Source organism: Pyrgilauda ruficollis, unplaced genomic scaffold, assembly GCF_017590135.1.
Source record: "Pyrgilauda ruficollis isolate IOZ18807 unplaced genomic scaffold, ASM1759013v1 scaffold23, whole genome shotgun sequence".
NCBI classification, from domain to species: domain Eukaryota; kingdom Metazoa; phylum Chordata; class Aves; order Passeriformes; family Passeridae; genus Pyrgilauda; species Pyrgilauda ruficollis.
In genome coordinates, this window is record NW_024522539.1 from 947,759 (window position 1) to 1,018,564 (window position 70,806).

The 70,806-nt window shown below is 51.2% G+C and overlaps 1 protein-coding gene across 1 annotated transcript; it reads right to left on the reverse strand.

The window, feature by feature from the left end:
* Window positions 1-4,448: 4,448 nt before the first annotated feature.
* SMAD6 (SMAD family member 6) lies at window positions 4,449-42,137 on the reverse strand. Its single transcript, XM_041469289.1, has 4 exons — window positions 41,169-42,137; window positions 38,414-38,470; window positions 36,624-36,701; window positions 4,449-5,107 (listed from the first exon to the last, which is right to left on the reverse strand). Exons 1-4 carry the CDS (start codon window positions 41,923-41,925, stop codon window positions 4,566-4,568), a joined length of 1,434 nt encoding a protein of 477 aa, XP_041325223.1. The 5' UTR covers window positions 41,926-42,137; the 3' UTR covers window positions 4,449-4,565.
* Window positions 42,138-70,806: the final 28,669 nt, after the last annotated feature.

Below are 70,806 nucleotides of genomic sequence, written 5' to 3' on the forward strand. Positions count from 1 at the left end.
AGCATCACACCCCAAACCAAACCTCAGCTCCTTTCTCTGCACCAACAGGGATTTTTGTCTTTTCCCTTGGTAGCCCACACAGAGCCCTGAATTTGAATTCCAGCTCTGAATTAGGCATTGAACAAGCCCCTCCAGTTTCACTGTGGAGATAAAGCCCTGAGGAGCATTATGGCCCAAAGACTGACAGCCCCCATAAAATTGTGGCCAGACCTGTGCCACAAAGGGCCTGAGAGTGGATGAATTTAGCAATAATTTCTTTTCCATTCTGGCTGCTGAAAAGCATTTCTCAGTCATAGCAGCAACGAAGTCAAGGACTGGGAAGATGAATGTCTGCTCACAGGAGGAGCAGCAGCCTCTGGGACCCACCAGCAGCAACTGGCTGCTCCTCCCCAGCCCAGTGCACAGTTTAAAACCCATTATTGCTAAATTAAGAGGATCCTGTCAAGTAAACACAGTCCACACACCAAAGCCTGCAAGGACTCAGGTCCAATATGAGAATTACTAAATCAGGGCTTCCACTGGAGTGGACTTGAGGCACACCTATAACTCCAGGAGAATCCAGCTGATGCCTCCAGCCGAGCCCCGGCACTCACAGAAAAACTCAGCAGTTTTTGAGTGAGTTTCACTGCTCAAGCAGCAGCTCAGAACATCTCCCTGTCCCACCAGCCCCTCAGGTGAGCCACACCACCCACCCCATGGTGCAGCACGGAGAGCCGACCGCTCCCTGCCCAGGCTGTGCCCTGGGGCGGCTCCACCTGAGGAGTCGCTGCCTTGAGGACACTTGGAGGGGCGACAGTCACACGCTGAGGCACCAAACCCACCCAACAGCCCCATCCTGCAATAAAACCATCTCCTCTCACCCACAAACCAGAGCAGCTCGGGGCAGTGCCCAGCTGGGCCCCTCAGCACTGGGACAAAGCCGTGTTTGCTCAGGGATCCTGCCCGGGGCCTGAGGGTGCTGCACACAGCCAGCCTGGGCACCACAACAGCAAAGGCTGAAATCTCCCTGAGCTCAGTGTGACCCTGGGTGTTCCAGCACTACTACAGGGGAAAAAAAACCCCTCATTTCCCCACTGCATTGCCCAAAACAAGCCCCTGGTGATCTGTAACCACAGGGGTGACCCAAGAGCCTCCTCAGACAAAGCTGAGCAGCTCCAGCTCAAAAGGCGCCACACAGGCCCACAGATCACCCCAAGCACAGGCCAGCACCCTCCTGTGAGGGGGCTCTTCAATTTCTATAAAATGCTCCACCACCACACAGACCCAACAATAGGGAATGTTCCACTTACCTTGGGTGCTGGGAGAACACAATTCCCGCAGGAAAAAAGGAAAATCCCACTCAGAGAAGCTAGGAGGCTGCTCAGAAAGGAGCAAAGACTGTGGCCATCCTGCTTTTATAGGGCTGGGGCAAGCAGCAGCAGCTGTGGGAGCTGCACAGCAGAATGCCATCAGCTCCTCTACCAACCCCAACCGTGTCCAGCTGCTCCTGCAAACCTGGCAGGAATTAACCCCTCTTTGCCCACGGGAGTGCCCTCCACCCACATCCACCCCCGGGGTGCTCCAGGGGCCAATTCCCAGCCCCAGGTCCAAGCCCGCTGCAGGGAAGGCTCCAGCTGAGCTCTGAGAGGGTCCAGTGGAGCTCAATGGCTTTGAAGTCCTAAAGCTCCTTTAAAGAGTTCTAAGTTTCAATGATTATAAGGTATTAAAGGGGCAAAATGAGACAGAAAAGGATACTTGATGTCTTATTTTGTTGCCTCACCATAAAATCCTTTTTTATTCCCTTTAAAGCCCCGCTGTCAACTGAAATAAAACTCCAGATTTATTCCTGGGGAAGCGAATGAGTAATGAAAAAAAAGAGAATTAAGCACCACCAGTGGATTGCACAAGGGAAAGCCCAGAGTTAACCCTCAAATCCATCCGTGGTGCTGTTTTGTCCAAAATTATGGATGAAGTGGGTAGAAAGTGGAAAATGGTGGCAGTGCTGCACGAGGAGGAGAGGGAGCAAAGGTGTGAATGTGGTGGTGGGAAATGCTGGGAACAAGAAAAGGAAACAGGGAAAGCAATTTTTCCTGGTGCTTCCCAGGTAAAATGAGGACAGTATTGAGAAAAATCTTTTTTAAAAGCCCCCAAAACATAAAAATGGCCTCTTGATAGACTGTGTGAAAGCGATACAACAAGAGAGGTGGGTGGTTTGGCAGGACCCACCAAACCTGAGCCAAAGGGATAAAAAAACCTCTGCAAAGCTCTTGAAAGCTGCTTTAAATGAGAGTGACATGTTTTGACACCATTCCCTAAGAATGGCTGTAACACAAACAAAAATTAATGATGTCAAGTATTAATACTGATGCTGCAGGAATTCAAGCAATGTGGTCCCAATTAAACATCAAATATGGTTATAATTTGAAAAATGACTGCGGGAATGTCATTGCAACATTCCCTGCTCAGATCTCTCCAGCATCCACCCAGGTTCCTGAGTTTCCCTGTGGGATGCAGCCCCCACCTTCCTCCATCCCTGGAAGTGTCCAGGGCCAGGCTGGACGGGGCTTGGAGCACCCTGGGGTAGTGGAAAGTGTGCAACAAGATGAGATTTCAGCTCTCCTCCAACTCAAACCATTGCAGGATTCCACGATTCTGAGATTCCCCATCCTCACTCGTGGACGTGACAGGAACATCAGGGCCAGGTGCCAAAATGCAGGACCCTGACGTGCACCAGGAGGGCTTTTGAGTGGTAAATTCAGGCCCTATTTTACTCTTTAAGGTCTCATTGCATCTTTTCCTCTGCAAATATGAAGGTGACAGAAACATCCTCTGCAACCTTGAAAGCTTCCCAGTCACTGGGCTCCAGGGGCTGGGATTTTATGGAAATCAAAGGCACAGACTGGAATTGCAGCAGAACTCCAGGACTTGGCAGAGCTGTTCCCTGGCAATAAATAACTTCCCTGACCAAGCAAAGCCCGTGTCCAACCTGCCCCTGCCAGGTCCAGCACAAGTCAGAGCAAAGGAGCTGATTTTATCCAGGATTTCCAGGCAGAGTAAATCAGCCGAGACAGGCACATCTGACCAGGACATTTTTTTGGCTGCAGCTGCTCCTTAGAGTAAATATATTCTTCCCAAACACTCCTGGATCATTTATTGCCTGGATGACAGACTGGGAGATCTACAGGACAAAGCTGCTCATGGCTCCTCCAAGGCACTGGAGACATTCCCAAAATCCAGGCCATGCTCCAATGGAGGATCCACCCAATCATGAGTTGTCCAAAACCTCCATTTGTTTCTCAACCATCAAACACGTCTGGGACGTGCAAGGCTCACAGACAACCCCTGGGAAAGGCCAAAAATCCAAACTGGCCCTGCTGGGCAGCTTTGTGGCCGTGCAATATTCTGCTTTTCTCCAAGACCTACTGATTAGCACTGATGATGATCAATCTGCACAACGTGGATGTGCACCCTCATCCTCACCATGTTCTGTGTTATCACAGAGGTCAGACAGCCCTGAGTGAGAAGAGCTACAGATCTTCCTCTCACCTTCTCCCAGTGCTCCCTGCCTCACTCACCCTCCTCTTGGAGCCAGCTGCAGCCTTCCAACTCATTTATTGCTTTTCCAGGGTCCTGGCTGAGATGGGAGACAGCAGCTGCCCCCTGGAACCCCCCTGACTGCTGCCAACTTCAGCTGGGGGGGGAAGAAAAAAGACAAATCCCCCCCCATAATGCGAATACTTTATTATCAATGAGTGACTGGTATTAGCTTTTTGTCTGGGTATTAATAATATTTCAAAAAACCATACATCAAAATTAGGGCTTTCTCCTATTTTTGCTGTATAATTTTTGTTGTTTTTTTTCTTTTTTTTTTAAAAATCTGTATTGAAAGAATTATATAAGCCAAAGTGCATTTTCTGTTTTTTGTCCATATACACATTGCACCATACATAAATAATTACATTGTAAAAATGACTCCATAATTACAAGTATAATATATATTTTCATATAATATATAAAACTTTATATTAAATCTAGGTAGATGATATTTGGGATAGTCTGTGTCTTTTTTTTTTTTTTTTTTTTTTTTTTTTTTTTTTTTTTTTTTGGGGGTTTTTTTAGCAAATGCAAAGGCTGAACTGATAAGCGTTGGTGTGGATCCCGTCGGCCTCGGCGCGGTGCTGCCTTCCCGGCCCGCTCCGGCTGCAGGCTGGAGTGCTGCTTTGTGTGCCTGCTGTACGTGCTCTGCTTCCCTCCACAGCGTTTCTCCTTCCTGGCTCTGCCTGTGCCCTGCTCTGGGTAAAGGTATCTCAGATTTTTATTGTCAAAATAGATCTTTCCAAATGCATTTACCTGCACTGGGGCAGTTTTATCCGCTTGCTTGGTACACGATGCTCTCGTGGCCTCTCGGTCCATTGTTGGCTTCTGCTGGTTTCTCTTTTTTTTGGTTGTTTATTTTTTTTTTTTGTTTTCTTTTTTTTGGTGTTTTTGTTTTTTTTTTTTTTTTTTTTTTTTTTTTTTTTTTTTCTTTTTGTGTGTGTGTGTTTTGCTGTTGCTGTTGATGTTTTCCTTTCGTGGGAGGCTGACCGTTACCGGTTGTTGCTGAGTAAGATCTCCAGCCAACACGGACACGACGTGATGAACTGTCTGGAATAACAGGGCCCCCAGCCCTTGGCGAAGCTGATCCGGACGCTGTTGGGGTCGTAGGGCCCGTCTGCATAATCCAGCTCGGCCGTGTGCTGCAGCAGGCAGGACTTCTCGTAGTCAAACACCTTGATGGAGTAGCCCGGCATCACCTTGCGCACGATCAGAGTCCTACAGTTGGGGATGTCCAGTGTCGGGGAGTTGACGAAGATGGGATGCTCGCTGCGGTTGTAGGCCCACACCCCGTCCGGTTCCTTGCTCAGTAAAATCCCGTAGCCGATTTTACTTCGAGTCCTTCTCACAGTCTCGCTCCTGTTGTCCAGGTTTAGCTGTCCGAGGCAGAAGCCGTTTCCTTGAGGTAGGTCGTAGAAGATACTGACAGACTGTTCGTACACTGTGTAGAGGCGGCCCACGCGCGTCCGGTGCTCCCAGTAGGCCACGTTGCACCAATGGCTCCTCTTCACGGCATCGGGCGACGTGCTGGCGTCTGTGGGGACAGAGAGGGAGTCAGGAGTGCTGGGATCACCTGGGAAACCACAGGGGTGGAGCCTGGGAAACAGCTCCTCCCACCCATCAGCTCTGCTCAGTGAGAACTTGAACTTGTGCTCAACCCAGCCCTTGCGTCCAACACAAACTTCATGTTCAACCCAAAGATGGTGTTCAACCCAAAACTTGTGTTCAACCCAAATTTTATGGTCTTCCCAAAATTGGTGTTCAACCCAAAGATGGTGCTCAACCCAAAACTTGTGTTCAACACAAATTTCAGACTCAACTCAAAACTTGAGTTCAAGCCAAAGCTGGAATTTAACTCAAAGTTCGTGCTCAGCCTAAAACTTGTGTTCAACACAAACTCCATATTCAACCTAAATTTGTATTTAGCCTGAAGTTCATGCTCAGCCCAAAACCTGTGCTCAACCCAAAACTTGTGTTCAACACAAATGTCATGCTCTTCCCAAATCTGTGTTCAACCCAAAGATGGTGCTCAACCCAAAACTTGTGTTCAACACAAACTTCATGTTCAGCCCCGTATTTGCGTTCAACCCAAACTCGTATTTAACCCAAAATTTGCGTTCACTTCCAACTTTGGGTTAAACTCGTGTTTAACCCAAAGTTTGTGCTCAACCCAAAAATTTGTGCTCAACCCAAAGTCCATCTTCAACCCAAAGATTGTGCTCAACCCAAATCCTCTCTTCAATTACATCAAATGCCAGCAAGACTGGCAGCTCAAGCCCAGGCTGGAGACAGGACACCCACCATCTCCCATGAGCTCAGCACATCTCCCTCTCCAATTTAATGTCCAACCCTGCATGCACAGCTGGGCCCACGTGTCCTCAGGATATTTGCATTCCTCCCACTGGATCTGGCACGGACACTGTCCCGGTATCCTGAGCCTGGTGGCTCCCCAGCACCCCTGTGCTCCTGCAGCCCCACCTTCCAAGCCCAACTTGTGCCCAGCTGACCCCCAGGGATGTCCAGGATGTGCCTGGATGAGTGACCCGCCGGGTGTCTTCTCCATGTAATATTCTCTGACAGCGACGCAGATGTTCCCACGGGGAACATGAAATCTGAGGAAGTATTTCATGCCAAGGGGGAGTAGCTGCTATGAACTATACATGTCCTTCTAAAAACCCACTGGAACTCTCTCCAGACAATGAGAGATGTCTCTTCTTTCTAGGAATTACACTCAGGGAAGACGGGAGGGACGCAGGCTGCCAGAAATCTGTTTAATCTATGATGCCTCCAGAATTTATGATCTCTCCAGAAGGAAGACAGGAAAAGAAGGAGCCCCAAAGAGGGCGAATTAACCACTTGCTGAACATCATTCCTGCTCCTACCACACCGGTTAACGGAAAACCGCCGTGGAATTTCCAGCAAGGAGCTCTGCTCCGGGCCAGCCGCGCTCCGTGGCCGGCATTAAGCTCCCTGACAATCCCTCACGTGCCCGCGGCCTGCTGACCCCGGTGCCTCCGTGCCATCATGTCCCATTAACTCGCCCGCGGGGTGATGCCATTATTTTGCTCCAGAGCCCCCATTGACACACCGGATTTCAGGCACAGCCCTCCAGCCCCGCTTCTTTTCAGGCTCAAATTACCCCGGAGGAGACCGGGCTCCCCTCCCCATTAACCAGCTTTGAATTAAGCGGCTTTGTTGGAGTTTAACTGGAGTTGTAACTATACAAATTTAAGGGGAGGGCTGTGGGGGAGGAGGTGGCGGGCAGGCGGGGAGGCAGCAGGATGCCCTTTGCTGTGGGCAGGGCTCATCAGCCTGAAGCAGCCCCTCCACCCACCACAGGTCACATTTTGGGGGGAACCTTGTCAGTTTTTCCCCCTTCACCCACCACAGGTCACATTTTTGGGGACACCATCTCAGTCCATCCCCTTGCCATCAACTGGGACAACTTCCACTAAACCAGGGTGCTAAGAGACCCATCCATCTTCCACAGCATCCAGCTTCCACAGTCATTTTTCCCCAGGGACATCCTACAGATGCTCCCAATGCCTTCCCCAAAGCTCTCCCCAAACACTGAACTTTGCTGTTGTCCCACTCAAGTGATCTGGGGGCTGCACACCAGCTCAGGGCCTTTCATGTGCCGGGGCTGGAGGCTGGTAGCAATTACTGAGCTCTGCATCTGTTTAACCTCCCAACCTCCTCAAAGCCCTCCATGCCCATTAGCTATGTTGGTTTTGTTATTACATTTTCGAGAAACTACTGCTCAGCCCCTGCATTTCCCTTACAGATTAAGGATGGGACAACTTCAAACCTCCAGTGTCCCCAGCAGCTCCATTAATCAGGGGAACAGTCAGCAATAAACATTTAAATAGGAGTTTCTCATGGTTTAGTGCAAATTAATATCCAAGGGGGGGAAAGTAAAGCTGGAGGAAAACAGTATCTATCCTACAAAAAATATTTTGCTGGAGGTGCCAACAGTCCTGGTGCCATCTCTCCTTTCCAGGAACTGGGAAACATCTAAGCAAAATCATCCATGAAAACAGGGGAAGGAATGTGTTTCACATGCATGTGAAATAGCTTTATTAAAAGCATTTCCATGCAATTTATGGCAGGAACTTCCCTCCATCCATCCATGAATGCAGCCCCCTGCCTCACCTCTGTCACCCCACAGCCCCTGCCTGGCAGTGCCAGCTCACAGCCCTCCTGGAGAAGTCCTGTGCTCCTTCAAACAGGTGACCACGAGTTTCAGGTAACTGCACCTCAAGAAGTGAGAAGTTTCCTTTCAACCCACTTCTTCTGGCCAAGGGAGAGGAAAGTTTAAAATCCAAAAAAAAAAGCAACCCACAGGGAAGTAAGCCCCTGGAAGGGGACAGCTCAAGGCTCATCTGAGCAGCCCCTGCCTGCAGGAAGCTGTCGCAGGGTCCCTCTCCCAGCGCTCCCCGTGCTGCGGTGGGTTCCTCTCCCTCCTTTTATCTCCCAGTGCACTCAACCAATTCCTGCAAAGATGAACTCATCCCGCAGGCCTGACATAAAACAAGCACTTCAGCAAGCCCCCAAATCAGGGGGGCCTGTGCTGTGTCTCATCCCCTGCCAAGTATTAGTTTCGCCTCCAGCTATTAGCCACTACCACTCTGCAGAGAGCAGGGGCGGCCGGCACACCACCACCTCCTCCTCTGCCTTTTAAATAAATATTCCACTTTTCCCTCCTCTTTTTTTCCACACTGCCCTTTATGCACAGACAAGAAAATCCACTTTTTGTTCTGTTTTTTCCCCCCCTCCCACTTCTGCTGGAACAGAGGCGGGCTTGTTAGCGTTCTTTTTGAAGAAAGGAAAATATTTGAGTCCTGCAGTGGTACAGGAGGGGTTTTTAACAACTATCATTGTAGGCAGCTACAACTTGTAGCAGCTCCAGAGGGGCTGGCGTCAGGGCTATCTCCTCCATCAAAGCCACCTTCATCCATCAGATGGAGGGGCTGCAACTCTGCCTCTTGTTTACTCCCTCCTCCGCTGCTGCTTCCTCCACGTAGCGATGGCAGCAGACCCCAAAGTGAATTCAAACAATTAGAGATAAAGGAACAAGATAGGAGAATCCAACCCAGAATTTAAAGGGAAAAGGCTCCTGCGTGGCTCAGGCAAGAGGAATCCGGGTCTGGGAATAAATGCAGAGAGCAAACACTGTAAATCCTGCCAGCGTTAGCAGCACTGCTGCTGTCGCTCCCTGCAGAGTGTGGAGGTAAAGAAAATAACTTGAGGTTTGAGACTATTTGTGATTTGACAGCGTTTTATGCCAGTAAAGTTCAAAGGAGTGCTTTAAAAGAGAAAAGAAAGATGCTTTTTTCCAAAACAAAACGCTGCACAGTCCCACTGCTTGATGTTGCACTTGAAAGCAGGATGGAAAACATGGGCAGATCACGAAGCGCATGAAACAAACGGCTCTGATTCACTCTTTGGCTTTTCCAAAGCCACCAAACCTCCTCCCAGCAGGTCAAATGGCCCCTCAATACATGGCTGCAAGGAAGAGCTTCTCAAAACACATTGAAGAGGTGCCCATAGGGAAGGACCATGCACATGAAAAATAAATCACTGCACTCTCCAGATGTGATGGGGACTTGAATGCACATCTGGGCAACCTGGAAATGAAGCAGGATATTCAAAAGTGCTCCCACCACAGAGCCCACTCCCCATTTCCATGTCCCTCCCTCCTGTACTCCTATGTCACAGGGCAGCCTCACACTCCACTGGTCATGCAGCTCAGTTACCCTTCCTCAACACCTTTCCATTCACTTTTACTCCACTTTTGGACTATCAGACCCATGCTCAGTCTTTTTCCTCCCCTTTGCCACAGCACAGATCAGTATTTACACTGCCCAAAACACAGGAGCAGGGAAGCAGGAAGGTGACAGCCATACACAGGTCACTGTGAACATGGTCCAGATAAAAAGCCCAGCACAAAGAACACACACATTTCCCCAAAATCTATTAACAGTTCATTGGGGAGCCATCAGTTAAAATAATCCCCCATTAATACCCCTGGAAACAAGCACAGGGTAAGGAAGGGGTTAAAAGTTTCCACAGCAGAAATGGAATTTTTATGGCCTTGCAAAAAAAAAAGAAAAAAAAAAAGGAAAAAAAAGGAAAAAAAAAGAAATTAATTGTCAATCTGTGAGCAAAGCTCACAACCATTTTCTTTAAGCCAATATACTTAAAATACCTCTGCCATACAAGTTTCAGCTGGAATGCATCACTGTGCCCCTCAGAGCCCCCCTGCCACCAGCACCAACCCCAGCATGGCCCCTTGGGCTGGGGAGAGGCTGAGAGCTGTCCCCAGCTCGGGGGCCCCTCAGGGGACACAAACCAGCCCCTTCTGGCTGCCCATCCTCAGGGGAGCCGTGGGTGGCACCCTGGGGACACCTCCAGGGCTTGGTGACCCTGTCTTGGTCCCAGCAGGGAACAGACACAGGAGGCTGGGCAGGGGCTTCTGCAGGTGAAAATCCTGGTGAGAACAGGATCGTTCAGTCCCCTTCCCTAACTGCTCCTTGGGTTCTCCAGGGAAGCTGCTGGGGCTGCTGAGGGGAAAAGGCAGGTGGGTGCAAGCAGCAGGATGGGCAGCCCTGGTTCTCCTCCTGGACATTTTTCTTAAAGCATCAACAGAGGATCCTTCTCTGTCCCAGCTTTCACCAAGAGAAGTTTCTCCCTGGTTCACAGAGGCCCTGAGAAGCAGTCAGCAGCTGCCCAGCCGATGGCCAAGGGCAGCCACAGGGACAGCCAGCTGCACCTTCCCGTGCTCCTCAGCACCAAAAGCCCTCCCAGGTTTCTGGTTTACTCCACTGAATGTAGGGATTCAGCCCAGCTCCGGTCTCAACTATAAAACAAGAATGTGATTTTTTATTGCCATTAATCTGGTGTCACTGCAGGGTCCCAACCTCTCCACCCTCACAAGGCACGTTCCTCGTGCTGGATGTGGCTGTTGGGCAGCCATGGACACCAGTCCAGCTCCTTTATCCCACAAAAACCATGGGAAGACAGCTGAGAAGAGCCCTCCCCACCACCATGCCCCTCATCCTCATCCTCATCCTCATCCTCATCCTCATCCTCATCCTCATCCTCCTCTTCCAGCCCTCCCCTTGGAGCAGAGCTCTGCTGCTCCCCAGCCTCCTCCTCCAGCAGATTTAATTTGTTAACCCAGGAGATGATTAACTCTGAGGAACACTTGCGCTGGGTTAATTAATTAAATTAGTTCAAAAAAAAGGGTCTGACGAGCACCAGAGCCGGTGCAAGAGGTGTGTGGAGAGGCCTGGGGGGAAAGGGGGACATTTCCATGGCAGCCCAAGAAACAAAAGCAACACAGGACAAGGAGCCAATGCCAAGAATGAGGATGAAAACAATTTTCTCTGCATAAAAGAAACCACTCTGCAAAATCATCAGCTCATGCTAATTTTTTTTTATATCCTTCAAAGCAAAACACATGCCATGTTTAGTTCTGCCCGGAAATTTGGAAGTCATCATCAGTTAGCTTATTTTTAAGCTAAACTCAAGGAGTTTGCTTCTAATGGACCTTCCCTGGCCATTAAATCCACAGTCCAGAACATGATTTTAAGGTATTTTAGCACTGTTTTTCTTCCCAGCTCCCCTGTTTTAGAAAAGACTTTTCAGCCAAGTGTGAAAACTGGAAAAAACCAACTCAGGTATTTTTCTCTGACATTTTTATGTGTTCCTTCTAAACGCCAAAGTTTTCAGAGATTTAGGTGGCGTTTTCAAAATGTTTTTGAGTCCAACAGTCTCCGTTAGCCTCAGCCTGTCTTGCTCAGAGCTTTCAGGCACATCCATGGCTTTTCCAGCTCCCGGGCCGTGCAGGTACCTGCGTTACACCTGGCACGTCCGAGGGAACACAACAATGTAAATACAGCTTCAAAAGGAGCCCCGAACGTCACCGCCCACGCTGGCTGCCACTTCTGAGAGCATCAGACCTGTCATCAACCACAGCCTGCCTGGGACTTCTTCCCTCTTGGAAACCAGCCCTGGATAAACCCAAACCCAGCAAAATCCTGGGGTCGTGCTTGGCATCGCTGTGAGCATCCACCCCTGTGCCCCAACCAGCTGGAAAATGGGGATTAAAACGAGCTGGTGAAAACCTCAGGAGAAAGGTTTGGCGAGGGAAGGTCCCCACTGTTTGATTTTCTGTAAAATCTGGAGGTTTGGTGAAAATCTTCCCAGCGTCGTCTGGTTGGGATTGGCTTTTTCTTCTGCCTGCTCCTGGCAAGGCACCAGCTCCACTCACAGGGGAGAAGGTCCATTCCCAAATGTGCCCTCTGCAGCAGGGTGAGGGAAACCAGGACAAAAATGGGAGGGAAACCCCCCTTTTTTCCACTTTTACTTTGAGAACTCACACATTTTCAGGTCCTCCACCCAACCACGTGTGCAGTGCCTTTTTTGTTCCCCTAGAGCCTGAAAAACGCTGAGAATCTGGGAGAAATCACCCCATAAATCACGGGATGGCAGAACTCCCTTCCAGCCACGGCTGTGACGTCCAAGGCTCCTTTCCCCGCGCCCGCTGCTCATCAATCCGGGGGCTGCAATCCCAGCGGGATGGGCAGGGATTGGGATGGCCAAATGGGATCTCCTGGGCTCTCCCCAGCCTTTGAGAGCCGTTCTGGCTTGGCAGAGCAGCTGTGGGTGCTGTCAGCATCCCCCGGGGGAGCGGGATAATCCGCCCAGCGGCCGGAGCCGCGGCGCATCCCGCGGCGGGGCCGAGGCGCTGGGAAAGGGGATAAATATAAATAATCATAGTTTTCCCTCCCAGAGAAGTTTCGGCTGAGCGCTTCAAAGCCTTTTAAAAGCAGAAACTAATTAGTAGGTCCCTCAGAAGAGAAACAGGAATAACACCCCTTCCCGCCTCCATCGCGCCGCTCGCGGAGAGCACGTTGGGCGCTGGAGCCGAGCCTGGGAATCTCCTCAGCAGAGGGGGACGGGCCAGAGGCTTTGGCTGCACCAAACCAAACCCTGCTGGTTCACACCAGCACTAATCCTCAATCCTTAACGATGGAGAAGACCTCCAAGGAAGGGCTTTCTCCCAGGGTGGAGGGAGCACTGAGTGCTGGAGATGGTTTTGAAGCCAGAGGCCGAGTTGGTGAGGATGTCATGAGGAGGCTGCAGAGATGCTGCTTGAGCCTCCTCATTTCCCACACTTCCCAAGAGCATCAGGGTCCCCAGCAGCAGCAGGACCACTGACCCAGCACTGGTTGCTTTTTCTATCCAGCTGTTGGATAATCCATGGGACTGAGCTCCTCCAAACCAGGAAGGTTGTCCTTCAAAGGCCAGGCAGCCCATCACCACCTTCTTGCACAGCCCAACCCCAAATTACGGCTCAGCTCCCTCCAGGAACAACCCAAATTTGCCATTTCCAGAGGGGAATGCTCAGCTTCCCCTTCATGAGGCCTCCTTCAGATGTCCCAGCTGATCACAGAAAATCCACTTCCCAAAACACCAGGGAAATGGGAACTTTGGGCTTTGGAGCTCAGACAGGACACAGGACCCTGAGCAGGCTGCGGCTGCAGCAGATTTTTAGTTTCCTAATCAGAAATGAGTGGAGCTGCCTCCCTGGGAGGAAAACCAAGGCAATATCAAACAAGACACTGCCACCAGATGTATTTTGAGAGCCTGCACTCTGCTCCAGCCCCAGCCATTCCCTTTGGAGCAAGAGCCTCTCCCTGCTCTCATACCTCCGTGGGATTGACTCCTGAGAAGGAGCTGATGGCTACCAGAGGTGACGTGAGGAGCAGCAAATGGGCTGGAAAACCCAAGGCCACCCTGATTACTCAGCAGCCACAGAGGGCAGACCAAGCGTCTGTCAGCTCCACACCAACACCACTGCGAGTATCAAGGACTGAGAAAGCTTTAGGAAACCATCCCCGACCTGGAAAACAACCTGTGACAGAGGAGGCTCCCTGAGGGGGCCACAAGCAGCAGCCCAACAATTATTTTTCTCCATACAAACTGGGAATGAGCTGCTTTGCTCCTCCTTGGCCGGCTGGGTGTGGAGTCTGGTGCTGGGCAGACATGAGACCTCAGCTTGGGAACTCTGCCTTTCAACCCAACCCTGTGCCAGAGGGTTCATCCCAGACCCCAGAGAGGCTGTGGGTCCTCTATTCCAACCCAACCTTCTCTCCAAAAGGGCTCCAGCTGAAGCCTCCCCTCATCTGATAATTCTTCCCCAGCAACCCCAAAAAAAGGCTCTTTTCCCCAGCATGGTACCAGTGCCCTCACATATATGGGAAGCAGACAGGGGCTGTGAGAGGAATGGGAATTCAGGCTTTGTTCTCCCTGGCCAGAACCCAAGATCCTGCTCCTGATAAAGCTCTCCCGAGCCTCTCTGTCTGCGCAGGCACCTCCAGCCGGGAGCCAGGGCTGCGGGGCTGCCACCGCGTGTCACAACGCCCACGGCTCCTGCAAGTCCCCGCTCGTGGCGGATTTGCTGGAGTTTTACAGGGAATTAAAGGATTTTGGGTGCCAGCCTGGCCTTTGCAAGGAAACAAATCCCGCTGGTGTGCTGGCCAACCTGGTCATGCTGAAAGGCTAAACCTGTACGGGGAGGTCTCGGGTTCCTGCCTGATGGAGGGATTGAAAGTGCCGGGATGGGATTGGGGTGAGCAGCCCTGGAAGGGCCTGGTGCAGCAATCCCACCAGGAAGGGAGCACAGGGATGGCTCCTGCCCTCCTACAACGTGCCCAGGGCTGCGTGGGCACCCACACACGCCAGATTTTCCGATAGCTGCTCCGTGTATTGTGTGTAAACATCTGCTGGGGCCACCCCAGCCCTCGCTCCAAGCAGGCAGCTGGTCCACTCACAACTGCTCGTGGCCAGCATCCACGGGCTCTGACTCCCACTTCAAGCAAAGACTAAACAATGACTTCAGCAACTCGGGATTTAAGCCCCAGGGTCGGTCCCTCACATCCACAGGGGAGCAGGGGGGGTGCCATGCTGGCATCTCCAGGAGGATCTGCAGCACCGTGAGTGCCATGGAAAACAGCCCTTGTGCCATCTGTGTGCATGGAGGGGCCCTTCTTCTGCCAAATCCACAAACCAGCAGCTCAGAAGTGCATGCACAGAGCACCCACTTCTGCTAACCTGGGACAAGACCATCCCTGAAGATCAAACAAATCTTTTCTTAGAATTGCAGAATTGTTACAGCTGTAACTAAAATCATTGAGTCCAACTGTCACATTTTTATACTCCCTAGAACAGTGCTGTAAAACCTGTTAGAGCACAGAAAAACAGCAAGAAAACTGGTGTGAAGGAGGGGTGGGGGATGAAAATCAATGTGTTTGTATGAAACCCACAACACTGAAGAGCATCACTGCAGCCCAGACCTCTCTGCAAGTTCCCATCTCCCAGCATCATCTCCCAAATTCCTCACCCTGTACTTGCCCATGGAGACTGGAGGTGACTCACACCAATTACCCTCCCTGGCCAAGAAGGACTTGTTTTCATTTCTACAAACCACAGTTTCTTTAAAAAAAAAAAAAAAGGGGGGGGGGGAAATAGGAAAATGCCAAAATACACAGAGAACTCCATGGAATACATCCTGCCCTGCTGCACTAATATGAATCCCAGACAACTCCAGCTTTGCTTGGGATATTCTAGGAGAAAAGGATTAATGAGTTATCACAGAATCCCAGACTTGTTTGGGTTGGAAGGGACCTTTAAGCTCATCCCATTCCGCCCCCTGCCATGGCAGGGACACCTTCCACCCATCTCAGGCTGCTCCAAGCCCAGTCCTGCCTGGCCTTGGACACTTCCAGGGATCCAGGGGCAGCCCCAGTTGCTCTGGGAAATCTGTGCCAGGGCCTGCCCACCCTGACAGGGAAGAATTTCTCCCCAAGATCTCATCTATCCCTTCCTTCTGGCAGTGGGAGCCACTCCCTGTGTCCTGTCCCTCCATGCTGTGAGTTATAGCAAGGACAAAGCCAGTGGAACTGCTTGGATTAAAAAACTCTCCCACCCTTCTAGGACAAGCTCTCATCCTTCTTGGGAGCTGAATTTTCAAGCTAAAAAAATAACCTTTTCAGGGTTGGTCTATGCAGGGTTTGTGGCTGCAACTCCTCCACGAGCTGTTTTGGGGCTGAAAGCAAAGGCTGAACTCAGAAACTGCAGAAGAAGCACCAAATAAATGACCTTGCCATGGGGAGGAAAAGGGAAGGAGAGGAAGGGGAGCAGGTCGGGCTCTTTGTACATCAAGGCCAGGGAGATTAAGGGAGCACGTGAAGGCATCCTCAGGGATAATCAGTTCAACAGTGCACTCCCTCAGCTCAGCACTGCAGGAGAAACATCAGATTCCTCCCCTCCCTCCGGGGAAATCCGCTCTAAAAAATAAAGTGAGGAATACTGGGGGAAACACCAGGCATTACACATTAAAAAGGCAGCTTGTCACCAGCCTAAACCAGACCCATTTTTTTTCCTCATTCCATATATATCACACATATAAAGAATCCACATGGATTTAGAGACTCCCCCTGCAAGAACCCTGAAGAATAACTGGGTGTAAAACCAGGGTTGGATACTTTTCCAGGAATACATTCACAAAGCTCACACAAATTCCCACTTTGGGTAATTTTTGCCCGTTATTGCAGCATTTCACACTGTTTCTGATGGGGCTGTGGATGATGTGGAAGCCTCATCGTCCAACCCCACTCCTACATGGTACAAACAGATATTGGTGTTATAAACTCTGTTAAGTCCTGCACTAGAATCTTTAAATTGTTAAAAATAGGAAAGAAACTGCACAGTTCACATATTTTATAAAGCTGGGTTAAATCAACATCTGCAAAAAATATCCCCGTTAAACGAAATAGCAGGATTTCATTAAGTAAATTGCAAGTTGGCAAAAATTCTGAAAGAAAGGGAAAAAGCCACAGCCAGCCCTGTAATTTAAACCTTATTTTAACTGTGACAGCATGGCTGTGAGAGGCTGCATTTCCAAAGGAAAAAATAAAATGAAGTTTAAAAAAAGTACCTGTTCCCCCTGTTCGTCACCTCAGCGTCTGCAGTCGTTACTCAAACGAGTTTTTCCACAGGGAAATGAAGAGGGAGCAGGACAAGCTGCCACCTCTGCATCCTCTGTGTCACATCTACCAACCCTGAAAAACTCAGCGTTTTCCACCACAGGAGCACCTGGATGCTGCTGGGTGATGGTGGCTGTAAATCCCTCGGAGCCAGGAGGGCTCAGGGACACCCCAGGGAGGCTGCAGCCCCCCTTCCACCCCTTTCCCTGGAAGCTGAGCAGCTGAAACCCGGGATGAGATGGCTGCAGAGCTGTGAAACAGCTCAGTCTGGGTGACACTTCGTCACTTGGTGTGTTTTAAACACGTCCTGCTCCCCTGCACGAGCTGAGGGTGCCCCAGGAGCGGCAGGATCGGGCTCCTGGCTGTGTACCCCAAAGACACCCCTGGGGGCACGGTGCTCACCCTGGGGAGCTCTCCTGGGCTCTCCTCTGGGATGGCTGCTGCAGGGTGGTCGTGGCCCCGTTTTCCCACCTGGAGGGTGCAGCTTTGGGGCAAAGCTGAGCCCTGGGGCAGGCAGGGAGTTTCCAGCCGGTTTTCCCAACCTGCTGAGCCTTTCCCTGCCCGGGGTGACTCAGGCAGGCTGGGCTGGGCTGCGTGGGGAAGCCGAGCTCTTCCCACAGCCCCGGCCAAGGGCCCTGCAGGAGCCATCCCTGCAGGAGCAGGGACAGGGACAGGACACCCTGAGGGCACCCTTCAGGGCCACCTCCTCCAGGCCAACACCCAGCACCCGGGGTCCAGATTTCAGCTCCAGGACTCCAGTAACTCCAGCTTCCCACCCAAGAGCTCTGCGTGTCCCAGGGGAATCACCTGGAAGCAGCACTCTGGGATCAGTAAAACCCATCTGGCACATACTGGATCTGTTTGCTTTGAGAAGAATTGCAAAACCTCAAAACAAAACGTGAAAAGAGCAGCTCTGATCTGCAAACTTGGAGCTGAAGAGGAGCCCTCTCACAAAAAGGCCAATTATTTGCTTACAAGGTTTTGGCTTCGCTGTTTTTCCTGGCACTTACGCCACTGGAGTTATTTTGAAGGGCTGTTTGCTCCAGGAGGAGCCGAGCAAACAGCAATCCCATTTCCTTTCGGATCTAAACATCCGTTTGCCGTGCGAGCAGGAGGAAAAAAACCCAACCCCGAGTGCCTCAGGAAGCACAAGGGAAGGGGAGGTGGGTGCTGCTGGGGAGGGGAGCACTGCACCCACCCAGCCAAGGGGGTCCCCACTCCCTGCTGGCCTGAAACCAGAGGGAAAGGTCACCCAAGGGCTCTGGGATGCTCTCCTTGAAGCAGACCAAGCAAAGCTCCAGGGGCTGGACCATCCCACCTTCCTCAACACATCCATGGGGGTTGGACTTGAGCATCTTCGCAGGTCCCTTCCCAGCCAAACCAGTGCAGGATTCCACCCTTACAGTGGGATGGAGCAGCTCCTGAGGAGAGAATTCCAGGCAATTTCACAGCCTGGATGAAGCAAGGAATAAAAGGGGGCTGCAGGGGCCCCTCGGAGCTCCCTGGAAATGCAGCATCGCTGGAGCCTTGCAAAAGGAAATCTGGGAGCAGAAGCAAGGTGGTCATGCTGGGGGAAGTGCAAGGCAAAGAAGGACATGGAGCTGCTGGAACAATTCCAGAAGAGGCCATGGAGATGCTCCAAGGGCTGGAGCCCCTCTGGAGCCAGGCTGGGAGAGCTGGGAATGTTCACCTGGAGAAGAAAAGGCTCCAGGAGACCTCTGAGCCCTTCCAGAGCCTAAAGGGGCTCCAGGGGAGCTGGAGAGTGACTGGGGACAAGGCACGGAGGGACAGGACACAGGGAATGGATCCCACTGCCAGAGGGCAGGGCTAGGTGGGACACTGGGGAGGAATCCTCCCAGCTATGCCTTCCACCCTTCAGTGAGCAAAGGGCCAGCTCGCCGGCATGTTCCTAAATTTCCTGGCTTTTGAGGACACAAGCCAGGTCATTAACATTATTTATAGGTTCCTGTGTATGAGTTTCCATTTGTTTGCCTGCTTAAAACCAGTTAGGTGGAAAAAAAAAGCAATTCCTGGAGGTCAGACAGTTAAAAAACCCTCATGTCCATGGTCTGATGGACCCAAAGGATCAGGAGCTCCTTTAGAGGCATAACTGTTTCCTTAAATGCTTATTGTGTAAATATTTAAGCTACTTTATAAAACTTTTACAATGTACTTAGGAAGCATAAATCTCCCCAGCGGAGCACGGCAGGCCCTGGCCGTGCACGCTCAGGAACACAAACAGGGACATTTCCAATGCTAATGCTGCACCCAAGGGGCCCTGAGGTCACAATCCCAGGAAAATCATTACTAAGCTGATCCCCTGGGCTCACCCCAAAAGGGAGCGTGGTTACGTGCACTGAGTCATTGCTACGGGGTGACTTCAGCGTGGCTGCCTTTGAAAACAATCAGGGATTGATGGCTAGTGGGTGGTGGTGTGCATGGAGCCCTGAGGTTTTTCCTCTTCAAAGCACAGCTCTTACACTCGAGAATTATGTAATTCAAAAACAATCCGGTGGTGCTCATCCGTTTTAAGAATGAAATGATTTTTTTTTTTTTTTGCTGCCTGTGGAAGGTTTGAAGTCAAACCCAAGTGATCAGAGCCCACTGCTGCATCCCTCACCAGTCCAAACCAGTGCCACCCTCCCATGCCAGCCTCTCTCGTGGTGCTTTTTTGGGGAGATAAACTTCCCAGAGGTGAATATTCCCTTGCACTGGGAAAAAACCCCCACGTGCTGACGGACACATCTGTATCCAGGCTGGTTTCCACAGGGAAACCGTGCAGCTCTGTGGGATTTGCTTGGACACAGCACTCACCAGCTCCAATTCTTCAAAGAAATGAGACCTTATTTAACATAGGAAATAACATGTTTAGGATTTTTTCCCCAAAACAGCTTCTCTACTGTAATTTAGGTGCGTTTGAGGCAACAACAACAAACGGAATCAGGGAACTGGAAGTTTATTCTCTTTGCAGAGCACAGCTTGCTGTTGTATATGATGAAGTACATAGAAAGCCTAGAAAAAACTTGGATGGGAGTTCAAACACTGATGTTTTAAAGATGAAAGGGTGTTCTGCGATTAAATGTTTAAATAAAGTTTTCTGGTACTAAATCATTTAAACATTTTCACATTCCTCACATTTCTAGAAGCGCTGTTGGCTTTTATTTATTGTCATAACCCAGTGCCCTCAGCAAGCCACCAGGGCCACTTGAGGCAACCTGCTTTCCAAAGGGAAAGTTCTTTCCGGATGGTAAAAAGTCAGGAAGAACAAGGGAGCCTGAGCCTTATTCTCCACCCCCCATTTAGTCTCCAACCCCCGTCACATTTTCCTCTTTTTTTTACAAATAAATCCTCCCATGCTGCACATGGGCACAGCCAGGTTCTGCTCCAAATATTGACCAGAAATTCAAAGTAATTCCACTGACTTCACCGTGGTTGTATTTAGACAGCTGAAAATCAACAGAAATTGGCCTGGGTGTTGAAATTGTCTTTTTTAGCAGCTCTCGGGCTGTTGCAGGGTGCTGTCAGTGACGAAGTCACAATTGCCCATGGGGACACGGAGCAAGGCTCCACCACCAGGGCCTCAAACAGCCCCAGGAAGAGGAAAACCTGAAGTCCTAGAGCTTTTGGAGAAGGTACAACTCATGAAACCACCAAGCCCAACGCTCCAGCCCAGCAGTGCAAGGAAGCTCCGACCTGGCCTCTCCCAGCTCTGCCACAAAGCTTCGAGGAACTGCAGAAAGATCCAGGAAAAATGGGGATAAACCTGCCACGAGCCAATTAAGAGTGGAAATGCTGGCGAGGTTTTTCCTGCAGGACAACGCAGCAGTAGCAGAGGAACGAAAATCTGAATTTCTCCTACGACACAGCTCGATAAACAAAACGTGGTGTGGTTTCCAAAGCCAGAAGATAACTGGGCTCAGTCACCCAGCACGCTGCTGCTGACCCTGATGTCCTTCTTTCCTTGTAAATCCATCATTAAGGAATAAAAACAACAGCCCAGGCTCAAGGGGACATTCATGAGTGGCGAGTCCTGCTCGGGATCCCTGGTGGTTCCATCCCTGCTGCTCTCCACTGAACCTCTCCCCAGGAGCTCCCAGGGCTGTTTGGCTAACACGGCCCAGGATAAAACTCCCTATTTATTTTGGCACCCTGCACTCCCAAGGCCCTAAAACCCAAATAAAGCCCGTTCCCCTCTGTGTGTATCTCCAGCTATTGACACTGCTCGGGACCAATTTGTAAATCCAAACAAACGCTCTGTTGTGTAATGGGGCTGGAAAAACAATCAGGAAGGGGCTGGGGGTGTGCTCACAGGTTCCTGCTGAGGCAGGGCTGGAAGGGGCGGCAGCCCAGGCAGAGATTACAAGAAATTCAGCTTTTACTCTGATAACAACAGGGGCTATTTTCTGCCCATGACATCACGCTCCCAACCCGGCGCGGAGCAGCGGAGATGGTGCTGGTGGAAGTCACGGAGGACTTTGCTGGTTGTTCCAGTGGCCAACATCCTACAGTTCCCTCCTTTAAAAACAGCGATTTTTCTTTTCTTTTCCAGTGCCTCGCAACCACCCAAATCCTCTCTGCTGGCTCAGCTGATCCGAGGATAAATCACAGCACTCCAAATCCATGTGAACAAGCTCAGACCCTCCAGCCTGCAGGGAATGATGGGGGCACAACTTATCTGCCCTGTTTTAGCCCTGTTCTGTAGAGAGAAGATGAATTGTGCCCTTCAGCTGGCTCTTCCTTGCTGTTGGCTGTAGTTAAGTATCCAAAAAAAACCCTCTCAGACATGGACATCTGTATTATTCTGAGATTAAGTGCAAGAATTGCTACCCAAACACCATCAAAATGGTCTAAAACATTATTAGCTCTTCAATCACATGCAAAAGCAACATCCCACTAAGGGAATTCAAATCTTAAGGGCAATGTGTCATTGCCTGGATGACTCTGGACAGGAAATGGAGCTGGAAATGGATTGTGAGAATAAATACATTGGTGTGTTCTACCTGCAGACACAGAATTGATGTATAAGAGTGGCAATAAACTACACCTACATAACTGAAGGATGTCAGGGACTGGAAGAGCACAATGCTGTGCTGTGCAGGGCAGGCTGAAGTTAAAACTCTTATTCATGAGCCCATTATTTCAGAACCAATGGTTAAAACTAAGAGCTGCCACAAACTTCTCCTGCAGCTTGAAGGACCAACCCAGAGCCCCATCCCAGCCACCACAGGGGCTCTGCTCAGCAGAAAAAGGGTCTCCTTTCAATGCAATGGAGAGGGCAGAGCAACAACTCTATTTTAGCCCTGTTGCTATGAAATGTCTACAAAAATAAGTCCTTCTTGTGCCCTCCCTGAGGCACATCCCTGTCCCGCTCCTCCTCGCAGCCCTGTCCCAGCCAGAGCCTGGCCTTGGCCAAACTCACCTGGTTTCAGGTTTCCTGACAAACCCCGAAACATAAATACATCCCTAATTCTGCTGGGGAAGCTGAGCCAAGTTTCTGGCAGGGCTGTGCTTGGGATTGAAACAAGGTTGGGGAAAAAACCACAGCGGTTTTGACCCAAAACCAAGACTCCCCCCCCACCCCACCAAACTTGGCAGTTCCCACTGATTTTTATTTTGACTCAAAACTGAGGGCTCCAACACCCTGCTTGGGGAAGGGGGATTTTCAGAGCCCTGCAGGACATCCAGCTCCCTGCCTGACACTGGATATCTTGATGGAAGTGTGCTGCAGCTCTCCAGTGCCATGATGAGGAAATCCCAGCTTTACTGCAGCAGAAAGCCCAGAACACTGTTCCTAAACCCTCCCTGCAAATCCCATCCATGCCCAGAGCCCAGCACTTGGAGGCTGCACACAAACAGAGCTGCAGGCATCTTTCCGAGGGCTGCAGAGGCGAGTTTAAAAGCAGGATGTTTGGCTGAGCTGCTCTTCCCTCAAATAAACACCCACGGCCTCACTGGAACAGAGAGGCACCGCTCTGGGAGCGCTGCAGTCGCTGCATTTCCACACAGCCAGCTCGAGTTCCCCCCCTGGCTCTGGGAGTGCCACCAGCCTGGGTGGCACCTGGGGAAGGCAGCGATGGCCACAGCTCTCCAAGGGCCACGCTGGAGTTCTGGCATGTGGAGGGAAGGGTTTTCTCATCCCCCCCTTTCTCACGGACCTGCTGGGTTGAGTTAGTCAGAAAAACTCTGTTTTGGAAGCTGTGAAATGCTGAATTGGTGAGAATTTCTTTCTGCATCACAGTCTGCTGCATCACAGCTCAGGGAATGAATCCAAGCTGATGCTCCCATTCTGGGAGTGGATCTGCATTCAACACTCACTGTTGCCTTTGTAGTTTGGAGACCACCAAGCCTCCAGTGTGTGCAACTGCAGCACTCACAGCAGGAGCCAGAGTCTCACCCCTGTGCCACCACTAACCCAGGATAAAGACACAGCATTTTGGAGAAACATTTCTGCTGCTCTTCATGCACCCTACACACTGCTTCAGTTCCTTCACGTGACACAAGCATTAAGCACAACTTCAGAGGAGAAATAAGGAATAGAAGCTCCAAGATCAGCCTGTGCTGTTTCCCTCAGGTGGCTGCACTCACCCAGGCACTGCAGAAATGCTCCTTCCCTCTGTTAAACCAACCTGTGCCCACCCTCACCACTCTCCTGGGCTACTGATGGCTGGGTGTGAGCAGTTTGGTACCTACTGCAGCTGGCACATGTGAGTTATTAATGCCTGAACCAATTTCAGTCACCTGAATGCCTTGGAAGCACCCCCTGAATCCCTAAAACCTTCCTGGGTGTTTGAACAGGGTGGAGAACGTGACTCCAAATCGCAGGGGATGCTTCCTTGCTCAACACACACCAAACACTCAGCCCCAGGGAGGTGCACCGAGGCAGCCTGACCCACAGAAGAACTCGAGAAACAAATAAAGCCAAAATTTAACAACCTCTAATCCAAGCAGGGCTGTGCTGTGACGGCTGGAGGTGGCAGGGCCACGGCACATCCCAAACCCGGGTGCTCCCTGTGGTCCACCCCACGATGCTCCAAGGTGGGATGGCTCCAAAGGCAGCCCCAAATCCCAGGAGTACGATCACCATTCAGGGAGGACAGAGGCAGGAGGAAAAGCTCTGGGGGCTGGGGGAGAGCCAGGCAGCCACGACCCAGCCGGTGCCAGCTTCGCCCCGGCCCGGCCCCGCTGCGGGGGAACGGCTCTGGGAGGCAGCTGGTTCTCATTGAGAGCCTCTGCAGCCTGCATGGGGGGAGAGAGCCTGCAGGGAAGGGCACGGGGAGGAGGAGGAGGGGCCAGAGGATGGGGATTAAAATAATATTGTGTCGAAATCTCAATGAGAGGGAGGAAAGGGGGAAGAGGGAAGCAGCGCTTTCTGCGAGGCAGCGCCAGCGATCCGGCCCGAGGCTGAGCTGGGATTATCTGCTGGCTCCCAGCAATGCTCTGGTGCTGCTGGCTTTGTCCTCATTTAAACCTGGATTGATCCTATTGCGTGTACCCAGCCAGGGCAGCTCCTTCCCTCCAGCACACCCGGCAGCCCAAGGCTCCCACAGTGGACAATGCACTCACAAAACCCTTCCACAGCTTGGTCTGGGCACAGACAGCCTCTCTCTGGGACAGCCCTTCCATTAGCACCTTCTGTTTTATGGGGTTTTTTCTGCTGTTTCTGTGCTTTAAAGTGATCAGTTCCACAGTGCAACCCGCTGGGATGTGCATGGATACACCAGGCTGGAGGGGAAAGGGCTCCAGCCCCACTCCAACAAAACCTGTTTGGTGACAGACCTGATCTAAACATGCACAAGTCCAGGATGTGAGACAGGTTCTCCCCTTTTCCCTTCTGAGATTCAATTTCTTTGGAAAAAAACCCCAGTTTTCAAGCCAAGAATCAGGAAACTTCACAATATTATTTTTACTGTTCACCTTTGTTTGAATACTAGCTGTAGTCCAACTCAATCTCTTGTGCTTGGTTCTCACTGCCAAGATCTCAGCTGAGTTTTCTGGGACCAACCATTCCCAATTCTCCAAGCACACACAGGTTTCCTCTCACCCACAGGGAAGGGCCATGGAGAGAACCATTCTTGGGGCTGCACCAATGACACACAGCAGCACATGCAGCTCCAGCACCCGTTTCCTACAGGAATAAGCCCTGGGCATCCAGTTTCCTTGAAAGCTTTGAAAAGCCACGCTCAGCTTTTCCTTCCTGCAGGTTTAACATGAGCTGACACTTCCCAGCGAGGCAGCAGAGCTCGGGGGACTGCAGGGCTCAGCACATAAAACACCCAGAGCTGCAGCCTTTGAAGCAGAGCCCTTCAAAGACAGGCACATACCAAATCTACTGAGGTTTTCTACACAAACAAATTCAGCATGGCAAGAGCAAAACTAATTTGCAAAGATCTTTTAATGTTGGAAGTCTCAAATGACCGACCCTTTCAAGCACAGCTGAATTCAATCCTGCTCTGAAGGTCTGCACTGGCGATTCAACATGGAAAAGACACGGAGATTTCAAAATATGTGGCTGTAATTACTGGGGAATAAAGAATGACTCCAATTTTCTTGTTCCAGTGATAAAGAAGCTGCCCAGTGTGCTCCTAGTCTGTAACCTGTGAAGTGTGACTTTTTTTTTTTAAAAACATAATTCTGCTGACATTTCCCTTCCATTCAAATAACTCAGCAATGGGGAAGAGCAGCTCCCTGTACCCACAGGATCTCTACCTTAGCTTGTACTCTCCCAGGAATTTCCTTTCTGCTGGGGGTGGAAGTCCCCTCAGTCACACACATCCCTTTGTGCAAGCACTGAACAGGCCCAGTGCAAATGGAAGAGTCAGATGAATTCCCATGCTGGAAAGCCCTGTGGCATTTAAAGATGAGCCAAAGCAGACACAGACCCGTTCTGGGGTCTGGTCCTCCACACAAGCCAGCTCCTGACTCCTGGGACCCCACCCGGGGGTTTGGGGGGCTGGGATGCCCCCCCCAGACACAGGAACAATCCCACAATGGGTAAGGCTGGAAAAGCCCTCTAAGATCAGCAGCTCCAACCATTCCACTCATCCCCAGGTGCCACAGCCACATGGCTTTTACATCCCTCCAGGCATGGTGACTCCACAACTGCCCTGAGCAGCTGTGCCAGGGCTGGACAGCCCTTGTGGGGATAAAATTTTCCCAAACATCCATCCTAAAGCTCTGCTGGCACAACACCCAACAGCATCCAACATCCCTGAATTGGCACAGCCACACTGACCCAGCCCTTCCCCTGGATCAGACCCAGAAACAGATTCAACATGCCATGGATGCAACTCCCATCCATGTCCTCACCTGCACCCTGCAAACCCACAGGAACCCACCTGAGATGGAGCAGGGAGCCCCCAGGCAGGGCTTGCAAACTGCAGAGCTGCCACCCAGCTCAGGCCCCAGCCATAAAAAGAGCTCCACAATAGTGTTATTTATTTTTTTGGAGTCACAAATGATTTCCAGCAGCAGGAGGGTGAGGGATGCGGCGCTGGACCCGGCACCCGGCCAGTCTCATAAATGGTTGGCAGCCAGCAGAGCAGCAAACCCATTTCTATTGAAATCAGCTTGTTACTACTAATTTTTACTGGCTTCCTGGTCGATTCATAAAGTTTTGTTGGGTTTTTTTTGTGTTCTGTTGGGGTTGTTTTTTTGCAGATCTCAGAAAGCAACTCCACGACACTTGAGGGAAGCTGAGCCCCGGCCTTGCCACCAAGGACTGCTCTGCACCCAGCCAGGCACCCACAGCCTCTCTGGAAACACAACAGTGCTTCCAGGGCTTCATAAAACCTCAGCAGAAAGTTCTCCAGAGCAGGCCAAAATGAAAACCTGCTGCATTCAGTTCTACAGTGATCAGAGCCGTGGCAGAGCAGCCTCAGTGGCAGCTGCAGACGTACAATTCACAGGGAGGGATTGGGTCTGAGACACTGAACTGCCCATTTTCACATCTGCCCCTTCTCTGCACAGCTGGATACCCCGAGCTGCTGCACCAGACAAACCCAACCAGATCCTACCTTGGAGTCTGAGCTTTTTATAAGCACCAGTGACTGTTTGCTGTGAGACTTGGCAAAGCTTTGGATCATATAACCATGGAATGGTTTGGGTTGGAAGAGACCTTTAAGATCATCCTGTTCCACCCCCTTCCATGGGCAGGGACACCTCCCACCACACCAGGTTGCTCAGAGCTCCATCCAACCTGGCCTTAAACACTTCCAGGCTGAGAGCTCCTGTTGGGTTATAGCACTACTCCTCTGCATTTTAAGAAGAATGCTGGAAAGAAAAATACTTATAGCTCATTTTTACCTACAGTTCTCACCGTAGAATTTAAAGAGCAATAAATTAAAAAAAATTTAAAAAACAGGCAAAAAAATCAGGACCCAAAGACTGTGTTTGCCACAGAACTGAGGGGAAGATGCAGCATCACTTCCAAAGGAGCAACATTTATTCAGGACTAAGGGAAAGCAGAACCCTGGGAGTTCCCAGTCAGCAGAGCCCGTGTTTGCCTTGCTGTGCAGGACAGGGATGCTCCCAGACCCCACAGCCTGACGCAGGGGGGATGAATCAAGTGCCTCATTCTTCCTCCTGGACAAACTTGGCTTTTCCCGGCGCGGGCTCGCACAAACGGGGCCTTGTGTGAGCTCCACGCTCAGGAACAGGAACAGGCCAGGCTTTGGAGCAGCCAGGAGGGGAGAAGGAAGAGCAAAAGGAAGAAAAGGGATGTGCTCTGCACAGCACATCCATCGCAGCAGGAGCCTCTGCAGACAGTGGGGTAAATCTAAAGAGTTCATCAGAGAAACAGAATGGGTTGGGTTGGAAGGGCTCATCTCATCCCACCTTCCATGACACTGCTGCTCCAAGCCCAATCCAACACTTCCAGGGATGGGGCAGCCACAGTTTCTCCGGGCAGCCTGTGCCAGGGCCTTACCCAGCACTCCTCACCCAGCACCTGGTGCTGCAGCTCCTGAGGTACCTTTTTCCCTGATTCAACAGACAACTTTGCATCACTCTGTGTGAAAGCACAAAGCAGCTGGCACTTTTTTTTTTTTTTTTTTCAAGTCTTTAACATTCTTTGGCTTCTCTCATGGAAAAATCTTAGCAAATGAGACCTTAATAAATGGAAAGAGCTGAAAAATAGCCTTTCTGCTGGCAGGTTCTGCTCCTGCTCATGGAATACACAGATAAAACCAACACAGTTGTGTCTCCCGCCCTTCCGTGGAGCCACTGTGAGAAACTCTGCCCGAGTATCCCTGGCATCAAGAGATGCCCCTGCAGCAGCTGCAAGGCTCCAACTTCTCCAGCCTGGAGGAATGGGCAGCCTGATCCTTCTGCCACAAGTACTTAGGAGGAGGAACATCTCCAAAGCCATAAACCAAACACAGGAGCAGGAAAGGGAGGGCAGCTCTTCCAAGCCCAGGTGGGGACGTGGCCAAGCTGCAGTGGGGCCAGCAGAGCATCAGTGTCCAGCTGGGACAGCAAATGTGACACCAGGGCACTTCCATGAATTGCCATTGGGAAGGGAGGGATGGCTTTGGTCCAGCTTTTGCTCTGGGAAAGCACTTGGACTGGGTGGGGGGTGCTGCAGGACAGGAGCACATGGGCTCCCTGAACCCTCAAGGATCTCCTGCATCCCCCAGGAGCACAGAACTGCTGTGAAGGGCAAAACAAACTCTCCACACATCCCTCTCTCTTGCACTGTTGGGAATTTGACTTTTTGGCAGGTTTCATACATGGGCTTTTATAACCTGAAAAGCAAAATGCTGAGGGCAGGGAGCAGCATCCCAGCCTGAGCCTGGTCCCTGCCAGAGACTGCATCCCTGTGGGGAGGCAGGGACAGGCTGTATTTTGTGAAGGTTTTCAGATCTGGGCATCAGAGGCAACGTTTATCCATTTAAAGAATAAAATTAGGAAAATACAAGAAGAAAAAAGAGGGGGAAACCTGGGGTGTGGGGCTGATCAATGAGATGCTGGGGCAGGACAGGAGCTTTGGGTTTAATTCTGTTTATATCCTCTGATGCTGGTGGTTTGTTCCCCATGTATTTTCCCATATCCAAAGCCTGGGATGAGGAACCAGCTTCTCCCTGAAGGAGAAGCTTCTCTGGGAAAGGGGTGGTGGTACAGCAGCACTGTCCAGCACTTCCACGCCAGAGCTGTTTGATCCCTGCTCCAGCCCCTGGAGCTGCAAAGGCCATTACCAGTCAGCGTTAGCAGCCCTGACAGAGGTCAGCCAAGACAGGCATTTCCATGTGAAATGTTTTTGTTCTTACAGAAAAAAGACACCCAAACAGGAATCCAACAGTCCTGAGCATCCCAAGCCCAGACCCCAGGGCTGCACGTCCTCCCCTCTCCACTCTCCCAGCACTCTGCCCTGGGGTGATGCTTTTTCCCAGCTGAACACCCATTTTCTGGGGCTACAAAAAACCTGGAGAAGGACTTTTGACAAGGTGGGGAGACCCTGGCACAGGGTGCCCAGAGCAGCTGTGGCTGCCCCTGGATCCCTGGAAGTGTCCAAGGCCAGGCTGGACAGGGCTTGGAGCAAGCTGGGATGGTGGGAGGTGTCCCTGCCCATGGCAGGGGGTGAACAGGATGAGCTTTAAGTTCCCTTCCAACCCAAACCAGGATTTGATGAATCAACCAAGTGCAAGGCACAGAGCAGGGGCAGAGCAAGAGCTGGGACAAACCCAAATCCCCAGGAGCCAGGTGGGACCTCAGTGAGCCAATGTCCCCCCCCTGCACCAGCAGCCAAGAGCAGGACCTGGAGCACTCAGCAGGACACGGGGCAGAGCTGGGAATCACAGCCCCAGGCTCTTGGGAAGCACAAAGAGCTGAGTCTCCTTTGCCAGTAAACTGAACCTGAGCTTCCAGGGGCTTGGGACACTTCAAAGCCCTCAGCAGCACTGAAGGGATGGACTTTTCAGCTGTGGAGCAGAGAAGCAAAATCCACACAAACAAGCAGTGTTCCAGAAAACCAGGTTTAGCCATCAGCAGCTCCCAACGACAGGGGGGATGTTTTTCCTGAGTTTTTTTTTTTTCCCCTCCTCCTTCCAGTTTGCCTTTTTTTTTTTTTTTAAATTTCTTACTCAAAGCTAGCTCAAGCTCCCACACCACACAGCCCATTTGGGTCTGAGCATCCTCCAGAGGTAAAATGCTGAGTTAGGCCTTGGAGCCCGGGGAAGGAGGTGCCTTTGATGAAGAGCAAATCTCCAGACTTCAATGGCTCCGGTGAGCGCCACACATTTAATAAGTTATTTCCGTGGAAAACCTTGGTAACTCAGTTATGAATCAAGCCTATAAACACCTCTCACTCATCAAAGTGCCACAGAAAAATCTATTACTGGGACTGTGAACACAAGCCTCTCTCTACAGGTCCCCTATAAGAAGCCAAAATTCCTCCTTCAAAACATTCACCGTTTTCAAAGGTCATAAATACACTGTGTCCAGTATTCAGCAAATCCCTTTAAAAAGCAAAACACAGGCACAGGGAAAAAGGAAAGTTCAAACAAAGCTGGATCCATCGGATCCATGCTGCTTAAAGGACACAACCAGAGCTACATCAAAGGAACTTTTACTACCTAGAAAGTCGTATCCAACCCCTAATAGGGTGCAAGAATGTAATGTTTAGGCTACAAAGATTAAACTAATTTACTTTTAAGTAACTTGCTTACTTCCTGATGTTTCTTTTTTAAAAGAGTGATGCTTAGGTGCTTGGAAAGTGAGGGATGTGATTATTCTGTGATTCAAGGCCAAACATCATAACTGCTCAATGAACCACAGACAAAAACATATTTTATCTGGGTCTTGTACTTTCTCCAAGAACTTCTAGGTTGAAAACATCCAGGCTAGCTGTGAAAATCCATCCCAGTTCTAGGTAACAGAGGGAGAAAAAGCAACTTTCTCCTTCTCTGCTGGAATATACTGAGAACTTCAGTGTCTTGCCTCCAAGGGAACCATGCTCCCCAAATACTGCCCATAGAACCTTCACTTCAGGGCATCATCCTGCCTGGATCCCTGATGGAAAATTCTCCTTTGGGGCTCCGGAGCTGTGTGTACACACAAATACAGAGGCATCATCTGCGGAGCAGCTTTAATCTCTGCATCAGGCACAGGGTTTTACCAATATTGGTAAAACCAACCTTCTTCCACCCTTGTGCAGCCTGTGCCACTCCAGGCAGATGATCCCCAGGCTGGCAGCCAGCTTGGATTTTTCCCTTCCTTCTTCTGAACAAAGCCCAACTCCAGGTACCCAGATTTTAAAGGGTCAGCTCTGACTGTCCTCATTTCTAAAGTGAGGCTGTTGGGTGGTTTTAGCAGCAAAGGGACATTCTCCACCTCCCAGTCCAGGAGACACCTGCCCTCCTGTCAGGCTGTTCTGGGAGGCTGCTGCTCCTTGCTGCACAGGATACAAAACCTCAGAGGAACCTTGATGTTCCTCCTCAGGAGACCTCCAGCACAAGCCACCCCTTCCCACCTCCAGCAAATTCCTCAGCTTGCATGAAATTAATTTCCCCTCTTCACATCGCTGTCCTGGCTGAGCTCTGCACTAATCCCAAGACCAAGAGCCCTGCACTACAAGCCTATTTTACACAAACAGCTGTCTCTGCTTTAGGAACACCTCTGCAGCTGCACAGGCCCTGCCAGAGCTCCATGCTCTGCATGGATGGAGCCACCTCTCCACACAAGACACGGGTGCAGGTGGCACCACCAAGGTCCACTGCCATCAAGGCATGGCCACCCACCAGCTCAGGCACAGCTCAGTGCTCCAGCTCCTGGCTTGGTGGCCCAACAGGAGTTATCCCATAGGGTTTTCATGGAAAAACAACCAAATGGAGGAAGTATGTCCCTCCAGCTTTGACCTAGGGTGCCTCTCTTCCATTGGCAAGTCATCTAACTTTAAAAAAAATTCTTAAATTGCTGCTTGCTCAATGTTCTGAACAACTTCTTCATCTACTTATGATTTTCCCAGGTGGAATACGCTCTGCTGATGGATGAAGCACTGCTATCAACAGGATTTGGACACAACGAGGAGCCCAGCTGGCTCCAGAATCAATGATCCCTCCACCTTCTGCTCCAAAGGAATGGCAGAACTCCAGGAACCCCCCACCATGGCAAACACAAATGGGATGTTGAAAATGCCCCTGCCCTCCATAAATCCCCTGGCTCCAGGGGGTTTATCCCCACCCCAGACAGACATCTTTATACAAAAGAAAGGAGCACACCTGCACCTCTGTGAAAGGGACAGCCCTGAAAGCCCAGGGAGCAGCTCCCAGAGCTTCCCCACCTTCCCTCCCAGGGATTAATCCATGATTCACCCCACAGCTGGAGAAGCTGCCTTTGGTGCCAGCCCCAGGCAGGGCCAGAAGCTGCACATGAGCAAAGCCCCAGGAAGGGCAGGCTGCTGCTCTGAGGCTCTCCCAGCTCTCCCATGGGGGTTCCAACATCCACAGCCAAGTGGGAAAAGCCTCCACAGCGAGCAGAGAATTCCTCTCTGAAGCACATTGGAAAATAGATGCACTTTATTTCCCGTTGGCAAAGTGAAACTATGGAGGAAAGCTGTTTAATATAAAAACATCTGACAAAGCACCTCCAGGATGTACTTTTTGCATCAAAGAAGTAGCTCTTGGCAACAGGCTCGTTCCTCCGACCAGGAGAGGTTTTTAGCCAAACCCTGATTGTTCTAGACTGCACAGGGGAAGACAAGCCAGCAAACCTACAGTTAAATAGGAAAGAAAAAAAAAAAAAAAGAAACCAAAACCATTACTGGCCCAAACAAACATCTGTCTGTGATTAAACTGGATGCACAGATACGTTGTGTCTTTTCTAAAGGATTTGTTTCTGCAGGAAGGGAGGGGAGAAGGGATGAAAAGGCTCCAGGGTGGTGCTGGGTCAGACCCAGCCCCCAGCCCAAAGCTGTCACAGGGACACAGCAAAGCCAGAGCCTGTCCTCAAAACCCAACATTTCCCCCCAGAAGAAACTGCTGTCCTATTACTGACAAAAATACCCTTTTTTTCTATTAACAGGTAATTCCAGAACCTCTCCCCCAGCCCGGAAAGGGCAATGTTTGCCCAGTTGCCACACACATCCGCCTGACAGATTTAATGGGCTTTTTTTTTTTTTTTCCTACTCCTAACACACAGGATCTTCATAAATTTCCTTGTTAGCATAAATCCTGCAGCCTGTTATTTCTGGGGGGGAGAGGAAGGGAGACGTTCACTTTCTCCATTCAGTGGGTTTTAAAATATGCTTCCTTAAGTTCATCCTAAATATTGCTGGAAGCAGAAAAAACCCTCTGGCTCTCTCCTGGAGCCGTGGCATCACCTCAGCAGGGCTGAGTCACCAGCTGGGATGGATGCTCCTGCCTTCTTCCTCCCTTTGGTGGTACAGGGACCCTGCACCCCAAATCCAATGCCCCCAAGCCCCACCACTGCCCTGCAAAAACTTCCCCATCTTAAAAAGAAGAAAAAAATAATCAGAAATAATTTAAATAAGCTCCTGCCCATTCAGTCTCTGTTTTTTTCTGTCTGTTAATTCTCGGCTTTCCTCCACCATCATCAGTCACCAAGCACAGCTCATCTCCACATGGAGCTCAGCACCTTCTGGACATCAGCAGAGCTGCTGGGAATAAATTCAGGCCTGTGCTTCCACTCCCAGGTGGAAAACACCTTCCTGCTGCTTTGGAGCACAGACAGAATTCATCCCTCCTCCAACAAACCACCAATTCAACATTTCTTCTTTAGGATGCACATTTTCAGCTACACACAGGTTCACCAGAGCTGAAACTCTTGGAGAGTTTTAACACATGGGAAGTTATTTCAAAGTTTAAAAAACCCCAAAATTACTATTTTTGGAAAAAACAATCGGCATCTTCCCTGGGGATGGTCAAGTCAGCACAGAGACCTACAGATGCAAGGCCACCTTCTGCTGTCCCACCTGCCCTCCCCTATTTAAAGCCACCACTAACAAGAACTTTGCCCAACGCTCATCATGGGGCTTTTTCAACAGGAATGGGGCAATTCCATGGGTTTTAAGGAAAGGTCCTTCCCAGGGCCAGTGAGGGAGAGCCCTGTGGGGCTCAGAGGAAGGCAGGCAATCCCAAAGCCCACGGTAGCTGCTCCATGCCACCCCATCCCCTGCAGAGAGGCTCAGCCCTCCACACGCCTGGCAAGTCTAACGGGTACAGCAGCTTCTTGGCATGTGCTGGAGGAGCCAAGTCTGAGGGGAAGGGAAAAAAAAAAAAAATTACTACAAATGTTCCACCAATTATGAGTCACGAGGCTGAGCTTTTGTTCCTGCCTTGCTGGATTTTGCCCTTTCCCTGGTATTTCCCCAGCCCCGGCCGGCAGCCGCGGGGACGCCAGGACCGGCCAAGGCTCTGCTGGCTCCCGGGGGACAGACAGGCCCAGCCCAGGCCAGGGAACCACCTGGGCTTAAAATATAACCCCCAAACAGCAGGTTCTGCTCAGCTCTGCTCCCCAGGCAGGAATGAATCTAAGCAGGAAAAGATGGAGCTCCTGTTCGTGCTGAACGTGGCACTGCCTGAGCTCAGGAGGAGGAACCTGCGGGGTCAGACACCTCCCAGCGCCTTTTCCCACCAACCCTGACCTTCCCAGGCCATTGCACCTCACTGGGAAAGCAGGAGCACCCCCATTCCTAGGGAAAAGCTGTGGCTGGACACTGACCCTTGCACAAACAACTTTGTGTCAAGACCCAAATGCTTTGAACAGGAGATGAAGAGGGCTCTGGGGTATCATCCAGGGATCCAGGTCACATCCACCCAACCACCCACAGCTGGTGCTCCCAGTTAGTGCTAACTGTTCCTCTGAACTTTACAGCGAGCCTGCCACTTCTCTGAACACTTTCCCTCTTTTTAAGGGCAATATTTTAGCCATGGAAGGTTCTACTTAAAAAAAAAAGGGTTTGTTATTTTTTTAAACTAATACATATGACAGAGATCATCTTTTGCCTTCATGCTAAAACCTCCTGTTTAGAAGTTCATCAAGTAAAGGAGAAACAGGAGAAGAATAGTTCTCTTTGTTACACAAAATTGAATTTTGTGGCTTCAGTAGGAAAAGCCTTTTTGATGATCAAAGCTGGAATAAATAGCAGTTGCTTGATGCTAGATCCAAAATGTACTTATTTTTGGAAGACGAGTTAAATGCACACTGAGTACACAAGAGGAGGCAAGGGAGGACCACGTGCTTTGTGTATCACTCCCACAGACCTACACTTCAAGCAGAGCTATTAAATGAGTTGAAATGGAGAATAAACAAACTGAAATGTGGCAGGTAGACTAGAGCCTAAGTGGGTTTTTCCCTTGTACTTCCCCGTGATGACATGTATGGGTTAACTTCAGCAGGGCTCTTATCCTCTTTCAGCAATCGTGAGCACTGGGGAAAAATAAATCACCCAGCCCCAGACTCTTATTAAAAGTTACACCATTGGAAACAGCACAGGGGAGAGGAGGGATCTGGTTTCAGCACAATCTTGGTCACATGTTATCATTATATTGTTCAAGGAAAAGTTAAAATCTCTCTTCTTTCCAGCAAACCCACCAGATGTCCCATAAAGACTGAGCCAGGAGGGAAGCTAAACCATTACATCGTCAGGAACCCCACTTTTCCAACTTGGCTGCTGTAATTAATGCCAATTATCAAGTTACAACAAAAGCCACGGGCACGGGGAGCTTTAGGGATGTGCATGCAGCCCTAGGACTGTTTGTTAGGAATTGCAAACACATTTATTAGAGCACAAGGCTAAATGATCCCAGTCCTGCTATCAATTGCTCCCCTGCTCTGGACACATGGCAGCACAATAAAAGCCTGTGGCCCAACCACAGGGACACCTGAAAGGACAAGGAGAAGGGAAAATCCCCAGAGGGAAATGTGCCACCATGCCATGACACAGACCCTGTGCTGTTTGAACACCCTCTGGAGTTGGGATCAGCCTAAACATCCTGAGGAATGCCCAAGTCTCACCAAACTTCTCACCAAATGGACCATGAACTCTTGCAAGGAAAGAAAATGAAGAGAAACGCCACAGCCAAGGGACCAGTACCCCAAAGGTCCCCTCCAGCATCCCCCAAGTGAGCAGCAGATCCCATCCACATGCCCAGCAATCCAAGCAGGAGCCTCAGAGGTGTCCAAGCACCACCCCAGCCACTGAGGTAGGCACGTGGGGCTCCACCAAAACCCACGTTTGTCTGTCTTCATCCCAGCTCTCAGACCATGAACCAGGCAAAGAAATTAAACCTGGTCCTACAGCCAGGCCCCTCCTGTCCCACAGTCAGCCCCCAGCGGGGGTGAGAGACCAAGGAGAGAGATGTGGGAAGGACAGCCCCAGCTGTACCTGCTGACAGGTAAAACCACCCCGGGCCTTGCAGAGCCCCATTAAGTGAATGAAAGGTTGCAGGGTGGGGCAGAGCAAAAACCAGGACCTAATTAAGCCAAGCTTTGTTCAGGATCTTCAATGGCTCCGTAGCTGGGAGCCTGCTCATGAAAGCAGGGACTGCAGCCCGGGGCCAGGGCCCAACAGGTAACACCAGCCCGACGGTCCTGGCAAGAACCTCCCCAGAGCAGAGCTCTGAACGGCCCTGCTGCCCTGCCATGGAAATGGGGAGAGCCCAGGGCCCAGCCCCACGGCAGCCATGGCCCCAAAACAGCTCTGAAGGGCCCTGCCATGGACATGGGGAGAGCCCAGAGCCCAGGGCCCAGCCCCACAGCAGCCATGGCCCTGCAGCCTGGGATCCATCCTGGGGCCTCCACACGGGACACCGTGGCCCTGTGGCCACCTCCAAACGTCCCTGCTCACCCCACAAACAGTATCTTATCAGAACGTGCAGAGCACAGACTTCTGTGCAAAACAACTCCAATAACTGCTCTTTTTGTCCTTCTCCTCACACCCAGAGCACAAACCAAGAGCAGGATCAGGAGCCCTGTCCCCTCCTGCTGTCCTGCCCCACCACCAGCCCCCCGTGGCAGGGAAAGGCACCAACAGCTGCCAACCTGAGAAATCTCCGGGCGTGACGTTGGGAGAGTTTGTAGCCTCTGTTTCAGTGTAAGACAACGTGGAATCTGATAGATCTGAGGGGAAAAAAAAAAGGAAAAAAAAAAAGGCACTTTTAGTCCTGCTGCGTTTGCCAGCGCTACGTGAGCACCCGTGGCTGCTGGGCTTCCCACCACCTCCCCGAGAGAAACTCTCCTCAGAGCCAGAAAGCAGCCATTAACTTTGTAGCTCCACCACGCAAATGCAAAGTTTGAATTGCCTCGACCACAAAAATAACTCCAGTTAAGTTGATCAAACAAGTAGGAACTTGGTGCTTACTGGATAAAGTTACATTAAGCCTCTAAACAAGTCAGAGTTACTATACTTAATTATCACCATTAAAATTCTTGAAGCTGTTTATTCTTGCTTCCTTCCTTCCTCTTTGCTGAAGCGAAGGAAACTTTGTTTTAACAAGTTAAGAGTCTTTGTTATTCTCTCTTGCTTACACCCCTCTAATTAAGTGCTCAACTGTTTGCTCACAGATTAACTATTATTTTTCCAATCAAACAAGCCAGTGAAGCAAATTTCAACCCCTGGCTGTTGTTTTAATAAAGTCACGTGTCGCTCACTATCATCTCTCCCTGCAGCACAAGCAGTTTCCAAAAGGAATTAACTTGGAAGGGGGAGTGCAGGGAGGGACAACTCCTTTTTTTTTTTTTTTTCCCCCCCCCCCAAAAAAAAAAAAAAAGAAAAAAAAAGCCACCAGCAGCCAAGTTGGCCTTGCAGGCTGCTCTGGTCACAGCCCTGTGGCGATGAAGGCGCCGGGCACGGGGTGCACACATGGCTGAGCTGCTCCCAGGCCTGGCAGGGCAGGGACTCACCTTGGCAGGGGCAGCTCCTGCCTTCCCCCGGGGCTGGGTGGGACAGGCAGGCACTGCTGTCCCCTCCTATCCCTGCCAAACCCCGCTTGTCTCCTCCCTGTCCCTGCCCCATGGCAGCAAAAGCAGCTCCCCCTGGTCATTAACGCCGGTAAATCACTGAGCACGGGATAAAGGGAGAAAGGCTCCAGCTGCACCGATCCCAGCAAGAAATCCAAGAGGGATGTGGGATTCCTCCCTTCCCTCCCATGCTCTCAGGTCTCTGCTTCCCATTTAATTACACAAGAAGCAGGGCTGAGCAAGGATGGCGAGGATGCAGTGATGCCAGCTCAAAACATCTCCAGGCCAACGTGCAGCACACAGGACCAGGATCCAAGGCTGCCAGCACCCAGCATCCTGCACTCCACACCCAGCCTAGCCACCCCAAAGCTGCTCTCACCCACTCTGCCTGGAAAACCTTTTACAATTCCCCAGGAAAAGTGACACCCCGCTCAGAAACAACACAGAGCCAAGTTTCAAAGGCTTTCCATCTCTTTGTAAGGAGCAGAGGAAGGGTAATAGCTGGTTCCTCCATGGAGCAGCACAGCCAGGCCCTTATGGAAATGGCACCCAGGAGCTCCCACTCCCGCAGAGATTACACACGCAGACAAAACATGACGTCTGGTAACCTTTCATTACGCCTTCATTAAAAATAGAGCTTCATATTATTTTGGAAAATATGCATGTGTCTACACGGTAATTTGGTAGGATAAACTGGCATCCATTTACTTCTTAAAACCCGTCAGCTGATGCTTGCTCAGAAATAATGAGCAGCCATAAAACCCCGACTTGTTGGCTTTTGCCTGGCGTGCCAGGTAGGGCTGTCTCAGAAGCAGCACCAGGGCTGCACCATGAAAGAGTTCCCCAGAGATCAAAAGAGACAGAACACGTACCCAGTGGCTTTTGCTCATCATTAGGAGACAGCCGAGAGTAGGGAGGTGGTGGAGACTCTGGAAAAACAAAACTTCAGGTTAGTGCTGTGTTCGGTTTATCAACAAACCCTCTCGCTTTCTCTTTTGGGGAAGGAACTCTTCCAAGGTTATAAACACCCAGTGGAAAACAAAACACTTGGAAGCAACTGGAGACCAAGGTTTCCCTAATTTTTGAACAATGGGAGTTCCACCTTGAACTTTCAAAGTGGGCTTTGCTACTGAAAATGCTGCACCCCTGTGCCCCTTATCTGTGCCTGGACACCCACAGATTGAGTCACACAAAACATCAAATTGCTCCCCAGCAGCCCCATTTCCATCATCTGCACTGGGGGACAACCTTCCGCGGGTGAGTACAACACACAGGGCATGACAAGTGCTCCCCAAACACTTCCCAAGCACTGAAAAGCAGGCCTGGGTGATGAGAAGGCTCCTCTTGGCACACAAGGCTGGCACCAGAGCCAGGCTGGCTTCAGCCACCAAGCCATCCCAGTAACTTCAGTCCATCCCAAAAGGCCTTGGCACTTTGTGGCTCAGGAGCAGAGGCCACCGTGATGCCCCTCACCCTGAATCCATCCCACATTGCTCCTGAGCTCAGCTCTGAGCAGCAGCACTGAGCAGTCCTGTGCTCCAAGTCCAGCAAGTGCTCAGAGGTGCTTTGCTGGACCAGGTCATTCAACCAGCTCTCGCTGTTCCTAGAAGGGTCAAGACCACGGGGAACTCCAGGCCCTGATTAAAGTGATTTCTTTTCCTTTTTCATAGTGTGACAGTGATGTTTCTTGAATGGTAACTTGCCAAAACTGAGTGTGCAGCCTGCTGGGCTGCATCACCGTTGAGCAGGCACCGACTCCAGTGAGAAATTGCTCTGTGAAGTCCATCAGTGGCAGCACACCGACCCCAGAGCAAGGAAACACGGGAGTGCTCTTCAGCCCCCACCCGGACCTGAGAGCACCCAGCCAGAACTGCAGCTCAGCCCGGCTGGGTTCCCCAAAAAGCACCTCAGCATCCCCCGTGTGACGGCTCTGGGGTCATCTACTGCTTCTCAGAAAAGCTTCCCCATTCCCCCTATGGGAGCAGAGCGCTCTTCTCACAGGGCGCTTATAAATCCCAAAATATAAAAAAAAATAAAGGTACTGCTGTCCCTGTGTGGAGGTGACAGCAGGACGTGGCTGTGCTGGTCCCACTCCAGACCTGCTGTCACCAGGGACTCGTTGGAAGCACCCCAAAACTTTCACACCCCACGGCAAATTGGGTGGGAAACACCAACAGGATGATCCCTGCAGGGAGCCACTTGTGGAAAAAGGGCATCAAGGCCTTCTCCCGGCTCCTGTTACCAGCGCCCAGCCGGCGCGGGTGGGTCCTGGCACAGTCACCCGTTATCGAGGTGATAAGGAGCCACTTGATAACAGCTCTGCTTTCTACTACTCCCAGCACAGGGCTGGCAGCCGCTCACCGCTGGGAAAACCACCACGGCTGCGGGAAAGGCACTGGAAAACTTCTCCCGTTTCTAAAATAAATGCCCCGTTCCTAAAAACGCAGCTCAACTCCAACTGGAGTAAAAAAGCTGCCTCCAGCCTCTAGCGACCTTGGGGAGAAGCACGCCCAGAAGAGAAGTTTCTTTGAAAGAAGTGATGCAAAGCGAGGCAGGAGCCCAGATTGCAACAGAAATAATAAAATCAAAGTTCTTGCCAAAAAGAGGGACAGTCAGCATAGAATCATATCATGGTTTGGGTAGGAAGGGACCTTAAAAATCATCTCGTTCCACCTCTGCCATGGGCAGGGACACCTTCCTCTATCCCAGGCTGCTCCAAGCCCCATCCAACCTGGCCTGGGAACTCCCAGGGATCCAGGGGCAGCCCCAGCTTCTCTGGGCACCCTGTGCCAGGGTCTCCCCACCCTCCCAGGGAAGAATTTCTTCCCAATATCCCATCTAACGCTGCCCTCTGGCAGTGGGAATCCAGCTGTCCATTTTCATTACAGTTTTTGTACAGCCTATTATTTCCATTTCTGCACCTCAAATTTCAACACGCCTCTGCTCCATGTAACCATTCCCTGCTGACATGGACACACGATCGAGTATTGCTGAAAGAAACAAAAAACCCCTCAACAAGCTCAAACCCACGCCTTGAAAAAATATCCCACTGCCCACGGTAAAAACAAAAAAAAAAAAACCAAAAAAACCCAAAAAAAACCAAAAAAAAAGAAAAAAAAAAAAAAAAAAAAAGAAAAGAAAAAAAAGAAAAAAGTAGAAACCCTGGAGAATTGCAGCAGCCCCCGATGTCCCCGCGGGTCCGGGGATCCCCGCGGCGGGGACATCCCCGCAGCCCCCCCGAAGCGCCTGCGGCTTTAAGCCGGCGGCGGTGACCGCCCGGCTCCGATACGAGCGAGCCAGGCTGGCGCCAGCGGGATGGAGCCGCCGATTATCGCCCGTCCGGCTCCCGGAGAGCGGGGAAACTCCGCGGGAAGGGGAAAAAACCAATAAAGAGAAAGGGCTTTTTACGCACAACTGGAAGCGCTGGTTCCGAGAGAGGGGGGATGCTCGGCGGGGACCCCGGAGCAGGCGCGTCCCCCCGGGCATCCCCGCAACACCGCGGGGCCGGGGCAGCGCTGCCCACGAGGGTTCGGATAAACCCAGCAAGGGGTCAGAAAGCCCGAACCCCCAAATCGGTGCGTGTTTGTGGCGGGGAGGGGGGGACGGACCCAGCTCGCCGCTGCTCACCTGGCCCACAGAGGCGGCTGAAGTGGTAGGGGTTGCAGCAGACCGTGGGTCCGTCGGCGACGCCGAAGCTCTGGCACTCGCAGAGGGGCTTCAGCTCGGCGGGGTGCTGCAGGTCGGGCCAGCGGAACAGCTTGCCCAGGAGGAGGTGCGGGGGCGCCGCCAGGCCCCCCAGGCGCACCTCGGTGCGGGCCACCAGGACGCAGCCGCCGGGCATCCCCCCGCGGGACTCCACCGCCTCCAGCAGGCTGTCCAGCGAGCGCTCCTTCAGCCGCTTCAGCAGCGAGTAGGTGACGGCCTTCAGCTCCTGCTCCAGCAGCAGCAGCCGCGCCCGCGCCTCCCGGCCCCGCCGCTCCGGGGAGCCGCCGTCGGCCGCGCCGTCGGGGCCGGGCGCGGCGGCGGGGGGAGGTTGGGGGCCGCCCGGCTCCCGCTCCGAGAAGAGGCAGCAGGTCACGGTCCGGCCGTCGCTCTCCGGTGCGGAGCCGGGGCCGCGGAGCCGGGCCCCGCGCCGCTCCGCCATGGGGTCCCCGCGCGGCGCCGCCTCGCCCGCCGCCCCGCGCCGCTCCTCCGGCTCCCGCAGCAGCAGGCTGCGCGCTACCGCGCGGAGCTCCGCCGAGGGGCTTTTCTCCGCGATCTTGCAGCTGCCGGTGGCTCCGAGGTCGTGGCCGCTCCTGGCGCTCCCATCTCCGCCGTCCCTGTCCGGAATGACGCGGCTCCTCCAAAGTCGCCGCACCAGCCCTGAGCGTTTGGACCTGAACATACGACCCGCGGGCGGCCGGGGGTCGCGTCGCTCTCCGCCGCCCCCCGCCCTCCTCCGCGGGGCTCCTCGCTCCGCCGCCGGCTCTATCTCATCGCAGCCCCGGAGCAGCCCGGACTCCCCGCGGCGCTGCTGCCCAGCGGATCTCCGACGGCCCGCGGCGGGGCCGCACCATGGGGGGGGCGGCGGGGCGGCGCGGGCATAGACGGCGCCGCGGGGGCGGGCGGGGAGCGGCGGGGGCGAGGGCCGGGGGGAGCCCGGGGCAGCGCTCGGCTGCGCCCCGCGGCCGCTCCACCATACAAGGTGGGGAGGAGCGGGGAAGCGCTCCCGGCGCGGGGGTGCCGCCCGGCGGGGAACCGGCGCCGGGGGCCGCTCGGAGGCGTCGGATCCCTTCAGCCAAAAATAGTATTAAAAAAAATTACACCCCAAATCAGGGGAGCAATGGTTGTTGCAATGTAGCTTTACAGCACCTTTGCATAGTGTGCTTGCATTGCTCTGCTCAGCTGTCCGCTGTGCCTCTGGTACTTCACATTCTATAACTGAGTAATGGCAGAACGGTGGTGACATTTCACAGCTGAGGCTGAAGAACTGATAATATGCCTTTTGGAGGCTGCACATTCTCAAAAACTGCTTATTTCTCGAAGTCATGCTTCTCATCAGCATAAGCTGAGCTGATCCCTTTAATGTGGTACCAGGGCATGTTCATGTGTAAGGGTTTTCTGACAGATTATGCCAGTTCATTTCTTCTGAAAGGAAATGACACGTGGAAGTTGATAAATTTTTTTTCCATTTTATATAAAGTACTCTGTGGTTAATTCTTTGGTGCAGTGTACATTTTTTAATGTGTTACAGGGTGAATCAGAGCTTGTTTGCTGTTTGCCTTATTGACTGAATCTTTTCCATGAGCATGACTTGGGTTGACGACCACTGACTTGGAAGTGATGTAGCATTAAAATAGTTTCCACAACAGGGGATGGATTCCCAATTAAGAAAAAATAGAGTGAGGGATAAAAACAAAGAGTGTTGTGGCAGAAGTCATGTTTCCATGGAAAAACCTACATGTAAGAGGTAGGCATATCAGTGCCATTTTGATGCAGAGGCTGTAATTTACTAATGTCATTTAAAGGGAAAAATAGTTTTTATTTTCAAGTTGAAAAGGGGTCTGCAAATGCAAATTTTCTTATTTTAAACCAGAAAATTTTAAGGAATAAAATCAAAATATTTTTCTTTCTAGGTATGTCACTACCATGTGAGTGCTTTAAAAAAAAAAAAAAAAAAAAAAAAAAAAAGTAAAAAAAAAAAAAAATTAAAAAAAAGGGAAAAAAATTAAATCAGAAAGGCGAAGAAGCAGCAGAGCCCGCAGCGCAGGCCGGTTGTCAGCGCGTCCCTTGTCCGCATCGCAGGGCGCGGCCCCGGTCCGGCGGGTCCCCGCGCTCCGTGCGCGGCTCCCGGGGCCGCCGCCGCCGCCCGCTCACGCCCGCCCGCCCCTCGCCGGCTTTTGTGTGGCCGGGGCGCGCGCGCGGGGCCCCTCGCGAGCGGCGCCGCCATTGGCTGCCGCCCATCATGTGCCAGTCTAGACACTCCGGCGGCTCCGCGCGGCACCGGCCCTTGCGCAAACACCGGCTCGGGTTTCCGACCGCTTAAAGCGCCCCGCGCCCCGCGCCGGGCGCTGTGAAAGTAGGTCACGGCAGCGCGGGGGTTAACGCGCCCCCCCCGCGGGCCGCGCGCCGGACACACCCCCGCGATGTATCAACTTGTCCGCCGTGGCAAAAGTTCAGGCCCGGCGCGCTCCTATTGGCCCGCGGCCGCGTGACGAGCGGCGCCGCCGTCTCCCATTGGTAGGCGCGCGGCGCGGGCCCCGCCCCGCTCCCGCCCCGGCGTGCCCGTGAATGAACGGCGGCCCCGGGACCGCGCGGTCCCCGCGCCCGCCGCCAGCGCGGGGCCGGGAACGGGGAACGAACGGGGGGACGAACGGGGGGATGAACGGGGGGACAGGGACCCGCCCGGCCCGGCCCGGCCCACCAGCAGCGCCGCCGGGAGCGCCGGGAGCGGCGGCCTCGTGTCCCGCCCCACGGCGACACAGTGCCCGTGGGGAGCGGCACCCCGGGGATGGCACCCATCGCAATAACCCTGCCCAGAATACAGAATAAATAAATAAATTAATGTAAAACAGCCGTTCCCCCGCGCCCAGGGGAGCGAGTGCCGGGGCTCGGAGCAGGGCGGCTTTGCCCATCCTCGCTCCATCCCAGGGATGCGCGGAGGGAAGTTCCCCCAGCCCGGGATGGGTCGGTGGGAAAGTGCTGGAGGAAAAGCTTGGGGCCAGCCTGAAGGCTTCGCTAATGAGCAGAAATTAATCTGGGCAATTAATCCCAGCAGCTGATCAGTAAAGGAAAAAAAACACCCAAAACCAAATCAATGGAATTATTTCTACCAACAGATTCTGGGCAACCTGAATGTTTGTAGTTTTTCTCTTGGAATCTTTTGGGTGGCTTTTTCCATACCTAAAAGCTTCTGTCCACATTTCCCCAAACCTGCCCTAATCCACTCCAGAATATAATTTTAATCTACTGGATGAAGACTACATTTTTTTTTTTTTTACAGCAAACCTAATCAGTGCAACATCAAATATTCCATTTAAAATCCACAGGTGTGTGCCACCAATGTTTGCACCAATATGAACACAGAATGTAAATAGATCTTTCCATTTTGGGGTCACTTCTGAGCTGTAAGACCAGGGGCAAAGCTCCTTTTCCCTGCCATTTTGGGGTGGGGTTTAGGAAATGTGCAGTTTGCCTGGTTAAGGATATAAAAGCTCCTATAAAACCTGTGAGGGACCTGCTGCCCCTGACACTGCAGCCACCTTTCACACAGTTTGGGCTGAAGTCACCTAACACCCCGCTGTGGGAGGGAAATGCCTTTTTTCACAGTGAAAAGGCACAAAAGGGCTACAAAAAAATAAATTCAGGTTCAGACATGGAAGAAGAAACTGGGATTTCCTGGATCTCGTGGAATCATGCAATGGTTTGGGTTGGAAGGGACCTTAAAGCTCATTTGGTTTCACCCCTTACCACGGGCAGGGACACCTTCCACTGTTCCAGATTGCTCCAAGCTCTGTCCAGCCTGGTTTTGGACACTTCCAGAGATGGATTTCCAACCCTGGTGGGATCCCTGCCCATCCAGGCTGCTCCAGAGAGGTCCCAACCCTTGTTTAAAATCCCCACAGATCACCCTGCCCTGCGTGACCCCCGGATTCACCTCCCTGAACGCAGCTGATGCTTTTCTTCCCACCACTGTCTTTCCAAGCTGTCACCCAAATTACAATATGTCCCAAATGTGCAATTACCAGCATTTAAATATATATAAATCTTAAATATAGCACTGCTCGAGCTAAGAATAGGTTATTATTCCAAGCAGCGACGTCTCAGCGCTCATCCAACGCTCTGTAATCATGGAGTGTGCAAGATGGCAGCAAGAACAATGGGGCTTTCATGGGATCTGGAGCAGCCCAGCATCTCCACGGGCACAGGTATGCAGGAGCAGCCCCATTCCACCCGCAGTGCCATCCATCCCAGCCCCTGCAACAACAGCACATTGTTCCTGTTCCTGCCCCAACGTGGGCAGCCCGAACAGAGCCCTCGATTGTGCCCAACACAATGCACGTATAATTTATAGTAATGTTGGTTATTAAAGGATTGCTAGTGATTAACAGCAATGGCCTCTTTCACTGCCTTTTTTTTTTACCTCCTCCCCTTTTTTTTCTTTTTTTGCCTGTCATAATAACAAACATTCCTGGGAGATGCTCTGGAACACATCCTATAGGTCTTGGCAGGGAAGCTGGAGAGAAGCTTTTGAAAGCCTGCCAGTGTTATCTGACATGGATCTCCCAGGTATGACAGAAAGCCAAATCCTCCTGGGTCCAAGAGGACCGTGGGTGGCCAGGAGGGCACCAACCTCTTCCCAAAGCCAAAGTGCAGCTGGGATGGGGAAAAAAGGGGGACAGGGAGCAGCCCTGCCATTGCCAGCCCCCTCAAAAGCATCAGTAGAGCCCAAGCCCTGACTGTGGCACTCCAGGTGTTCAGTAAGGAAAATGAATATCATCATTTTCTGCTTCTTTAAAAAAAAAAATATCTAGTATTTGATACATTCCTGATGAAAAAAAAAAGAACACAGGGGTTAAAATACAAAATGAATAGCTGACACTTAAATAATGTTGTAGGGGCTCGACTTGTAGGTTATTTTAATGCCTTGAAAATGGGGGGCAGATGGGGACCCCCAAGGGGTGGGGGGGGCTGGGGGACACATTGCACCCCCTTTTCCCTCCAGGAATGGGGGCTCAGAGTGTCTGAGCCCAGCCAGAGGAACCACCACAAACCTGCTGCGCCAGAGCCACGGGCTCTGCCAAAAACTAAAATGCCTCATAAAATCCTGCTGGTTTTGCTGGAAGCTGATTTTGAAAGGAACCAGAGAAAAAAGGTTTTGACAACATCAGAATGTCCCGTTTCCTTTGTTTTCATGACATTGCCATGATTTTCCAGTTCAAACTGACTTTTCATTTTGCTCTTGCAAATGTTATACCCTGTGTGGTAACGCACTGTGATAGGACCTTGGACCCTCTTCAAAATGGAAAAAGCTAAAATCAGAATGAGGCATTTTGATAAATACAAAGTATTAAAAAAATTATGTTTGAAGAATTTTCCTCCATGGAGTATTTCCCAGCTGCTGGACTCCACACTCCCAGAGCTCCTTGGCATCTCAAAACCCTTCGTGCAGAGATGTGATCTCACCTCAGCAGCTCAGGCTGTGCCCCCATCCTGGAGGAGCTGCAGCCTTGGCAAAACCCTTCCCATGGGATGTAACCACACCTTGCCAACTCTCCTGGGGCACAAAATCCTGCAATGGTTTGGTTTGGAGGGGATCTTAAAGCCCAGCCAGTGCCACCCTGCCATGGCAGGGACACCTCCCACTGTCCCTGGCTGCTCCCAGCCCTGTCCAACCTGGCCTTGGACATTCCCAGGGATCCAGGGGCAGCCCCAGCTGCTCTGGGCACCCTGTGCCAGGCCTGCCCACCCTCCCAGGGAACAATTCCCAATTCCCAATATCCCATCCATCCCTGCCCTCTGGCAGTGGGAAGCCATTCCCTGTGTCCTGTCCCTCCATCCCTTGTCCCAAGTAGCTCTCCAACTCTCCTGGAGCCCATTCAGGCCCTGGAAGGGTCTCTAAGGTTTTTCTGGAGCCTTCTCTTCTCCTGGTGAACATTCCCAGCTCTCCCAGCCTGGATCTGGAGCAGAGGTGCAGCATCACCCTCAGCCCTGTCCTGATGTGTGGGGACATCAGTGCAGGAGCTTCTGCCTGGCCAGGGAATGCCCACGTGGGTACAGCCCAGGGGCCAGCTCTGCTCTGGCACCTTTCCTCCAAGTGGGATCCAAGTTTCCCCATCCATCCATCCATCCATCCATCCATCATCCATCATCCATCCATCCATCCATCCATCCATCCATCCATCATCCATCCATCATCCATCCATCATCCATCCGTCCATCCATCATCCATCCATCATCCATCCATCCATCCATCCATCCATCATCCATCCGTCCATCCATCCATCCATCCATCCATCCATCCATCCCATCCAAATCCCGCTGTGGCCCTGTGCTGGGGCTGCATCTGCTGCCTAAATTGGGGCCAAAGCAGCCAAAGCGCTTAGGGATGGACTGAAATTAAATGTCCTCCAAAATTCATCACCATCAGGAAGGAGAAAAAAGAGGCAAAATCCAGCAGGAATTGGCCAAATGCTGCATTTCATCAGGAATTAATGTGAACGGGTTAATGGGCACTGCACAAGGCAGGAGCTGCTGAGTTTCCAGGCTTTCCAAGGCCCTTCCCACGAGTATCTGCTGTGGGTGGGGACAAGCTGACTCACAGTTTCCAGGGCTGTAGTAACATTTCAACACCCCGGCGCTCCAGCCTTGGGGACTGATGGCAAAGAGCACATTCCCAGCAGAGTGGTTGGGAAGCTTTTTGACAAAATGTTTTCTTGGGTCAGAAAATGTCACTTTGGCAAAACCAGAATTTTTTTTTTTTTTTCTTTTTGGTAGCAAAGAACCAGTTTCCACGAAATGTTGCTTGGAATGGTTTTCTGTGAGCAAGCCTGGGTTTCTAGTCAAACCCACAGAGGTAAAATCATCTCCCCAGAGGTCCTCGGGGTGGGTGATGGCATCCATCCATGGGGGTGCCCATCCCAGGAAAGGCCCCTTGCTTGGAGCAGGGATGTGGATTCTTTAAATCCCTTCTAGGTGGAGCTGAGCCAAATTGTAGAAACTAATTAAGCAGTTAGTGAGGGAGCAAGAGTGTGACTTTAGCACTGGAGAGGAGAGCCTTGAGCTGAGATAGGGAGTATTGGGTTCAGTTCCCTGGTTTGGCTCATGACAAACAAGGACTGAACCACAAGTCAGGCCAGTGCCACGAGTACAGGATTATCCCCTGTGCTGCTGCTTTCATTTTTAGGAAAACAAACTCAAGGCATCCCAGAAAAGCCCTGCTGCAATCCAAGGAAAGCATTGGTGTCTCCAGTTTTGTAGCACAGGAAGAGTGCCTTCATCCAAACACAATGCCAGCCTCCACAGAGAGAAAAGTGGGGCTTTTCTCCTGAATAAAAGATTCATTTGAATTTTCCCATGGCAGAATGAGCCAGAGCCACCCCTTGTGGCTCTCAGTCAGTCACAGCGTGAAACAGAAGCAGGAGAAGCATCTTCTGTCATTCCCAGAGGTGCTGAAAATCCCTCCTGGGAAGTGCAATCCTCTCTGGGCAGCCTTGGATGCCCCCAGAAAATGCAGAGTCAGCGCAGCAAAGCAAAGAAGAACGAGGGGCTCCTGAAGTGTGCCCAGGCTTCCCCTTGGCAGTGCCATGGGAAGGTGACCTGTGAGCTGCCAACAGAGCTCCCAGTGCCCCTCCTGCTGCCACTGACTGGGATCCTCCCTGCCCTTTGCACTGGCGAGCTGGGAAAATGAGGCACATGGTAGGGGAGGATGAAGGCATTGATGGCTGAGCCTCCATCTGGGCTTTATCCAGGAGGATTTCCCACCTGGTGGTGCCCTGGGAGCTGCAGGGGGTCCCACAGGGGTGTGAGCACGAGGAGGAGATGGGGCAAGGTCCCCCCAGTACTGAAGGGAGCCTACAGGAAAGAGGGAGAGGGATTTTTTACCAGAGCCTGGAGTGACAGGACAGCAGGGAACTGATTGAAACTGATGGAGAGAAGTGTTGGGCTGGATATTAGGAGGAAGTTCTTCCCTGTGAGGGTGAGGAGGCCCTGGCAGAGGTGCCCAGAGCAGCTGTGGCTGCCCCTGGATCCCTGGAAGTATCCAAGGCCAGGCTGGATGGGGCTTGGAGCAGCCTGGGATAGGGGAAGGTGTCCCTGCCCAGACAAGATAAGATTTAAGATCCCTTCCAACACAAACCATTGTGGCATTCTGTCAGATGAAGAAGGGGATGGGGAGGAAAAGTCACCTTCAGCACCTCCAGAAATGGTGCAGCCTCTGAGCAGGACAGAGAGGCACATGCTGAGCCCAGCCTTTGCCTGCACGGCAATTTGGGAATCTGGGAATTTGGGAGATCTGCCTCAGCCTCAATCCTCCCTTCCCCAGCCTCAGAAGGACCAGCAGCCCCTAAACCCCTCCTGCCCTGCTCTGGCTGCAGGAGCCCACTTCTGTCACATGAACCAGCTGCTCTGCTCAGATGGGAAGGGAATTACAACCAGAGGACATCCAGAAATCACACCCCCCTGACAAACACCAGCAGTTTGTCCTTCTATCAGCTCTTATTCAGCAGCTTGTGGAGACTGTCTGCCTTTCTGGAGCCTTTTCCAGGCAGATAACACCCAGTTCTGAAACTGCCCTTGACGTTCTTGTTGGCTTGGCTTTGGTGAATTGTCATTTTTGAGCTGGAAAGGGACTATTTGAGTAAGAAAAACAGCTCTGTGTGCTGCCACCACGCTGATCAAGCAACAGACTGTGTAACATGCCAAGCCCGGTGTCCTTAAAAAAAATAAATCTACCCCTCTCCATGTTTACACATACAATTTGCAAACACAAAACTGGAAGCTCCCCAGAGGGATAGGATTAAAAAAAAAAGGATTATTCTATTTGGAGCTGGTCCAGAAAGCAAAGGGAGTATATATAAATGTATATGCTTATGTCCAAAATGGATTTTAATTGAGGTTTGTTGTGTCCAGTGGTGCTCTGCTAGAAGCAGGAGCTAAAAACACGGCAGGGCTGGAGAAGGAATGTTGAGGAGGACACCAAAGCAGATCTGAGAAAGGTCAGCCCTAAATGGCAACCTGTCCATTTCTGCAGTAGTTTGCTCTCCTATTTATGATGGCATTTTCTGGGAAGAGCTGGCCAGAGCCAACTAGGGCAGGCTTGTAAAAAGATAATTTTTCTCCCTTAGAAAACACAAAGACAGACAGACTGGGCTGCTGGCTTTTCTCCCTGCCCAAGATCTGCTGCCCTGGGCAATTTGTTCTGTTGCAGCAGCTCTTTGCTGGAGTGAGTGGCGTCTGGGCAGCCTCAGAGCAGACGCCAGTCACTCCAGCAAAGAGCTGCTTACCACAGCTTTGGTAAATATTTTCTGCAGTGCTGCAGCAGCATCTCACAGAGCAGCACTGTTATTTCGTAGGCATCTCCAATAATAACTCCGAGAGGAGCGGCCACAAGACATCAGCAAAAGCTGCTGCCGCTGACCAGAACTTTGGAGGAGCAGGAACAGAAGTGGGAAGAGAATAGAAATAGGGACTGAGTCACTGGCTGGAGAGGCAGCAAGGGAAAATTGAAAAAGGCAGGCTGCTAAAGCTGGTGCTGTGGGGCCAGCACACGCTGGGCTGATGCTTCCCCAGATTTCTCACAACCTCTAAATGGGGACATGAAAATCATCATGAGAAAAAGAGAATATTGGCTCCCCTGTTTTGAGGCCAGACCGAAGGTAGCCAGAGGCACTCATTGCTGAAGTACCACAGCTCCATCTCCTTTTGTGCTGAAACTGCGTTTTGAGTGTCCCTGCTGGCAGCTGCCTGCAGGATCTCCAGGGCTGCTTTTCCAAGAGAAAGCAGGATTAGGGAGGAAAGGAGCTGACCCCGGAGTCATTGGCACTGCTGGGTGATACTGAGAGCAAATCACCCTTAAACAGACAGCAGGACACAGTTTGGTGCAGCAAACACCCAGCTCACACACCCAGCACAGGATTTGGCTTTGCTGAGAGGGCAGATGGGGGGTGGAAGCCAGTCAGGTCTCCAGGGGACCTTCTCCATTCCATTGCCACTCCATGGAATGAGAAAACCCCTCTCTGAGCTGGCACCCCTGGGCTTGGCCCTTCTGTTCCTCCAACTCTGCTGAGAATCCGTGGAAAACGCTGGCTCTGGGAGAGATCAGGAGCAGCAGCTCCTTCCCCAGGGGTGCCAGCAGCACCTCTCCCTGCTGCACAGGGACCTTGCCTGCCAGCACGGCCACTCCTGGGCATGCCAGGCAGCTCTGGGGGGCAGGTGCCCTCTGCAGACCCCTTCCCATCCTCTTGGAGCCAGGACTGGCGTTTTCCATGGCTGGACATGCATTTCTGACACTAACCCCTGGTGTTTTGGTGAGCCAAGCCCTGGTGTAGCACCTGTCACTCCCCCAGACAGGTCCCAGCTGAATTCTGACCTTGATTTCCCTCCTGAGGTGGGGCATGGCCTGGAACAGCTCCCTGGCACGCTGGGTCTTGCCCACCCTTCCCAAAATCCAGGCTGGCTGGGGATGCCAAGCTGACCTGCTGTGTGCAGCTTCCCAGAGCCCACCAGGCCAGGCTGGGGGACACTGAGGGGATGGAGCCCTGACTGCAGCAGGCACTCGACAGAAAATGAATTCTACAGGAATGAGTGGGGTTTAGCTGCCAGCCTCTTTGTATTCAGCTGGTAAATGATTGATGCACAGGGTCCAGATGTGAGCTGAGACCAAACCAGCAACGAGAGAGGAGGAGCGTGGAGAGCTCAGCAGGAGCCAAATCCCAGCAATTCTTGTCCCACTTGTCATGGGACCTTCCCTCTCTTCACTGAGCTCCACCAGCCTTGTGGCAGGGACAGCAGCTGGTCAGCACCGCTGAGGACAAGGGAAATAAATTAATACATTCCCAAAGCCAGGTTAGGACAAAACTTTTGTCTGCAAGTGCTGCCAACCCCTCTCGAAGCCACCTCCAGTGAGGGCAGTGCCCATGGCAGTGACAGTGACCCAGCTCCCAGTGCCAGCCTGTCCCTGTGCTGTCCTGACAGGTGGGACATGTGCAGGAGGACAGAGGGACACTGGCCTTCCCAACAGGAGCTGTTCCCATCATCATTAACTGAGCAACAAACGCTCCTTGTGCGGCCATAAAGCCAGGGTGGCATTTTTATTAGCTGAGGTTTCCTCCTTTCTTTTTTTTTTCATTTTTTTTTCTTCTCCTTTTTTATGGCCTTATCCACAAATGCTGAGAGCCAGAGGGAATTATTTGTTGCTTACATTAAAGCAAGAAGTCCTCAGACCACAGTGCTACAACCACTCCCCCTATCATTATTCTCTTCTTTTTGGATTTATATGAAGCTCATTATTAAACCTGAGCTAACACAGACATCCTAACAAGGCACCCAGTGCTAATAACTGCTAAACAGCATTATTAGTTATTGTAATTACAGCATTTAATTGATGATATTAAAGAGAATACTTGCCTACTTTTCCAACAAAAAAAAAAAAAATTCCACAAATGTAGCTTATTAAACACGAATTCTATTCTTATTGGTAAAACTATTGTTAGATTTCAAAGACAGCAAGTTTGGTGCATAAACAGCACCAAAAAAGACAGCATAAAAACATGGCTCATGCTGGGATGGTGGGGCACGTTCCCAAACTCTGGTGTCGCTTAGCTGGGACGGGGATGGAGGGAACTGGGCAAAACGAGGAGTTCTGTCCCTGAAACCTGACAGCGGCAGCACTGGTGGCTTTTAGGAGGGGCATAAATCCATAAATTCCCTAAAAACAGTGCAGGCAGGTCCGTGCAGGCTTGGGGAGCCAGGATCACCTCTCCAGAGGGGCGTTCTGTGCAGTGAGAGGGAATGGGAATGGCAGGAAGCCTCCCCGGCTGCCCCGTGGTCAGTTGTGGGTCTGATGCGGGGCTGGGACCCTGTGACAGCCCCACTGCCCCTCGTTATGCCCAGTGGAATTATTCGTGCTGAGCCCAGACACCCAAACGGCCGCATAAACACCGAGCTGCGCTTTTAATTAAAGATGTGCCGAGATAAAAAGCTGCACAAACCAATTTTCAACAATTAAAAGTAATATTCGAGGCGTTTGTCTCCCCAGTCTGCATGTGTCCCGGGCAGCTGGGGAGCCTGGCAGCATTTTCATGGTTTTTATCATTGTCAGGACTTTCTGCAGCGATTCCCCGTGCAGGATGAGCCCCGTCCAGACGTCTCTTTGCTCCAAAGAGTTAAGATTTCACTTGTCAGGCTGTTTTTGTTTCTATTCACATGTCAGTGCCTGTCATTTATTTAGTCAATGGGACATGTCCAAGGGATGGAGACAGACTGGGTTAGTCATTCTGACCGTGGGTCGCCAGTCACTGCAAACTGCCTGAGGTCATTTCCAAAAGCGCCAGGAACAATGAGAGGGAAGCTGGGCCCGGGAGACCTGCAGGAAACGCCGCGGAGATTAAAGACAGAGATAGTCCTTTGCAAAAGTACACTGGAGGAATGTTCCCTATGTTCTGTCAACAGAGTTTCTTCCTCGCTCAAGACTGTCTATTTTAAGTCTGAGCTCGCACCAAAAATGGAAATCCTCGCTCAATGGCTATCGGTGGATCTGGGGTTTCTGGGGCTGCCTCAGCCGAGGAAATGAACCCTCCGGCTGGGCTGGAGCGGCTTCAAACCATCCCTCCTCGCAGCAGCTCTGTGCCTGGCTGAAGGATGGAGCTGGAGCCGTGGCACTGCCCTGTCGCCCACCATCGCTGTCCCCACGGGGTCCCCACAGAGCCCAGAGGCACAGGACGGCTCCGCTTGGAAGGGACGGCGCTGGGGACATCTCCTGCAGCGTCCCTGCTCAAGCAGGGTCACCCCAACCTGGCCAGGACCGCGCCCAGAGCTGGGCACTGCCAATGGCATCCCAAGCCCTGGTGGCAGCACAGAGGCAGGCAGGGCTGCCAGGACACTCCTGCTTCGGGGAAGGGACTGCGAAGGGAGCAGAAACACAGCCATCGATATTTGCTGCAGCATCTTGGGCTCAGCTCAAGCCCCGTGACTGCAGATTTGGGGGAACGGGAAATTCCTCTGGCAGCCAGCTGGGCCTCAGTGCAGGGCTGGAACACAAGAGCAGTTTGAGGTGCAGAGATGCACTTTTTGCTTTTTAAGCAGAACAGGCCAGGCCGCCCTCACTTAACACATAAGGTACCTCTGGGTGTTTTGGAAAACACTAATAACAACCACATGATTGGTGTAAAACGCTGCCTTTTCCATCCAGACACACTATTGTTTGCAGATAAATACATTCCATCGAGCTTTTTTTTTTTCCTTATCCTTTCTGCATGTGGCTTCTGCATCTCAGGAAGATGGGGATGGGGGTTTGACCACGGCGGTGGCCCAGGAGGAGCCACTGGAGCTCTCTGGCTTGGGAATTAGGGACTGGGGCTAAACCCTGCCCTGGGTGAGGGTACAAGAGCCAGAGCTATGGGACAGGGATGGAAGGGTGAGGAAAAGGAGCTGCACAGTAGATCTGTAGCAGTTTTTCTAGGGGAAAGCAGAAAATGCATTTTTTTAGAACACAAACATCCCTCACAGACACACACACACACAGGAGAAAACCCAAATTCCCAAATTCCTCAGCGCCGTATTTATGAAGGCACTCGCAGACATGATACAGGCCAGCTCCGGGAGATTTCTCCACGTGTTGTTAAAGATTCAAATTACAGAGCAATTTGGAGCCTTTGAAGAGGCTGGAGTGGGCACTGCGAGCCCGGGGCTGCTGGGGCAGGGGCTGTCTGGAGATAAGGCAGTGACGGAGGCACTGGGGGAATTGGCTCTGCCTGCAGATAAGGGAAGCATCCTGCTTTGAGCACGGGGTAAACAACTTTTAATACACAAGTGACTTATCTGGAGAGTCCCACGGGAGGAAGTGGCGCTGGCCGAGGCTCCGTCTGTGCGCTGTGACACGGCGGGGACGCGACACCGCCATGGCACCCGGGGTCTGGGGAGCCCAGGGGTTTGGGGAGCCCAGGGGGGGTTTGGGGAGCTCAGAGGGGTTTGTGTTTGGGGAGCTCAGGGGTGTTTGGGTTTGGGGAGCCTGGCTGCTCGTGGGTGCTGGGGGTGAGGCTCAACCAGCTTGCAAAAGGGTGTGGGAATCCATAAAAACCAGAGGGTTTTGGGAAAGCTGTAAAAGGCAGGCCTCAGAGACAGCAGAACTGTGATTAGAGCTAAGCAGCAGCCGTAAAATAAGTCAGCAGAAAAATGGTGTAAAAAGTAGAGAAGTAAGGACAAATGGAACAATGGTCTGTGTATTAACACTTGGCTAGAACAACTAGATGGATGTCTTATCTTGTCTAGATAAGAGATGGATTTGTCCCTGGCAGAGGGAGCAGGGCTCCTGGTCCACAGGTGCTTCGTGGTTGCACAGGTAGGGATTGAGCCAGCCAAAAGAAAAATCACAGAACAGCTGGGCAAAATCAGAAAGACTCCAAAAAGAGACTTAAACGCTCTTTTTAAACAAAAAACTGCCAACACCAATCATTTTCCCCACTAGCAACACAGAATACTGGGTAAAACTCAGGTGTGTTTTCATTGATAAGGGCAGGAAAACACTCCCAAGCTGGAGACAAGAATTCCCAGTTGTTTCAACACAGCTGGAGAAGGCTGGCTGGATAAGATCTGGGAGAACTCAGGAGATGCCAGCCCCTCCCTGGTGCTCCCTGTGTAGCTGCAGGGCTCATCTCAGCTCTGCCACCCTGCTGAGCATCCCTCCCAGGTGGCACCCGGGGGGACACGGCCAAAGCCTCGTCCCTGTGTGGTTTTTGGGGAGAGGAGATGGAGTCAGGAGGCAGCAGGAAGAGCTGCTCTCCAGTTGAGAGCCTGATTTATGGCCGAGGCCTCAGGCAAATCCCTCACTGGCTTTGTGGTTTCATTTCCCCATCTCTACAATCTCTTTCACGGGTCATGTGTGAGGGGGAATTAACAGTCAAACTTTGTTTTTAATAAATATTTAAAGATTTGTCTCGTGTTTTATGGGTATTTCTGAATGATCTTCCTGCCCTTGCATAAAGGGTCTCTCCCTGCCAGCTCTTTAATCCCAGCTCCTCTGCCTGGCGTGGAGCGATGCCTCTGCTGCAGATTTGGGCTTTCATTGAGTAACAATTCAGCTGCCTCAGTTAAATGTAAAGGCATGTGAAGAAAGTTTTTTTTGCTGCCAGATCAGTGCTGGGTGCCAGCAGCACCCTAAACTGAAGGGTTCCTCTGCAAAAGTTCAGCCAAAGCAGCACCCAGCACCCAGGCAGGAGCTCTGAGTGACCCCCAGCACCCCAAAATTCCCCATTTATGTGTGAAGCATGAGTAAAAACTGTTTTCAGCAGCCCAGCATGATTTGGAAGTGAAAGCACGGGCTTGAAGCTCCTCTGAGCTGAGGCCAGTGGAAATTCAGTGTGGGTTTGACCCCAGCACTGTGCACGCTTTGCTCTCTGCCTGTTTATTGTTAAACTCATTAAAACCATCGGGGTTTTTGCATCTTTAGAAGTGTTTTCTGACTTTGTAAAATATGTGAATGCTTAAGAAACAATCTGTGTGCAACTGTATAAATAGTGACTAAGGAGGAGGAATTCTGTGGTGTTCAAAGGCAGGGAAAGGAGCAGAGGAACCTGTGGAATAATGAGTTAATTTTGTCTCCAGCCTACCTAGTGCCCAGCTCACCTCCCTCCTACCTGGCTGCTGATGGGCCCTGTGCTTTTCCACCCAGATGAGTGATTTTAAGCTAAAGATTCAAAATTAGCTGTTTCAGACCTGCCCCAGCACAAGGTTGGTCACTTCCTTACAATATGGATGTGGGATTTCAATGAGAAGAAATTCAAAGCATTTCAGAATGAAGCGTTTTGACTCCTTGAGTTGAAATCATCTCCATTTCTAACTGACACTCCATTCTAATTTTAAAATGTTATAAGGTTTGGAGAGCAAATCCACCCATGCATTCAACCAACATTTTTGTTCAAGCCCTCATTTCCCAGAAAATAATTTGATTTATTCAGAACTAGAACAAAAATTTGTAACTGCCAATGATCTGTTTTCATCCCAGATTTAATGTAATAAACTTTCTGGAACTGCTGGAAGTTGAAGATGTCATTAAGTGGATACCTTGTACTGTCACCAAGATTCGTGGAATTCCCCAAACTCATCCCAGGCTTCAGCAGCCCTGTTCAGGGGATGTTTACAGTTTATTCTCCTCTTGTAGGAGAATGATCCCAAGCTCTAAAGCTGATGGGAGGCACTTGGCTCTCTGTCCTGGGGCACATGCTGAAATATGGCAGTGAAAAAAGCCAGCAATGCTCGAGGCCCTGCAGAATCCCAGCAGAGCAAGGCATGGGAGGAATATTTTATATTTAGGCAGAGGAGCTGGATGATGCTGGGTTTTTCATGCTAAAGAACATTTCTACCTGCCATGGGAAAAGTTCCATGTTTTATTTTCCTGAGGAACGACTGTCTCCTGTGTTTCCCACCAGGTTGATTATGATACAGAGCTGCAGCAACCCTACTTCCCCTCTCTGTGTCCTTTTCAGCCCATGAGGCTTTATTTGACAGGATGGGAAGAAGATTTGGAAAGCACAAACAAAACCCACAATATCAGCTGCAAAAAGAAACAACGGGCTTAATGGCTGTGCTTGATGAATGGACTTCATGTTGGATGTTGGGAAGGAATTCCTGGCTGTGAGGGTGGGCAGACCCTGGCACAGGGTGCCCAAAGAAGCTGGGGCTGCTCCTGGATCCCTGCAAGTGTCCAAGGCCAGGCTGGAGCACCCTGGGATAGGGGAAGGTGTCCCTGCCCATGGCAGGGGTGGAATGGGATGAGCTTTAAGGTCCCTCCCAATCCAAACCATTCTGTGATCATAAAGGTCTTTTCCAACCTAAACAATTCTAAGATTGCAGCCTCATCCTCCCAGGCTCTCCTGAGCTGAGGTCTCCTTTAACCTTCACAGTCCCTGGAGAAGAGCCTGTTCCTGCCTGCCTGTTCCTGGGTGTTGTTTTCCCCTGGATCTTCTGTCCCTCCTGTGCCCCTGCTCCTCCTCCTCCCTGTGCACTGGGTGAGGTGAGGAACCAGCAGCACTGATGAAACCAACAGCAGAGAGGTGCAAAAGGATCCAAAACGAGGGCCCCACAAAGGCTCAGGATGAAGAGACAGGGAAATGTTCCACAGCACTGCTGCACCTGGGCAAGTGTCAGTGCCCAGCACAGACCTGGCAGCAACAAGGGGAATTCACGGGTCCTGCTGCCTCCAAGGGAACTGGGATCCCACCAGTGACACCCTGTCTGTGCCTGGGAGCACTGGGATCCCACCAGTGACACCCTGTCTGTGCCTGGGAGCACTGGGATCCCACCAGTGACACTCTGTGCTGTGCCTGGGAGCACTGGGATCCCACCAGTGACACCCTGCCTGTGCCTGGGAGCACTGGGATCCCACCAGTGACACCCTGCCTGTGCCTGGGAGCTCCCCTTTGGCTCCCTCTGAGTGCTGAAGGCAGTGCCCTGGCCAGGAGCAGACTCATTTTCGGCAGTCCCTCACATTTCGTCCCCAAATGCTCTCCCTGTCCCTGGGCCTGACCTCAGCACCCTGCTGCTGCCTGGGCTGCTCTGTCCTGGGTCTCCTGTGCTCCATGTGTGAAGGTGGAACAATGCAGCTCTCTGAGCACCCCTCCAGCAAGGAGGAGTTGGACATTGTTTTCTTTTCCTGTTTTGTTTTGTGTGGAATAACTCCCCTCTCTGGAGTCACTTCGGCTCCAGAACAGACTATTAATAAACTCAGCTGCTTTGGGGAGCCCAAGCCAAACGCTGCCCTTAGAGGGGAAAAAATAAAATCTACAATTGCACAGAGCCTTTTCATCCCTGTGAACCTTCTGAGGGACACGTGGTGATTATCCACCACGTCACCAGGTCACTGCTGGCTCTGGGAGCCACCACAGCCCAGCCTGCCCGTGCTGGCCCTGGGCTGGATGAGCTCTGCAGGCACAGCACGGGCTTTCTCTAAGCTGGGGCTCTTTGGTGGCTTCCCTCATCTTGGTTCATGAATAAATGGTCCTATGAAGGGGACAAAGGGGTGGCCCTGTGGTTAAGGCACAGGGCTGAAGTCAGGGAGCTCAGCAGGAGGATGAGACAGTGCTTTGGTATCAAGGTTTTCTCTGCTGGCCCCACCAGGTTCTGCAGAACACAAACTTTAGGTTTAAAAAGAAAAAAACAGCTCCATTATTTGGGAGTGCAAGGTCCAATTCAAGCAGCCAACGGGGATGAAAACACAGCTGATGTCTGTGCTCCCCTTCAATGTTAAATCTTATTCCAGGCACAGGATCTCAGGCTGAAGCCACTTTGGATAAAACCAAAGGTATCCAGCAGCAGAAACAGTCAGGGATCACAGGAAGAGGCTGAGAGTGACTTTGGTAGGGGGTGAGATGATATTTAAAATAGATGAGTACAACATCCAGCCTAGAGATGGGACCAGAGGTCCCACAGAAGCACAAAAGGGAGAAGGCCGTGTGCCAGATCTCTCTCCAAGTGATACTCAAAGCCAATGCAGTTGCTCTGGAGAAGCCAAAACCAGCTTTTAGCACCAGTTCTGGAATGGGATGCACGCAGAACTGACACATGGCTGTAAGACTGACAGAGAAGGTTGAGCACTGAGTCCAGGTGCCATACTGGTATGGATCTCCCAAAGAACAGAGGGGTTCCTTTATTTACCTTTTAAAATTTTACAAAATTAATAGAGGTCTGAAACAAGAAACAGAGCAAGCCAAGTGTTCAATTTGCACTCACAAACCACAAAGCAGCACCTGTCCCCCACCCAACTCCCAAAATAATCTTAAGCCTGAAATTCAGTAATTTTTAAAATAGCAGGTCTTTCACTCAAAATCCCCAGATAACTACAGCTTTCACTTTCTTCCATTATCTCCAGCACCAGCAAAGCCTGGCAGCTTCCCTTCCACACAACAACTGCCTCTCCCTGGCTTTACCCTGCCCCCAAACTGCACTGGGGTGGGTCACCTTTGTTTTCCTGCCTGTCCTGGAATGAAATCACTGCTTGCCCAGGAGGAGGGCTGGTGCCTTCCCTTCCCCATGATCACCTGTGCTTGCTGCTGGCCCTCAGAACTCCTTGTCCATGTGCTTCCCCTGACAGACTGGAGCGTGTTCCCCTCTCCCTGTGGCTTTGCCTGATGTGCAGGGACTTGCTTTGGCACCATCTGATTAGCTGCTGTTAACATCACTTATCCTGCTGGAGTTTCTTCCCAGTGAGCAATGAAACATTCCTAATCCAGGCAGATTAAAGAGAAACACGTTTCATCATCCACCTCCCAGCTTCCAGCACTCCATCAGAAGGGAAGAGGCCTTTGGGTTTGGGAATTGCTCACAGCTCCATCGGAGTGGAGCAGCCCTGATGGAGACACAGCCTGACAGCTCTCAGCTCCACGGGGAGCTTTGGCTGTGAAAACGATTTCATGGTGCTTTACCTCAACCTGCTGCAGATGTTCTGGACCCTGGCTGAGCCCAGCCTGAGGTGCTGCTGCTTCCAGACACCTCCCAAAGCTTTCAATGCCAGCTCAGCTGCAGCCACTGCTGCTGTCCAGCCTCCTCCCTGGGCTCAGTCTGGGAAAGCAGATCATACCCAGCATGGCCTTATCCAGAACACACTTCCCATGTTTTCACCTGCTCTTCTAAGCTTGTGTGGCTGCTCTCAGTGGATGTGAGCACGTGCACACATTCCCCAACCATGGCTTTCAAAGTCGTGGGTCAGTCACCACCTAATTGAGCTGTGCCTCAGGTGAGGGGCTGCATGAACATTCCAGCTGGGAGGAGAGCAACCTCTGAGCAGCACTGCTGGGGAAGGACCAACCTGCAGCCCAGAAAGTGTGACACCAAAGAATTTACTGGCAGGATGGAAATACTGTGTCAGAAAAAGCTGGAATTGGAAGCTGCCTTTTTGTTGTCACCCAGAAATCCCAGCACAAAGTAAAAATAGGGAGGAAACCTGAGCTTCAGTATTTCCGCTGCTCATGGGGCAAGTTATTTTTATTATCACAATAAAAAAAGATCCTGCCTTGAGAGGTCTGGGGAGGTACCACTGGCCTTCTAAAACCTCTCTCTGGAAAGCATGGTGACCACTAACCCCAGGTAAAACATAACAGTCTCCCTCCAGCCTTGACCTGACCCCAGACTTTCCCATATCCCTTGTTTTGCCTGATCCCCTGATGTGCTCTTGGAGCAGGGGCTCTCATGTGCCTGCCTGGGGCACTGCAGCTCCTGAGCTCCAGCAGGACCCTGCTATAAACCAGAAAAGTTCCCACATTCCTGGGACATGGCTGGACACAGCAAAGCAAGAACAGAGGCAGCAGCACGGAGGAGCCCGGCCGTGCTGCTCCGCTCTGCCACGACACTGAGAACCAATTTAGATTCAAACCAAGTATTTCACTTGCCACCAAAATAAGCAACTTATGGAATTGCTATCCTCCCCAAACCACAGGGTTGTTTTAATGACCTTCCATTTAAGCATTAAGGAGTGAAATGTCTAATCCTGTCGAGTGTGTAAGAAGGTGACTCATCCCCTCAGCGCTGCCTCCCTTTTGGCAGCTGCTCTGTACAGAACGAGAGCAGCCCTCAAAATGGCAGGGCTTGGATCTGCTCACCTGGAATGAGAAACAAACCCTAACTGCAGGTAAGACCTCAGTTCATGTGTGTGTGCAATAATATTATTGCAGTTGCCAAGCAGCAAACAGGAGGTGCAGTAAAGGACAGAGATAAACCCATGTGAACAGGGGTGTGCTCCCAAGAGTCACTGAATCCTGCAAGGGATCTTAAAGCTCATCTTGTCCCCATGGACAGGGCACCTTCCACCATCCCAGGGTGCTCCAAACCCCATCCAACCTGGCCTTGGACACTTCCAGGGATCCAGGGGTAGCCACAGCTTCATTCCTTCATATGGGGGGGTTTATCCAGTTGTGCTGGGTTTATCTGATCTTGCCCAGTGGTTAAGACCAAGATCTGCTCTGTCTGAATAAAAAGGGAAAGGTGATGGTTTGAAGTAAATATGGATTCAAACCTCACAGAAATCCCTGACTGTCCTCCTACTGGCAGCCCTGAGCTTCACACCAGGCAGAAAAGGGACAAAGTGATGGGAGAAAATGTGGCTGTGGTCATCCCCTGCGTGGGTGGGTTCTGCTATGGAAAAGGTGATGGTCTTCAAGTCAGCTCCTTAAACTGACCTGTGATATAAACAGTGAACAAACAAGCAGGAACAACACATGGCTGTGTGTCCAACTGCTTCTGTTGCTCATGTAACCACTTGTTTGTCCACACTGCAAGATGTTACTGGGGCAGTTAATGGGGTGAGCTCGCCCCTTATGGGTTTTTTCATCAGCACAACCCAAACCACCGAGCCCTCCCTTGCAATTCTTCAAGCAACACAGTTGCTGCCTTAGTCTTCCAGTTGAAAAGGGATAATTGCAGTATCAAGGAGAGCTCTCAAGATCTCCCAGGAGATGTTCTGAAGCTCACAGGATCAGGTCCTAAGCATGCATGATTCACTGAAATAAGCAGTGGTCTGCATGTTTAAACTTGGCTTTTAAATTGGCTCCCAGAAATGAAGGGCCCACATTCCCTGCAACATCCGACAGGATGTCCCTAATAGAGGTGGTTGGAACCTCCTTCAAAATGAAAGTTGAAATTCTAAACTTGCTTCTAAAGCCTGGTTTAGCACACACAGAAATGCAGCTCTCAGCAGGCGTGCAAAAAAAAAAAAGAATTTGTATCTCTTTTTCCTTTCCATTCTGGCTCTTTGGCTGGAGGAGGTGATGCCCAGACCCAGCCAGCTATGCATGGGATGTCAGAGCTAGTGCCACCCACAGATCCCCAAAATCATGTTCCTTTCCTTTTTATGTTAAGCAATACATTGCACCTGAGTTGTATCCACTTCACACACCTTGTTGAATTGGCAGCTTCAGGAAATCAGGAACAACCTTAATGTGAAATCTGATAGTCACCTCACTGCAAAATTACTGGTGTAGCTACTCCATGGCAAAGACATGAAAACCAAGGCAGTTTTAAAAAGAGACAGAGGAAGCACAGAGGAAGAGAAGAGCAAAACAATCCTCAAGTAAATGCACAGCAATGAGCCCAGGGATGTCATTTACTGAGTGCAGTGAAATGTCATCCCTATTTTTTCTTTCTGTTTGAAGATCAGTTCAGTTAAACTGAATTTCACACCTAGTCCATGTAACATCTGGCTTTGTGTCTTGTCCAACCTTCCAGCTGCCAGACAGGAGACTGCTGGCATCCCTGCTCCAGCTGCCAACAAAGGCCTGGCACCTGGATTTAGGGATTTCAGGCTAAGGATTTTCTGTAGGAGGCTCCTCTGTGCCGACAGTTATGAATCTCCAGGGCTGTGTAGACATTTCTATCAGTGCTGGCCATCACTCAAATCCTTGCAAACAATGACTAACAGGAGCCCACACATGGCTCTGAGGGAGCTGTGCTCTGCAGCCTGCCTGTGTCACACGTGTGGGGTAGAGAGACCATTGGGACCAACAGGAGGTTCCTTCAAACCCAAAGAGCTCCCATTGTGCTGTCCCCCACTGCTTGGCACACACATGGGCATCCACTCTGCCATGGGAACACTGTTTGGGGCACACAGGCTGCAAAGCCCAGAGGAAACTTGGGTCAACATCCCCACGGTCTGGTCACGCCTCTGATGGCAGCTCTGAGAGCCTGTGAGTCACCCAGAAAAGATTAGAGGAAAGTTCCCTTCTGTTTTAATGAATGAATAAGCTCTAAGGTTTTTCTAGGGTGTGGAAAAAGATAAGGCTTAAGGAGGAAATGCAATTGTCTGTGGAGCCTTCAGGTCTACCAAGTGCTTCCAGCACGTTCCTAGAAACAGCTGGCATTTGATCCTCTGAATTATGGGTGCCTTTGCATCATGTTCTGGACTAACTGGAACCAGTGTACCTGAGATTCTGGTTGCAGTGCATCTCACTGGGGGGGTTTGTAGGTTTTATGAAGGTCATCACCCACTGCCAAGTGCTAAAAGACTTCAGAAGGATCATTCACTTGAGCTACAGCATGCAGGGAAGCTAATGGTGGGGGGGGAAAACTCTGCTGAGCCTGGATCCCTGGAAGTCTGCAGAAACAGCTGTAGCACCAGGAGCATCTCCCACATGGCCCAAGTAAAGGGCAGGGGCAGGCTGAGACTCTATTCCAGCTCCCCAGCAGCAGCAGCAGAAACCAGTGGTGGCCACGCAGGGTGAGGCAGCGGATTTTGCTGGCTTACCCCTCAGAGGTGTGGGTGTTTTGTGGTGGGAGGCCCATGGAAGGGCATCCCTTTGGGTCTGTGCAGGAGGTTTGTGGGACAAACCCTCTCAGCACCACAGGTAAGCAAGAATCTGCTCTACTCCCATCAGAGAGCTCAGACAGGAGCAGCCTGGAGCTCCATCGTGTCCATGCTGAAATCACCTTCACTGTGCCTTGCAGAGGCCCTGGAGGGCTCAGCCCACCAGTGCCTGGGGCTGCTGACCTGCCAGGGCACTGATGTCCCACAGGGACCCTGGTGGTGCCCTCCTGGAGCACCCCTGCGTGGCTCCTTCACTGCAGCTCATTTTCATCTCTCTTTATCCCTCCCGTGAGCAGGCGTTTGAGGTGGGTTATCCCACGGGGTGAGCCGTGGCCAGGCAGGCTCCCACCTTGAGGAGCCTGGAACACCAGCACCCTCCAAGGTCTTCTGCTGCCACGGTGTCTGGAAGTGCTCAGGAGAAAGTTCCAGCCTGGGCAGGCACCGGGAGCCGCGTGTGGCTGCCACAGCATCCCTCTCACTGAACTTTTGGACTCCTTGCAGTACGAAACTATAAATTATCCCTGTTCTGGCCCCTCAAGATGCCTGTGAAAGATGCAGCCAGGAATGCTCAAGTTCACCCACTGGGGAAACGTGGTGTTACGTGAAGATTGCAGCCTCCCCCCTTATCTGGGAGGCAGCTGATGAAGGGCCTGGCGTCAGTCTGGCAACTCTGATGGCTCCCATTTAGCACCACGGGAGAGCTGCCTATCAGCAGGACGCTGGGGCAGATAGCAGCCAGGACTATCTAATCACATACCTTTTGCATTAGTGCTGCCATATATTCCTTGCATTTACAATCCCGAGGCTGGGCCCGCGCTGAATTTTCGCAGGAATGAACTGTCAACAACCCCATCCTTCCCAAGGCCTAAAAATGGGAGCTTTATCACAGAGGCCAGTAGACTTCTTTTCTTAGACTTCCAGGCAATGGCCAGAGCAGACTTGGAGCCCCCACGAGCGAGACATTAAGGAGACCTTTTTGAGATAACAGCAGTTCACTTGGCTCTCTCAAGAATGCCTCATGGCTGTTCCTTTTCAAAGCAGAAGTAAGGAAACCAGCTCAATTAGAGCATATCAAGAAACTTTGTGTCTCCTGGTTTGTTTACCTTTTATCAGTGCTCTTAATATGCTTTCCTGCTTTTCCAAGGGGAGTAGGAGGACTTTGCTTTGTAAGATCCCACTAGAAAAATCAAGTAAGAGGCAGTTTTTTAAAGTAACAAATCAGAGTTAATAACAGCGGGGCAAACTTTCTGCTAACTTGATGTTTCACTGCTTTTGGGTGCGTGATTAAGTTTCATTTTGCAGAAGGAGATGGCTGTGCTCAGCACACGTTGCCAACCTATAATCTCTGGGGTCATGTTTAAATAGTCTGTGCAACCATTAGTTCTTCTGCTGCCAAATGCACATTAGGACTTGTCCTAAATGAAGTGCCCATGAAACATCCTCTCCAAGAATGGCATCTCACAACATTTTTCCAAGCCAAGCCCTGACTCGGCAGCAGACTCGAGTTCAGCAGCTCTCGGAGCCTACATTATGCCATTAATTGAGGGCATAATTAACGAGGGCCAAATCTCCCAAAAGTGCCAAATTAGATTTCACTTGAGACAAGCAGATGTATTTGGGATGACTGGAGCAGGCCAAACCCTGCCTGCCACTGAAGCCTGGAAGTCTGGTCACAGGCAGAGAATCAGATTTGCAGCCTTCACATGACTCAGCTCTCCAAGCTGGAATCAGAAGCTCAAATCCCAAAGATCTGGACACACAGTTCCCTGCAGTGCTCCTGAAAATGAAGATTTTCTTTTGGAGGTCAATTGATTCATCCTACATTTATATAAAAGCTTTTGTGCCTCCTGCACCCCTCACCTTCTGCAGGTGAGCTAGAACCCTGCACTGCCACACAGAGTCCTCTTGTGCTGAGAAGGGAAAATAATAACAGGAAAAGGAGAAAAGTTCTTCATTAAACTCTGGTTTGAATTCTCTGAAAACCCTGGATAAATGTTCAGAGGTTTTTTTATACTGCAGTGACTTAGTTCCCACCTGCTGCATCCCAGCACCACCCTGAGCTGTGCAAAACTCTGTTTGCCTCCATCGTGTTTGGAACTTCACTGATTCCCTTTGGGATGGTTCAGGACAGGGAAAACACAAAGCTTGGCCAGTAAAATCCAGCTTCCAGCTATCTCCATGTGTAACTTAGGGGTTGGGCTACTAAACATCCAGTCTCACCCTGTCCCTCCAGAAAACTAATTTTACTCATTTCCCACAGGGAGATAAAATGCAGGTCTGCTCCCATTCCAGAGTTCCTTGGCTGGGACACAAATAGCTTTGGAAACACTCTTATCTGTGCTCAAACATCCTTTCAGAAAATGTATCAGCCTGCAAAGGGCTGTCCTGGTACCACAAAGCCTCTTCATATGAAAAATGGAAGCTCAGCCCACAACCAGATCTTGTCAAGGAGATTTGCTTTCCTCTTAAAACCTGCATCCCACAAACCCAGAGGGAGGAACATCCCTGTGCAGGAGAAGCCTTTCACAAACCATCCACCCTGGAAGGAACCTGCCCACAGGTTTTGGGGGCTCCTTAGCAGGATGTCCCTGAGGGTTTTGTCCTGCCCATGGTCAGGGCGAGGTGATGCTGCACCCCAGCACATCCCCAGTTAATCTCCTGCCTGGAGTGCTCCTGTTACCCAGGACAGCTTCAGAGACCCCTTGTTTTTCACGTGCTTGACATTTTTTATGGTTCCTCTAAGCCAGGCTCATCTGAACACAAGCCAGGCTTGTATCAATGGCTGGAAGCAGGAGGGGCTTGGAGATGTGGGTGAGTTGAAACCTGGGCTGGAGCAGCTCGGGGCTGGCTGGGACACCCTCGGGCTGGAGCCCCCCTGCTCAGGCACTTTCCTGAGCCTGACCTCCCTCCCATGGCAGTGACTCTCAGCTCCTGTGGCTTTGGATTGCACCACCACAGCTCTGGCACCGCTGCTGCCACCGTGCCAGAGAGGAACCAGCCCCAACTCCTGACACATCTGCTGCCCCAGGACACTCACACCCTGGGTGCCTAAAGCACTATATTTCTGAGGGAAAAGAAAGAGTTTGGCTTTGCACAGTGGTAACAGTGAAATCCCAGCACACCTCCCTGCTCCTGCCCTCCGTGCCAGCCAAACCTGCTCCTCACACCTCTGCAAAGGGGCTCTGGGACCTGGCAGGGATGGCTGCCAGCTGCCAGCTGGGTTTGGGTGACTGTCTCACCAGGCCAGGCTTGGTGTGAGCTGCTGACTTGGGCTGTGGAGCCTGTCTTGGCTCCTGTCTCTGTGACCCCCAGGATTTCCTCTCCTCACAGGGAGCGATGGGAGCGCAGGGGCTGCCAGTGGCTTGGTGAGCCCCCATCCCACCCTGCTTCTCCCAGGCTCATCCCTAGCCTGTCCAGGCTTATTCTCATGGCAAAGGAGCAACCAGGGCCACCCCAGTGCAAAAGAGATGCCTGCAGGGTGGATAAGGGGATAGAGGAGAGGCAGGGGCTGCTCCTGTCCCTTGCCCAGTCTTGCACTGGGGACTGTTCACGGTGCAGGTGCTGCCACCCAAGGGAACAACTCATTCCTGATGGCTCCAGTTCCTCTGCCTCATGGTTTGCCTGATGGCTCCCAAATCTCCTGTGCTGTGGAGCATCAGGAGCCCCTTGCAGACATCTCCAGATGAGCTGCAGGCTCCTTCCCATGGCCTCAGGGTCAGCGGCGCTGCCGTTTGGGACCCACGGCTCTGCTGCTGTGGGGATGCATTTTCACTGCCCTGCACTCCACACTGGTGTCTTTAAGGGATGACACATTGCAAAATAGGAACAAAATGTTTGCAGCACACTATCAAACCTCAGTGGCTTCATTTATCCCCCGAGGACTGGTGCAAATGGTCAAAGAGATAGTGAGGAGCCAGCACCACTGCCCTTGGCCCAGAGCCTGGAGAGCATTTTCCATCAGCTCTGTTTAGGAGTTGTCTCCCCACAAGACTCCATCTACCTTTGTCCTTCAACAAAAAGCCACTCTCCCAGCATTCCTGGGGTTAATCACTCCAGTGGTGGCATTTTCTGGTGGGACAGTTGTTGCTGTCACCTTGTTCTGGCCCACAGGAACACAGCAGTGCTGCAGCACGGTGGCTGCAGGTTGCAGCCCTGAATAATCCCTTAAAATCTACAGGATTTCATACAGAAACAGCAGATTTCTTTTTTCTTCTTTCATTTAATAACAAACTTGCCTGGATCACCCACTGCTCTATTTACAGAAGTTCTATTTATTGACAGGTACCTCCCCTAGACACCCTCACTCTACACCCTCCATGTCTCCTCACATGTTTATGTCTCCAAAACATAGAAAGGGATAAAAAACTCCCCTGCATTACATTAAACCCATCATTTCACTCACTAATGGAACACATTTTCACATGCTCTGAAGCTGGAGGCTGCTTTTGCTTGCCCATGTTTTTCATGCACTTCGTTTCCTTATCACACCATATAATTTTCAGACGAATGAAAATCTGGGCTTTCACTTGCACAAACACCCGGACATGAAAACCTGCTCATTGCCAACTCTTACAAACATATCCTCACAGCTGATGGGCTTTGTAAGGCCTGGGTCCTGGGAGACCTGTGAATGTACCAGAATCTCAACTTTCCTCTTTTCTCCAGGAGTCATTCTCCGGCCTTGATGGCTCCAGAGAACCCCAGGAACCCAAATAATGCCAAAGGTAGAAGGCGGAGGAAAGAACTCCCTTGTTACAATTTAAAAGAATATGCATTTGCAGGATGGTTTTAAGGGAATCTTGTGAGTCGGGGTTGGCAGAGGTTTGGGAACACAGCACAGGACCCTGCTCCAGCACCTCCTTTGGAAATGGGGTCCAGAGCAACACCCTGCTGGGGGCTCTCAGCCTGGGCAGCCCTTCACCAAGGACTCAGCATCACCCTTTCCAGGCTGCTTCTCAACTGCTTACAAAAACTAAAGATGCATTGTATGTACATGCTGCCTCTGCCAAGAAAAATAAACTCAAGAGATGCCTTTTTTTTCCAGGCACTCGCAGGCAAACCAAGGCAAATATTAACAATCACTGTGTTAGACCCCAACTCCTGTGAAATAATGAAAGAAGGTGACACTGTAACCCTGGGCCTTAAATCACTCCTGGGCCTTAATGCACTCCTGTCCATCTGCTGCTTTCCATCCCAAAGCAATTAATAGATAAGTGTTAAGACAGAAAGTAATAATTCCAGGAAGCAGGACAATTAATTTTCATGAAAGACTGAGGTACTGTTAGCTTTTTTCTGGTGGCAAAAAATTCATTGCTGGTGGTGGCAGTGGGAATTAAAGGTCAATGGTGCCTGTGTTGCAGACCTGTGGCAGCCCATGGAAAAGGGCGGTGGAGGGTGCAGGATGCAGAGCTCAGGGTATCTTCCCTCCATCAGTGCATCTCCACCTATGTTTGATCAGCATCACACAGTGGGGGCTTCTGAAATAAAGAACACACCCCTGGGACCTTCTAATTAAATGCTGTAGGACAAAAAATTGGAGAGGAGATTTCACAGATGTGCTGGTCTCGAGGATCTGTCCCCAGCTTTACAACTTTGCTCAGCTTTTCCTCAAAGGAAAAGCAGAACCAAGGAGATCAGAACATCAGGGGCTCAGCACATCCCTGTTCCAGCCTGTTTCCACACACAAGAGCCCCAGAAAGTCCCTTCCTGCTGCCACACAACTCGATGGGAGCAGAATCTGCTTGCTCAACTCCTGGAGAGTAATTGCAGGCTAATAACATGCGCTGGCATGTGGGCTGGGATGTGAAGTATGTGTGGAGGTGCCTCTGGAAATATGTCACTTGGAAAACACCCCTTAGCCCACAGAAACACTGTTCAACAACAGGAATTCCTGCAGATCCATATCCACTCAAACTCTGAAGCCACTTGTTGCTCTGCCAGGCAATAAAGCAGCGATAAATGAAGGAATTTACACATCAGACATCTCAGATTTCCCTCCCTCCTTTCCCAGGAGCAGGATGAGGGGACAGTTAATGATCCTAGTTTATGGTATAAATATTTGGACAGAATATATTTTGATACCATAAATTTTAACAGCTCTGGCTGTTTTAAAACTCTGCTTATTCCCCACCAAGAATCTGTGTAAAGTAATAATATCTGAAGTGTTTTTTAAGGAGCATAACCTGTCCCTAGGAAAACATTCTCCTTCCTTTAAAATAATATCACTTTGCCTGACAAAGGAAGTCCAAATGTTTGGAATTACAGAGCATTCAGCACTCAGAG

Excerpts from the sequence above, each read along its gene's own strand:
- SMAD6 (XM_041469289.1), bottom strand. The coding sequence starts at position 41,925 with ATGTTCAGGTCCAAACGCTCAGGGCTGGTGCGGCGACTTTGGAGGAGC. Across the intron at positions 38,471-41,168 it reads CAGCCGCCTCTGTGGGCCAG|AGTCTCCACCACCTCCCTAC; the intron begins GTGAGCAGCGGC and ends TTGTTTTTCCAG. Across the intron at positions 36,702-38,413 it reads TGATGAGCAAAAGCCACTGG|ATCTATCAGATTCCACGTTG; the intron begins GTACGTGTTCTG and ends TTTTCCCCTCAG.